The sequence below is a fragment of the Musca vetustissima genome, unplaced genomic scaffold, assembly GCF_032173495.1.
Source record: "Musca vetustissima isolate MV318-11 ecotype Yass unplaced genomic scaffold, APGP_CSIRO_Mvet_v1 utg148617, whole genome shotgun sequence".
Lineage (NCBI taxonomy): Eukaryota > Metazoa > Arthropoda > Insecta > Diptera > Muscidae > Musca > Musca vetustissima.
In genome coordinates this window covers 68,302-135,090 of record NW_026872480.1, presented here as the reverse complement: position 1 = coordinate 135,090, position 66,789 = coordinate 68,302, and the positions used below count along the sequence as shown (strand labels likewise).

The following is a 66,789-nucleotide window of genomic DNA, read 5'->3' as shown; positions in this document are numbered from 1 at the left end:
GTTTCTTTTATTCGTTCGTTCGTCTGTTTCTTTTGTATTTCGGTATTTCTTTTGACTTCTTTTATGGGGTAAACAATGAAATGGAGTGATTAGATTAACAACTTGGCTAAAATGTATTTTTATGGCAATGTCATTAAATTTATTGAACATTAAAAGAGATTGAAAAATATTTTTAATGTTGAGGGTGAAATTTCATTTATTTTTTTTTTAAGGAAAATATGGATTGTATTTTTCAAAATCTCGGCATTCGCCGTATATAGAATTCTTATTAGAATTTTTATAGTTATTTTTTATTAAAAATTTAATATTGAAGACAATATGTATGAAGACAATATGTCCCTCATTCATGCTCCTTCTTTAAATTCTCCTCTGTCCTCCATTTTAAGATCCTCAAATTTGAAATCATTGCCTTCCCTTTAAAATTATTTTTCTTATTCAATTTTTTTCTTGAATCTACTCATAATCTAATTTAATATCCAATTTCCAATAATGTCACCATTGTGACCATTTATATGACATTTAATGTCTTGTTGTTGTGTGTTTATTTACTTTTTTATTTTCAAAAAACGAAAAACATAATACAAATATCATCACCAAAATCTAGTCTAGTCGTATCATCAATCAAATCCGATGATGATGTCTTTTTATGACACTGATTTTCCCCACCCAGTTCCATATTAGCACAATTTCCCGACTTGTGACATAAATCATGTTTTCATTATTTTGCAATATTGTAAACGAGGCGTTAAGATAATAACAAAAAAAGAAAAGGAACGAAACAGAACAGAACAGAACAGAAAAGAATATTAACGATTTTATTATTAAATTTTAAGGAAGCAAAATTATAAAAAGATCCATCTAAAGTGATGAGGTATTTATTTTTATAAAAAAAGTAATATTAACGATTTTTATAAAAAAAAGTGCCGAGGACTGTTTTCTATCAAAAAAAAAAAAAACAATCCCTTTTCTGCGGTAAAATTAGCTCTGATTTACTAAACTCCACGGGTTTTTTTTATTAAAAAAATTCGTGATATTTTTAATATCTGAATATCTGAATATCTGAACCGATTTCAACGAACCTTATCATGCATCATGTTTTTTTCAATAGCATTCGCTATGCAAAATTTTACTCAATCAGACAAATATTGGTAGTTTGGTGTATCATTTACAAAAAATCTGACCAAACTATATATGGGAGCTATATATAAATCTGAACCGATTTAAAAAAAATAAACAGTAAGGAAAGTAGTAAAGTCGGACGGGCCGACTATATGATACCCTTTACCACTTTGGGTATATTCAACAGATGAATCCAAACATACGTCGCATTTTTAAATGACCAGTAAAATGAAACTGGATCCATAAACATGTCATTCTACAATTGATACTAAATTTTTCATTTTGGTCAGATATAGAAGCTATATCTAAATCTGAACCGATTTTCAGGAAACTTAACACACATCATTCTAGACCTAATTCATTACGCTGTGCCAAATTTCGTGCAAATCGAAAAATATATAGGAACTTTGGTGCACCATTTACCAAAAACCGGACGAAACTATATATGGGAGCTATGACTAAATCTGAACCGATTTTCACGGAACTTAACACACATCATTCTAGACCTAATTCAGTACGCTGTGCCAAATTTCGTGCAAATCGAAAGATATATAGGGACTTTGGTGCAACATTTGCATTAAATCGGACGAAAATATATATGGGAGCTATATCTAAATCTGAACCGATTTTCACGAAACTTAACACACACCATTCTAGACCTAATTCATTAAGCTGTGCCAAATTTCGTGCAAACCGAAAAATATTAAGGGGTTTTGGTACACCATTTCATCACGACATACATGGACGGACGGACAGACGGACGGACATGCGTAAATCGACTCAGAAAGTGATTCTATACATATTCTCAAAAGGAACCATTGGTCTATCTCGATTCCTATTGCCTGTTACAAACATATGCACAAAGACATAATACCCTGTACCACAGTGTGGTGAAGGGTATAAAAACTTCGCAGACATCAGTCTGGATCTAATGCAGTACTCTGTGCAAAATTGTGTCCTAATCGGACAAATATTGGGAGTTTGGTGTATCATTCACAAAAAATCGGACGAAACTATATATGGGAGCTATGTCTAAATCTGAACCGATTTCAGCAAAACTTGGCACTTATCAATCTCGTCCTAATTCATTACTCTGTGCAAAGTTTTTTCTTAATCGGAAAAATCCTAAAAATTAGGCCGATATTTATATTGTATTGTAGGAAGATTTCCTAGTCGCTCAGAACCCCAAATATTATATTACTGCCGATTCGGTTGAAAGACTTGCCCAAAATTCTGAATAGAAGATTCCATTATATGGAGGCTATACCAAAACGTGACCCGATATTCTCCTACTTCAATACCATATCAATACGTAGGATAGTAGTTGCAATGTATACTGATTTCTTTGTATTAAAATATGCCTGAATTACTATTACTGAATTAAATTACTCAAATTCCTCAAAAATTGCACAGATATAAGATATGCGTTTTTCTGTTCTTTTTTTAAATATTTCTTAGTATTGAGATTAGTATAAATAGTATAAACTAAATAGCAAAAGAAATTCCCCAATCATGCCTAATTGTAATTTTCTTTAATCTTCACTTATCGGCAACATTATCTCTTTAACACAAATAAGAAGAAGAAACTAAAAACTTCTTGTAATTTTCAGATTTATTTCATGCAATTTTCCTCCCAACTACTTTGTTTTCACTCAATTGCCTTTAAATCCTTCGAAAATAAACACAATTTGTATTGAATTTGTTAGGCAAAGAACCCACAAAAAAGAAGAAAACCAAAAAACGAAAAATTACAAAACTTAGAAAAACAATCCTTCACTGATTGTGTTATCTTTGTCTAAGACAACAAATTTGCCAGACAAAAAAATCCAAATAAGCAAAGATCGTAAAGAAAAAAACAAAAAGTAAACTTTTCCAAAAAAGAAAAGAAGTCGTAAAAAACTATAACAGAATTTGCTTTGTTTACGATTGTCAACAGAAGACGAAAAGAGAGGAGGAATATAATTTGGTTTTTGAATTTTCCATCGATTTTATTTTATTTACAAGTTCGGTTGTCTTTTTGATGTTAAATTCCTACGCCCCCTACCCCGCTGTCAACTATTCGAAAAACAAGAAAACTGTCACACAAATCTTTGTTCAATGTGAAATTGTATGTGTGTGTGTAAATAAATAAATCTCGTAAACGTACATACACAGAAGATGGAATGACTTTATTTAAAGCGTAACAGATATGTTGTAAAACGCACACAGATACACACCCATACACGCACATATAGCCACTGTGGCATATCTACAGCAATAATACTATTGTTGATGATGGTGAGGTTGTTTTTGTTGCTACAACTACTTTATGGTGGTGTTGGAGTTGTTGCTGTGATTGTTTTGTCTCCGCCGTTCGTTTGTTATTTTTTGTTTATTATTCTACGTTGTATGTATTGGCTTTTGTTGGAATTTAAACAAAACTCCCCATTCTGTTGTTGTTGTGTGGTTGCAATAACACCACCAAAAAAATAAAATAAACTATGGCCATCAGTGGAATATTCTTTTTTTTGCAACACTTGAAGAGAAGATTGCACACAGAGCCATGGTAATCCAACTATGCAAAAGCACAGTGTCCTTAAACAATAACACGGAATACACAATACTACCAATACATATATACACGAAAACATTAAAGTTTTTGTTTGAAAAGTTGTACGTACATATAAATTTGAGTTATACTCCAAAACAAGTTGACAAGAATTATAGTGCAATCGAACAGAAGTTTTTCATGGAAAAAAGAACCTGAATTGCTGAGATATTATCTACAGAAAAAGATCGAACTCTGGAATTTTTTTCTATAGAAAAAAGTCGGGCATTGGAATTTTTTCTATAGAAAAATTCGTGTTTCTGAAAAAATCGGGCATCAGTGACAGAGGTATTTTTTCTTTTTGGACTCTGGAATTTTTTTCTATAGAAAGATGCGTGGAATCCATGTTTTAAGACAAAATCAGACAACTGTATCTGAAGTATTTTTTTTCTATACCTCAGTTTCTGAGACATTTTTTATATACCTCTGAGATATTTTTGTTATATACTCCTCAGTTCACTAAAGATATTTTTCTACAGACAAAAATCGATTCTTAGTTCACTGAGGTACATTTTTCTCCATAAAAAAAATCGAATCTCATTTCACTGAGGTATAATTTTTAAGTAAAGAAATTCGCACCTCATATTATTGAAAATGATTTCCTCTAGTACAAAATTAGTGGACTATAGCCCAAGGAGGTTTTTTTTCCTATAGAAAAAAATTCAGATCTCATATCAGTGAGGTGTTTTTTTCATTTCACTGATATATTTTTTTCTATAGAAAACAACTTGGATCCCAGCTTCTGGGATATTTTTTCTATAAAAAAAATCAGACCTCAATTTCTGAGGCATTTTTTTTTCTTCTCTAGAAACAAAGCAGACATCAGTTTCTGAATTATTTTTTTTTATAAAAAACAGACATCAGTTTCTGAATTATTTTTTTTTTAGAAAAAAACAGACCTCAGTTTCTGTGGTATTTTTTCTATAGAAAAATGCCTCAGAAACTTTTTTCTATAGAAAAAATACCACAGAAACTGAGACATCAGTTTCTGAATTATTTTTTTTTATATAAAAAAAGACCTCAGTGTCCGTGGTAATTTTTCTATAGAAAAAAATTAGACCTCAGTTTCTGAAATATTTTTTTCTATAGAAAAAAATCAGAACTTAATTTCTGAGGTATTTTATTTTTTGCTATAAAAAATTGAAATTGACAATTTTTGTGGAGCTTAATTTCTCTGGTATTTTTTATAGAAATAATTCCGACCTCTGAGATATTTTTTTCTATAGAAAAAAATCAGACCTCAGTTTTTTAGATATTTTGTTTTTTTCTACAGAAAAAAATCAGAGCTCAATTTCTGAGGTATTTTATTTTTTGCTAAAAAATGGTACTCAGATTCTGGGTTATTTTTAATGGAAACAAATCCCATCTCAATTTCTGGGGGATTTTTTTCTATAGAAAAAAATTAGAGCTCAATTTCTGAGATGTTTTTTTTATTAAATGAAATCAAAGCTCACTTCCAGAGGTATTTTTTCTATAGAAAAATATTTGGAGCCCAGTTTCTGGGTTAGTTTTTTATTCCGAACTCTGTTTCTGGGATATTTTTTCTAAAAAGAAATCACATCTCATTTTTTTTACATAGTTTTCTATTGAAAAAGTTGGTATTTTTTCTATAGAAAAAACCTTTGAACCTTCTATGAGGTAATTTTTTATATAAAACAAATTGGTAATTGTTTTCCTTATAAAAAAAATCAGACCTCAGTTTTTTGTGCATAAAAAAATAAATAAATAATCTACAAAAAATATTTACATCTTTTAAGATTTTTGAGGAAAATTGATCCTCAGTTCACTGAGGTATTTTTTATAGACAAAAATCGGACTTCAGATATTTATAGGAAAAAATCAATTAAATCAAACAATTTTTCATTTTCAGTGCACAGATTATATTTTTCCCTATAGAAAAAAGTTTTTTGTATAGAAAAATTTTATTTGTTATTTTTCTGTCTTGTTTTTATGCATCGAGGGCATTAACCAGTCGTCAGGATTTACATTTTAATAAATCACCAAAGCAATCAGTTTTGCATACACTCCATGAAATTCCCATGACTTATACGAGTGTGTATGTGTACTCTCCATCCCCATCTCTTCCCTCTACTACATACATATATGCACTTTTGCCGGCAACAAAAATAAAACTGCTTCCTGCAACCCAACCCCCTTAATGACCGAACAATGCAGTAAGAATTCCAGTCACATAAGTTGACAAAATATTTGTTGTTGTTTTTATCAAATCCTCTGTTTTTTTTAAATATTTCTCAAAGTAAAAAATACATATTCACATTGTTTTTTCTGTTTTATTTCATTTCAGGTGGCTTAGCCGATGGTGGACGCATCGGTTTCAGTGATGGTGTTGGCCACAATGGTGCCGGTGCTGCTGGTGGCAGCAGCATTGGCGGCGGTATTTTTGCACCACCAAATGTGCCATGTCCACCCGGTATGTTTCGCTGCAATGATGGCAGATGCATAACATCGTTGTGGGTGTGCAACTACCAAAAGGACTGTGAGGGTGGCGAGGATGAACAGCAATCGTGTCGTAAGTTGAGAGGGATTTCCCTGGATTTTCTTTTTATTTTTTTCCGGTTTCCGTATAATTTCATTTCGTTCGTTTCCCGTTGCAGCACCACCTGAATGTGAGGCCGGTCAAATTAATTGCGGCCAATATGTATTTAATAAGACCTATTGTATACCACCGCATTTCCGTTGTGATATGACTGAGGATTGTGAAGATAAATCGGATGAAGCACAGTGCAGTAAGTGAATTGTTTTTGTTGTTATTTTTTACTATTATACAAAAAATAATTATATTTAATATATTATTTATTAATTAAATTAAATGGCAAATAAGGTATGACTCATTCGCACCTCAGTTCTAGGGTATTTATAGAAAAATTCCGACATCAGTATCTAATTCATTTTTTTTTATAGAAAAAACTCAGACCTCAGTTTCTAATGCATTTTTTTCAATAGAAACAAATCAGAGCACTGTTCCTAAAGTATTTTTTATAAAAAATGGAGCTCAGTTTCTGGTTTATTTTTTTATAGAAATAATTCTGACCTCAGTTTCTGGGTATTTTTTCTTTAGAAAAATTTTAAACTCAGTTTCTGAAGTATTTTTTGAAGCTCAGTTTCTGTGATATTTTTTATAGAAATACTTCCGACCTCAGTTATTTATTTAAACCTGGGTTATTTAAAAAAATCGGATATCAATTTCTGATGTATTTTTTTATACAAGAAAACCAGATATTTTTTATAACAATAGTAATTTTATAAACTGTTTTTATTTTCTATATGGGGAAATATTTAAATGTATTTTTTTCAAATATTTTTTTCTACCCACTTCCTTAAATAACTGAAAAATAAATTGTTTATTTGTCTTTATTTTCTTTACCATTCTTTATGTTATTTTAAACAACCCGAAACCGAATTCTCTCATACCTTCTTCTATCATGTTGACTTCCTAACAATTTAATTCTATTATCTGTATAATTGTTAGGGCTGTTGAATTTGATGGTTCCTTTTTGTGAACGACTAGAATAGACCCGCAATTTTTCAACACCGCTCCTTAAATTGCCACAATAAGTAAACAGCGGGATATAACACCTTTATGAGCACGTTCTCCTTTATCCTTAATATTCGAACCAATTCACAGCCACTAAAGCAGTTGTTCTGGCTTTTGTTGTTATCCTGCACGCAGACCAATCATGGGAGGGACTTTAGGCAGGCAACTAATTGAAGCAATTTTGGGGGTAAATATTTTAATCAGATTGTTGTTGACTGTAAAAGTATTCGTGAAAAAAACACCAATTCTTTACTCCTTTGAAAAACAAATTTCTTAAAAAATTGTGTGGGTCCCTTAAAAAAGCCATGCATTGTGAGGATCCCTCAAAAATATTCTTTAAAGAATTCACGCATTGCAGGGCACCCTTAAAATTTTTCTTTAAAAAATCCCCGCCTTTTAGGGATCCATCAACAAATATTCTTTATAGAATCCACGCATTGCAGGGCACCCTTAAAAATATTCTTTAACAAATCCCCGCCTTTTAGGGGTCCCTGAAAAGTATTCTTTAACAAATTTGTCTTTAAAGATCTGTCTTTAAAAATCTTAAAAAAATCAACGACCTAATAGTACCTTTAAAACAAACTCTTAAAAAAAATCCTCGACCTGAAAACAAAATCTTTAAAAAATCCACAACCTGATAGGACCATGAAAAAAATCTTTGAAAAATTCACGTTTTCTTTAGGACCCTAAAAATATGCTTTTAAAAATTCACGCCATATTTCGTTCTTTAAAAAATATTCTTAAAAAAATCCAAGGGCGAAAGATTAACAATAGTCAGTTGTCGAAAAACATTCTCCCATGAAAATATTCCCTCCTCCGAAATTATGAATTTTGTTCTATAGAAAAATACTTACTTACTCCGAATGGATGATTCTGAGAAAACCATTCAGATTTTACCTCAGGACAGAGAAATAGAAAAAATAATGGTTTCTAAGGACTGTGGATCATTTTCCACTGGATCATTTTCCAGAATTTATTCGGAAAAACGGAAGATTGAGTGAAATACGTACATTTCATGAATACATTTTCACAGAATGTAACATGATAAAGATATGGCTCCTATATATCTTTCATGTAAATGGTGCATTAAACAATTAACCGATTGACACGAAATTTTACATAACATAGCGAATTAAGCCTGGTTCATGTACATAGCTTTAATATATATTTGAGACCGATTCCATTGCAAAGACATTTTGAAGTTAGAATGAGGTGTATGATGCAAATTACACATTAAATATCCAAGTTTTTTGCGATTGATATGAAATGTTTCCAGCGTTCTCAATTAAGTCTATAACGCTCTCTTTTTGTTATCCTTTCAGATTTAGATATATCTCCCATATAGTTTTTAATCGATTTTAAGCACATTGTGCACTAAACTCCTACGTTTTCTTAGATTGACACGAATTTTTGCATGCACACCTTTTGTCATAATTTTTTTTTCTATTTTTCTTTAAATGGGTTTCGATATAGATGTAGCTCCCACATATATTCACTAATGAAAAAGTCATTGATATTTTCTCAGGAATTTTTTTCTAAAGAACATAATCTTTCCACAGGCCTGAGCACTTATTCTTAAAAGTAGTTTTTCTACTCAAAAGCAATTGTTTCTAACAAAAAATGATTTTTTCGGGATTTTTGGGGAGTGGAGATTTTCTCTATATTCTACAAGCATTAATCGTCCTCTGAAACGGTTTTCTTGAGAATATTTCCTCAAAAAGAATTTTTCAACTTTACATTCTTTATTAACTTTCTTCTAAAGGCAACTGACCTTTAAATAAGTTCATATTTCAACCTTCTGCACAATTTGAATACACTTTTACCCTTCAAGAAGTTTTCGTTTATTTCCGTTTCCATGTTGTACACAAGTTAATTTGTGAAGTTTGGAATATTACAAAACAAGGAACATTAAACCAAATAAATATATCATTCCAATGAAACTTAAAAATTTCCTGTTGTGGTAGGTTTCTTTCAGAATATTTGTTAGTTGCAAAGCCCCACCAATGTGGAAAATATTTTCTCCCCTAGAATGACCCGTTTCATTAAATGCCCCCTTTAGGTAGTTGCTCAAGGGTGGAAGGGTCATATTAGGGAGTATAAGGGTAACAACAACTTTCCAGCCACCATGGGCTGCGACTGATGTAAAAACAACAAGGACTTAAGGAGTCACATAGACCAACACTTCGGCTGGGTGAGTAAAACCCAAATCGTTGTAATCCATGCAGCAACTTCTCCACACACCCACCATGCCTGGCAAAAAAGTATTTATGGTGACAATAATTAATGGCATTAGGGTTAAAAATGTCGCAAACAATTAGTGTTTCATTTCTTGTAGAGCGTATAGTGTAAAAATAGAGCTCGAGATAGAGCCGAGCTACATGCCATCACGTCATGCAGAATACCAAAAGAATGGCTAACTGGATAGCAGGCTGCAGGGAACACCCCACTTCGCGCTGTATCATAGAAACAACATGCCGCATAAATTAGTTTGTTAATGAAAATCACATATCAAGAAATACGATTTGTTTTTAAAATGAAATTTTCATACAGTTAACGCTTAATAGAACAATTTTAATCATGAAGGAAATATGCTCTCCTGCGGTAGTTAGGTTTTTTGGTGATTAATCTGAACTACCAAGGGCCAGATAAAAATATTTTAAGGATGCTCAATATTAATTGAAATGGAAAAGGCCTTGAGTAAATTCGAAGGTACTATTCCTCGAGCGAAGAGCGAAAAATATAAAAATTAGAAAAAATATATTATGTACTTTTACAAATAGCCTTAGCTATGAGGATCAGGTACTAATTATTTTTACTTGAAATCTATGGAAATATTTATTTCTGACTTCATTTTATTTTTATGAAAGAAATTCACCTCTTAAATATACAAAAATATGCTCTTGTAAAAACTTACTATCCTGTGAAACAGATATCAATAGTTAACTATTTATGAAACAACACATGTATTTTTTTCTAGAAGAAAAATTGACAAATCTTTGGTAGTTTTCTTAAAACAAAAAACTCAATAAAAATGCTCAAAAAATTACTTTGACCCCATTTAAAAAAATAACATTTTCATTCACATCCCCACACAACCCATAGTGCGTATGAACAATACCACATTAATCATACGCCTTGTGTGCAACCACCAGGGAATGTGTCAATGTGCTCAAGTACACACACACACTCAAACTGACACTTTGCCATTTCGATTTTATATTTTGTTTTTGTTGGTCTGTATGTGAACGGAAGGAAGGAAGAATATTGTAATTTATATATGTGTGTGAGTGTATCGGATTGTTGTCCTTTTTTCATCATCATCTTTCTTTTCCGATGAAAAGGGTATATGTGAAACTACTTCCGGTGACAATAAGTTTTGGCGAAAAATTTATTTATCGCGATTTGGAGATGGTGACTGTCACCGGTAGTTATTAAAAATTTTATGTGGAAAAAAAATACCTCAATAACCGAGGTCTGATTTTATCCTTAGAAAAAATTCGTCGGAAACTGAGGTCTGATTTTTTCCATAGAAAAAAATACCTCAGAAACTGAAGTCTGATTTGTTTCTATAAAAAAAACTAAAACTGATGTTTTTCTATAGAAAAAAAAAAATACCTCAGTAAACAAAAACTCAGTAACTTAGGTCCAATTTTTTCGGTAAAAAAAACTCAGAATCTGATGTCTGATTTGTTTATAAAAAAAATACCTCAAAAACTGAGGTCTGATTATTTTCTACAGATTCCTATTTAGGGGGAATATCTTTAGCAATACACCCTTTTCATCACCTTCAACTAACTAACGATACCCCATTGGATAAGAAGCAAATTAAAATTAATTACTTTCGTATTATGTCAACACAATGGATCGGAGGGCATAGATAGATAGAATAAATACTATAGGTATGACCAGCAAGGAGTTGATGTGTTTGTATGTGTCCCCTTAACCATCGATGTCTAAATAAATACTTAATGAAAGATGTTAGTAACAAAGTGGACATACATACAAGTGCACACATATACATATCTCTCATCTATGTATGTGTGGTCTTCAACTTTGTGTTAAGAATAATAAACATTAAATTCTGCAAGATTCAAACTGTTAATATTATGTAAAATATCCTTTAGATAATCTAGCCCGACAATGCTGCTTCTACTATTGCCAGAAAGTGCGTTTAAATGTGTCAAAGTGTGTGTGAGTGTGTTCGGGTCTCTGTCTCCCTCTGCATAAGCATACATTGTATCTAAGGCTATTTGAATATTAAACTTGGCAAGTGTGAATAAGTAATTGTGGTTTGCCATGTGTGTGCCAGGATCTGCATGTGGCTGTGTGTGTGGTATGCAGATGTTTAGTTATGGACAAATGACCAATATATCTATCCCGGGCGGCAACATGCAACCATATGGCTTAGATGATTGTAAATTGCCTACTCATTAACAATCTATAGTTTTAAGGAGAGTGGGAAGAAGTGAGTTTTAAATTAATCAATAAAAGTAATAAAATGTAAAGAAAAAGTTTCTGTAGGCATAATACCTTCTTAAAGGGACCCCCACATTCTCGGTTTGAAAATATCTATTTTTTTTTAATTTGAACCTGTAACTTCTGAAGATTTCTAATATTAAGGTCAAGCGTTATTCACTAGGAAAAAACTTCCCACTAATATTAAGTTGATTTTTATCATGAAAAATATGACAATTCAATGAATTTTAATTTTTATGTGTAAAGAAGAATTCCAAAATTCTGATAAAGAATATTTTTTTATAAAAAAATCCTCGGTTTTAATTTTTTTTTCTACAAACAAATCTATAGTAAAAATTTTATAAACACGGAGTTATAAGAAGCAATGTCCTTAGTCCTGAGGATTGATTTTTCAAAATTTCCAAAGGACCGCTTTATAAAAAAATTTTAGTATTGAGAAATAAATGTATTTTATAAAACAAGTTTTTATAAACTGAAATGTTATTTCTTATTAAAAAATCCTCTGTTTCATTAAATTAGATTATATTAAATCTATTTAATATTTGTTCTCTTAATTATCCTTAATTTTTACTTTAATCCTCAGCATTATTTACTCCTTACTAAACCGAATGAATATCCCTTTGGGGAAATCGACTAACAAATGTACTTAAATTATCTCCATATTAATAAGAATTAAATACACATATACTCACATATACACACACAAAGATAGATAAATATTTACACACAGTATTCCAGTCAAAATGGATATGTGTAATATTTGTAATTGTCTTTTCATTTACGGCATCTTTTAAATACACAAATTTTCAATAAATTACATAAAATAAATTATAACACACACATACTTAAATAAATACGTGTGTGTACTCCTTGTAAATAGTCTACCCATCAATATGGCTTTCTGTATTGTCGTATCATTTAAATTTAAATAAGGAAATTATTTTCTTTGGAAAATATTAAAATGGTTCACAAAGAATTTTTCTATTTTCTTTTTCAAGACAATTTTGTAATATATATAAAATAGTTAACACACAAATGTACTTGTGTGTGTATAAATTTCCTAAAAAATTATATTATTTTGAGAATAGGAGAGATTATATCGCCACATGTTCCAGTAGATATACATTTAATTCAGAGTAGATCTATTGTTTACTATTCTCCTCTTGGATATTTTCTTTGTATGTGTGTTTAAATATCCACCATTGAAAATGGCAAAAGATGTCCGAGAATTTACATAAAAGTAGCTCGGATTCTTAAAAAAAAATTGGAAAATTTTAAAATTTTATTTTGTCACATTTTAAATTGCCCAATATTTTTATTCCCTTGTCAAGCAAAAATATTTCTCATGGCTGGCAACCCTGTCTCCAGTTCATGGGGAGTAAAAATCACAGCAAAAAGTCTATATGTTCTATCTATAAATAGCACACACACAAAATAAATTTCCTACTCAAATTTAAAGGAGACGATAGAAAGGATAATTATATATATATATATGTGTGTGCGTGGGAGTACCATGTCCTTAATATCAAAACATTAAATACAGAAAACAAGATGGCAACAGCCAATCACATTCCTCTCAAAGAAATAAACAGCAGACATCAGATTCTGACTACATTAGAAGTCAAATGTCCATGTATGTGTGTTTGTATTTGTAATTTGTGTGTCTGTCAGAAAATATATATGCTTTGCTAATATTCGGCAACTAATTTATTTAATTATTATTAAATTTGTTGTTGCTTTGTACTATTGGGTATCATCTGTGGTAAAAAGAGTTTAGTTTTAATCAAAACGATTATTTGCCAAAATGGCAAAAGGAATATTTAAGGGAGGTCAATAAGATTAAAGGGAAATTTATATCATCGACAATTGTTGTTGTTTTAAATGGAAAATAATTTTTAAATAAATGTAGTAATAATGACTCCTATAGTCATAATGACTCCTGTAGTCATAATGACTTCAATAGTCACGATGACTACTACAGTCATAATGACTACTGTAGTCGTAATGACTACTATAGTCATAATGACTCCTATAGTCATAATGACTACTATAGTCATAATGACTCCTATAGTCATAATGACTCCTATAGTCATAATGACTCCTATAGTCATAATGACTCCTATAGTCATAATGACTACTATAGTGATAATGACTACTATAGTCATAATGACTACTATAGTCATAATGACTACTATAGTCATAATTACTACTATAGTCATAATTACTACTATAGTCACAATGACTCCTATAGTCATAATGACTACTATAGTCACAATGATTCCTATAGTCATAATGACTACTATAGTCATAATGACTACTATAGTCATAATGACTACTATAGTCATAATGACTACTATAGTCATAATGACTACTATAGTCATAATGACTACTATAGTCATAATGACTACTATAGTCATAATGACTACTATAGTCATAATGACTACTATAGTCATAAAGACTACTATAGTCATGTTGACAACTATAGTCATAATGACAACTATAGTCATAATGACTACTATAGTCATAAAGACTACTATAGTCATAAAGACTACTATAGTCATAATGACTACTATAGTCATAATGGCTACTATAGTCATAAAGACTACTATAGTCTCATAGTCATAATTATTCCCATAGTCATAATGACTCCTATAGTCATAATGACTCCTATAGTCATAATGACTTCTATTGAAATAATGACTTCTATAATCATAACGACTCCTTAAGTCATAACAACTTGTTTAGTCATCATGACGCCTATAGTCAACTTGACTCCCATACTCACCATGACTCCTAAAGTCACAATAACTCTTAAAGTCATAATGACTTCATTTCATAGCCACAATATATGTTATAGTCACAATTGCACATTTTGTCATAATGACTCAAGTAGTATAATGACTTTTGTAGGCTTATTTAGTCCTAATTAATTTTGTGTTCAAAATATCTCAGGCTTTACTTATGAAGTCATATTGACATTTAGTCATTCTGGCTCACGAAGTCATAAACACTATTGAAGTAATAATGAGTCTTGAAATTATAGTCATTCCGGAGGTCATACTGTCCTGTTTTAAATTTCTACTTTCCATTCCCTAAAATTGAATAAATACACTAAATCTCTTAATATGTTTGTGCCTAAAAGTTACGTCCCCCATGTGTTACGGCTTTCATTCTACATACATACAGAAATTCCTAAGTTTATTTAACAACTTATATTGTATGTCATCAAATTTCAACACCCAAATACACACAAATATACAAACATATTTGCATTTTGCCTGACAGTTTACATAAATGTCGAATTTGACGGAAGTATAAAATGAGAACGATAATATCTCAACCAACACATATACATACTCTTGGAGACACGTACATGAATACCGAACACATGTTAAATATTTCCATTACATTGCACTCCAAAATGTTGTTCGTCTGCCTTCAGGAAGACAGAAAACGTTTAATCTCCCTCCCTCTCTCTCTCTTTCTCGGTCCATGCCAAACATAATAATGTTAAGAGTGGGAAATAGTTAGCATTGTTGTTACATCATTATCATAATGATGTTTCTTTAAAGGAAGTTAAAATTGAGCACACACACACACATGTAAGCAAACATGCATAGATGTAGAAATGGTATTAAAAGTAAAGCATAGTTTTAGGAAAATAACATTTTCACATAAATATCCTACAAGTTGATGACGTTGATGTAAAAAGGAAATGTTCGTAGAAAAAGCATGTCTCTACAATTGTCATACAAACGCAAGAACAACTGCAACACATAGAACAAAGAGGAAATGTAAAACAAAAGAGTCCAAATTATGGTTAACTACTTAGTATTTTGATCTCCTTGTCGTCGATCTTCCTCTCCTCCACCAACACTGAAACTTTTGATGATGTTATACATACATAGGGTTATTGTGTCCTATCATCGTTAGCTTCTATTGTTCCATAAAGAGAGCATAACAATTTTTGTTAAAAGTAATTATAATAGTTCTGTTATCTTTAATCATTGTTCATTTGTTGTTATTGCTGCCATTGCTGTTGTTGTTCGTTATGCCCATTGTTGTCTTAGTATCCGCCTGTTCCAATTTTATGATATTAAGTTGTATATATATTAGATACTTTGTCCTAGATGTGTATGTAAGTGTTGATTTTGTTGGATTAGGGTGAATATAGGGAGAGTGAAGTAATGTGTATAAAAATGTGCCAGATCAATATTTTCACAAATTGTTATTTGCCACATGAAACCGTCGTTTGGAACAATGACAAATATTAAAATTGATCCCAACACAAAAGATCTTTTTACCACAGACCCTGTATATGTAAGATTATGTTATTTCAAGTATTTTCCATTACACCCTAATGTATTCCACTTAATGTAACTATATAATAGTTTATGTACACTTCATATAATATTCTTTGACAATTTCCTAAGAACAATTTAAAAAGTTATTTGTTAACAATAATAGGGATGATGATGGGAAATACCCTCGATGAAAGATAATAAATGAAATAATGTACAATTAAGTGATACTTAATGTATGACTGCTTGTATATATTTGGAATAATATAGCTTGTTCAAATAACATTCACAAGGATCAACTACACATACTATCCCATACAATGTAAATCCTTGCGATAATAGTTTATTCACGAACCATCATTAAAGAAGAGTCATAGATGTCGGTATGGTAGCAAAAATCATTATGACTATAGAAGTGCTCATAGTTATATTTTTATTAATTGACTTTTGACTATAACGTCAAAAATCATTATGACATCATAAGTCATTATGACTCCATGAGTCGTTATAACTTCATAAGTCATTATGACTCCATAAGTCATTATAACATCATATATCATTATGACTCCATGAGTCGTTATAACTTCATAAGTCATTATGACTCCATAAGTCATTATAACATCATATATCATTATGACTTCAAAAGTCATTATGACTTCATAAGTCATTATGACTTCATAAGTCATTATGACTTCATATAAGTCATTATGACTTAATAAGTCCTTATGACTTCATAAGTTTTTATGACTTAATAAGTCATTATGACTTCATAAGTCTTTATGACTTAATAAGTCATTATGAGTTCATAAGTCACATTGACTTCAGGAGTTATTATGACTTCATAAGTCATTATGGCTTCATAATTCAATATGACTTCAGAGGTCGTTATGACTTCTGAATTCATTATGACTGCATAAGTCTTCATAAGTTACAATGACTTCATAAGCCCCTATGACTAAACAACTCACTATGACTTCATAGCTCATTATGAATTCATAAGTCATTATGACTCCACAAGTCATTATGAATACATAAGTCATTATGACTTCATAAGTCATTATGACTTCACAAGTCATTATGACTTCATAAGTCATTATGACTTCATAAGTCTTTATGACTACATAAGTCATTATGACTACATAAGTCATTATGACTACATAAGTCATTATGACTTCATAAGTCATTATTATTACCTCAAATTTATGACTTCATAAGTCATTATGACTACATAAGTCATTATGACTACATAAGTCATTATTATTACTTCAAATTTATGACTTCATAAGTCATTATGACTTCATAAGTCATTATGACTACATAAGTCATTATGACTACATAAGTCATTATGACTACATAAGTCATTATGACTCCACAAGTCATTATGAATACATAAGTCATTATGACTTCATAAGTCATTATGACTACATAAGTCATTATTATTACTTCAAAGTTAAGACTTCATAAGTAATTATGACTTCATAAGTCATTATGACTCCACAAGTCATTATGAATACATAAGTCATTATGACTTCATAAGTCATTATGAATACATAAGTCATTATGACTTCATAAGTCATTATGACTTCATAAGTCATTGTGACTTCAAAAGTCTTTATGACTACATAAGTCATTATGACTACATAAGTCATTATGACTACATAAGTCATTATGACTACATAAGTCATTATGACTTCATAAGTCATTATGACTACATAAGTCATTATGACTACATAAGTCATTATGACTTCACAAGTCATTATGACTTCATAAGTCATTATGACTACATAAGTCATTATGATTACATAAGTCATTATGATTACATAAGTCATTATGACTTCACAAGTCATTATGACTTCATAAGTCATTATGACTTCATAAGTCATTATGACTTCATTAGTCATTATGACTTCACAAGTCATTATGACTTCACAAGTCATTATGACTTCATAAGTCATTATGACTTCATTAGTCATTATGACTTCATTAGTCATTATGACTTCATAAGTCATTATGACTTCATTAGTCATTATGACTTCATAAGCCATTATGACTTCATAAGTCATTATGACTTCATAAGTCATTATGACTTCATAAGTCATTATGACTTCATAAGTAATTATGACTTCATAAGTAATTATGACTTCATAAGTAATTATGACTTCATAAGTCATTATGACTTCATAAGTCATTATGACTTCATAAGTCATTAAGTCATTATGACTTCATAAGTCATTATGACTTCATAAGTCATTATGACTTCATAAGTCATTATGACTTCATAAGTCATTATGACTTCATAAGTCATTATGACTTCATAAGTCATTAGGACTTCATAAGTCATTAAGACTTCATAAGTCATTAGGACTTCATAAGTCATTATGGCTTCATAAGTCATTATGACTGTCATTATGACTTCATAAGTCATTATGACTTCATAAGTCATTTTGACTTTATAAGTCAGTATGACTTCATAAGTCAGTATGACTTCATAAGTCAGTATGACTTAATAAGTCCTTATGACTAAATAAATCATTATGACTTCATATGTCGTTTTTAACTCTTAAGTCAATATGACTTCATAAGTCGACTTCATATGTCATTATAACTTTATAAGTCACTATGACTTCATGAGTCATTAAGGTTTCGAAAGACATGAGTTATTAACCTGATGATATATTTATTTTCTTCTAATTAAATACTTGGAAAATATTTCACACTTATTTTTACATTAAGGAAAGAACCTCCTTCCCAAAAAACTTGCAGTACAAAAACAAAACTTTTCAGTTTTGATTTCCAAAAAATGTCCTTAATTACATCAACGTGATAATCTCCGTTTTACACCTTATGCTGCTAAGTAGTCTTGACAACAGCTTCCTTTAATGAACTTAGCTCTAGAAATTACTCATTCATCAAGACGCGCTACTTCAGCAGCCAACAACATCTTCCATATTTTTTTGTCAACATTCCAAAACGGAACTGCAACACCAAGTGTGACAAAGCACTCACTCACTTCACTGAGTAGTTAACTGTATTCAAAAATGCCACAGTGAAAATAGCAGAACAAAAAAGAAAACTGTTGCCAACTTTTGTGTGTCTGTTTTTTTTTCGCTGCAGCTGCTTCTTCTTTCATTTGAATTTTTTGTCAGGTTTTATTTTATTTAAGGACCCTGTTGTGCTCTCTCGTTGCCACATTAAGTTTTTATAATTCAAATTAAATGAATGTGATGTGCAATGTGATGAACATGGACTCCCCCTCTAACCTCACAATTTTCGAGGGGCATCCTCTCCATTGCCCCTCGAATATTTTATGGTTAGGGTTATTTTTTGTCCTTCGTGAATAATTTAACAACCTTTTGAACAAGTGCCACAAAATGTGGTTGTTTGCTGGAGAATAGTAAACAAACAAATGTCGACGACAGGACCTCCGGGCTCACCAAAGCAGTGGAAACAAACACCCAAAAATGTTGCGGAATGGGATTTTGCTACGAAATGTAAAAAGTCATGTGTGGTGGAACGTTGTGCCACACCATCAAACTATTCATGTTTACATTCCCTCCAAGCTATACAAAAGTTTCGCACGACGTTCCGCGAGCATTTTATTCCAAGTAATGACATTGAAGTAAAAGAATTTCTTGAACAAGAAAAACATTCGCACACCGAAAAAAACGAGTATCCCTCTCCAACAACAATGGCAAAGAAACAACAACGTAAACATAAAGTTAAAATACATCTACAAAAAAACTAACATTGCTACACTGACTACAATAAAGTGTTGCATTCAACACGGCTACTATGAGCTGCCACAATGAGTAGTAACAATGTAACAAAGAAAGAGACCAGACCCTGAACACACACACACACATTCACACTGTATCACAAAGTGAGAACAGACATTTCAACACGTTCTATGGTGGGCAGTTGTGTGTGAAATTGTAGCAAAGGCGAAGATTTCAAATATCAAAAGTCCCACAAAAAAGTCAAGGTGTAACGTAGGCGAGATATTTTATAAAAAAACATATGTTTTTAAGGCGAAGTTTTTAATTTTTTTATGGTCTACCATAAGTAGGAATTTTTTATAAATATTTGTTTTCCAAAAATTTAGCACATATCTGGATTTTATAAAAATAATTTGTAATGGCCTACCTTGAGATTTTGTTAGTGTTCCTGAAAATTTTAAAATTTTTATGTTTTAATTATTTTATATCGCTGCCATACTTTTCTCCGCCACTTTTTGCTGCTATGCAGTGCATCTACCACCTTATAAAAAAGCATGTCAATTCTTGAGGAATTTTCTTTAAACAACAATGTTAAAATCTTAACTGAAAAGTAATTAACACAAAAAAACTACCATTAAATAGACAATAATAAAATGTGATATTGTTATTTTCGTTAAAAACTTTTACTAGTGCGAAAAATAGGAAAGGAAGGGGAAAAACTTTTTTATTCTCCCCCAGAAAAAGTAAATAAAACGTTTCACATTAAAATTAAAGAAAAATCGGATAATAAAGTTTTTATTAGTTCACGATCATTAAAAAGTGAGGTTTGGAATGGAGATAAAATTTAATGAAGAGGAAAGGAAGAAAAAGCAGATGGAAGGTCCTAAGCTTTTGATGTAATAACAACATTAGAAATCAACGTGATAATATTTATATTATGGCGGGGCAAATTTTTTGTCGATTAAATCCAGCCCGTAGGATGATTCTATGAGCAATTTTAAGCAACATTGGTGAAGGAACCATAGGTCTATCCCGTTTTTCGAGTCTCCCACTTTCCAAAAATGATTTTTTTCCTACAACATAATTTTGATTCAAAATTCGATTTTTTATCAATTTTACCGAAAAACTTGTAATTTTTCTCAGAAAATAAACGGAAAATATTTAAACTATGTATGAAACGCCCTCTGGCGGTGGTCATGGGTAAAAAAATTATTAATATCTACTCCTAAAAAAATTTATCAAAAAATTACCATTTTATACCCTACACACCTATGTTGTCAGGGTATTATAGCTTTGTCTGCCCCCCAAGAGTTTGAAATGGACCAAAAACTTTATTTTCATTTTTTTTCTCTGGCCGCTAGAATATGCATGACTGATGAAGATCGGTCTATATTTAGCAGGTCCAGACTTTTGTGTAAAAATGACAAATTTTGTATTCGATTGTGTATATTGGGTTGAGGAAAAGGAAATCCATTATTTTTAGTCGAAAATGTCGATAAATCGGAACTAAAATCGACCATAAAACTGTTTTAAACCATTTGCACAAAGCTGGATTCAAAAAGAAGCTCGATGTTTTTGTGGGTTCCACACCAATTAACAGAAAACATAGGATGGTTCGATCCATCTGCGAAGCCTTGGCCAGACTGAATGAGAAAGACCCATTTCTTAAACTATTGTTGACTGAAGATGAGAAAGGGATTGCTTACGATAACCTTGTGCGAAAACGATCGTGGTCAAAGAGTGGTGAAGCACCTCAAACGGTGGCCAAACCAGGACTAATGGCCAGGAAGTTTCTGCTATGCATTTGGTGGGACTTAAAGGGGATTATTTATTGTGAGTTGCTTCCATATGGCCAAACGCTAAATTCTGATCACTACTGTCAACAATTGGACCGTTTGAAGACAGCAATTGACCATAATCGGCCAGAATTGGCCAACAGCAGAGTTTTCGTGTTCCACCAAGATAACGCTAGGCCACACACATCTACAGTGACTCGCCAGATACTTCGGGAGCTTGGCACCAATCTATTATCATATTTTTCTTGCATTGCAAAATTTCTTTAATGATAAAAAATTGTTATCTAGGGAGGATTGTGAAAATCGACTAGTAGAGTTTTTTGCAAATAGAGAGCAAGACTTCTATGAGAGAGGCATTATGATGTTACCTTTAAAATGGCAACAAATCATACAACAAAACGGTGCATATCCAAATCGGATATTCCGAAGCATGTTTAATAAAGTTCTATAGTTCATATAAAAATAATGAATTTATTTTTTCCCCAACCTAATATATTTACTCCTGAAGGACATAGACCCTATAAGTTGACAGTCTATCCAAGAGGAGTGGTTCACCTTCATAGAGCACTAGTTACCAATTATAGTGATGTATCTACACGGATATAGGAGTTAAATATTTGCAGATGTCTACATATTCTGTTATTACTTAGTAACCCATTACCACACTAGAGGGCTTAGTTGTAAAACAGATTTCTATGGAATTTTACATGAAGTTCTGATTGAGGTCTATTGTTTTCGGTGGTGATCAGATGATATATGGACGGAAAAATGAATTTTTGTTAGGTTTTCTTTCTAGTCTGTCTAGAGGACATAATTATAAGCCGAACATCTCGAATTTTCCTTGGGGAAAGCGATGTCTCCAACCAATTCGAATGGCTGTCATGATATGGCTGTCTTGATATCGGTCAGTTTAGATCAAATTTTGATATCGGTCAATTTAGGACAATTTTTGCCGGCTAAACGATGCCGCAGAGGATCTGTTGACCTCTAATCGGTCAATAGAGTGCAAATATCACGAAATATGTTAGGTTGAAAAGAGGGTTGGGTAATACCACCACATGTCCAACAAAAAGAAGGACATACACTTAAGCCAATTGGGGCCTGTTGTGCGCTCTAGAAATGGAAAAAAACGTTGGAATTAAGGAAAATTAGATTAAGTATCTTGGGTTTGTTGACCCCCTATGATTCTTGGAATTCTATGTTTTTTTGAGAATTACTTCAGTCTTCTCCATTCACACCCCCCAAGAATTGTTTTCGAAGGCCTATAAATGCTGGGAAATGTTCCAGCGTATCACTGTATTCCCCACACGCCCTGCACCTCCTGCTATCCTCTCATCCAATCTTGTGTAATTTAGGAATATATTTCAGCATAAACTACTAAACGACACAGTCCGACTGTACTACTGGTTTTAATGTATAGTTTTCTATGGGTATTTTTATTTGAAACTTTGGATGGGATTCAGCGCATTAATTCTGTGTGTGAGAACTGTCCCTGATTGTGAGAACTGTCCTTGAATTATATCAACACTCATACGCCTCCAACCACCTTTAATATTTTCACAGCCCTAGAAGAATTTCGTAATTTTTTTAGAGGAAAAACTGAAGTGGAACTGGTAGAAGTCGAAAAAGTGGGTTTATTTAACAGAAAATATTTCAATTATTATTAAATATTACACAATATTGTTGATTATTGAAGTTTGAATTTTAATAGCAATTGTCCACGAGTGCGTATAAGTATTTCCACAACGTATTCGCCACATATAAAAGTAACTACCTTATATTTTTCACAAAAGTAGGATAGAATTGCTTGGTTTCATGCCCTATAAAATTGACATTCCAAGTCCGTGCAAAACCTTTTTTATTTAATATTGCCACTTAGGTCTATATTTTGACTCTGCAGAGGAAAATTAACAACCGGTAGTTTATAATAATATTTTCAAATGACTTCTCACAAAAAAATATTTTATTTGTATATTTCACCCAAATATAAAAAAATCATTAATTGAAAAGGATTTATTTCCTTTTGTGTCCTTTATGTGTATATTTCGCCCAAGGATAAATATTTTATCATGATTAAATACTGTACAAATTCACAATAGAAATTATGTAGAAAAAATGTGGATCTGAAATCAAACTACGTGAATTTGATCTATATTTCATAAAATATCGAAGAAAAATCGATATTTTTCCACTCTCTAAATTTTAAAAATTAACAATTTCTTGAATTTTGTTCTCAAAAGACATCAAAATATTTCAATTTCACTTTAATTTATTGATTCGTATTGTGTTGCAATATACAACTATATCAAAACCAGATAACTTTTGCAGAAATCGTTTGCAAAGTAAAAACCAAAAGTTTAGAGGTAGCATTTTCAATTTTCATTAAAAAAAGTTCTACGATGCATTTTTATCATGAAGAAATCAACAACGAAAACAATAGACATTAAGAAATCACAGTAAACTAAGGGGGAGAAAACTTCGACATACAATAACAACAACAAAGCCGGAGAAATAAACAACAATAGTTTTGAGATGAATGTGCTTTTGATTTGTGCCATTTTTCTTTTACTACAGCAAAAAAAAAATAGAAAAAATAAAGTAGAAAAAATAGAAATGAAGAAGTAAATAGAAAACTCATTTGAAACAACAACAAAAAAACGAATGACAGAGCATCATAGCCAAATCGGAATAGTACGGAAGGAAATAACTAAGAAACGAATGAATGAATCTGACAACTGGAATACAAGTAAAACAAAACCTAAAAAACGCAAGGCAGTAGGGAACTGCAACGAACTTCTGGAAGGAAAAAAAACTTTATCAAAACGATGAAGTGGTACAAAACTCAATGACAGAAGAAAAATCGTAGAGAAAACAACATAACTTTTAAGTTGAATGGCAGCATCAGCCGAAGACGAAAGGCAGAAAGAAAGGGTTAAGAACAACAACCAAAAGCATGACAATCATAAGACAAGAAATCTAAGTTCAGTGGAAAACTATTTTTTCTTTTCAAAAAAAAAAAAATAAAGAAAATCGAACTGAGATGTATATGAAATGTTAAGAAACCAAGACATTACTATCATACCTCACGTTCACATTTTATACCTTGCCATGACAGCGAAAATAACTTTTGCCATTTTTCGAAATCTGGAAATCACAGAAAAACGAGAAATATATATATGAGACAAGGAAATAATTGAACAGGATTTATTTCCTTTTACATTGACAGTAAAAAAACACAACAACAATAACCTGAATGTTACTAATGACTTATTGTACTGGTTGTTGGAGGCAGAGAGAAAGAGACGGAAGGAGGACGGAATGCATTTGAAAAATTGAAATGTTAAAATCGAACAAGAAAGTTCTCTATAATGTCTATGCCCAACAACTGCATTTGACATGATAGATGATTTGAGTAGGCCAAAGCCAACTACGTTAGAAATGACTGCTAGAAACGATGATGACAAAACATATTGACGATTAATTAATTGCAAAAGTTAAATGAATTTTCAATAAAAAATCTAAAAAAAAAAAAAAATAAAAAAATAATATGAATCCACACAACTTGGAATAATAATAAAACATCCAGCTCCACTACGAACTTTCAATGACTTTTAGCAACTATGTCTACCAGAAGCTTTGAAAAAATATTTTTTTTAAATACAGATCTACCAAAACTTGTGAAAAAAGTCAATATAAACCTTGAAACATATCTTTAAACTAGTGAGCGGAGCAGTGTAGTCGGACGGAGCCGACCATATGATACCCTACACAACTTCCACGAAAATATAACATTCTGTGGTTCTATACTCTGAGCTTGGGTAATATTTCGCGATATTTGCATCCTCTTGACCGTCTAGAAGTCAACAAATATTACTAATATTCAGTACAGCCCTTCTAATTACTTGTGCAAATTCCCTTCACCGTAGGTTGTTTTGTGACGTTCAGCTTTCAATTGTGGTTATAGATCGACTTGAAAAACACAAAAAATTTAGTTTTCGGTCCACTTCATCCCAAAATTATTATCTGATTATCATCGAAAATTATAGGCGTTGTCCTTGACCATACCTAGATCCTCATGGAAAATTTCAAAGCGATCAGCGCTATATTTACGCCCTCTAGTGTGGTAATGGGATACTAAATAATATCTGAATACGTAAGAACCTGTAAATATTTAAGTGCAACTCCCACATCTGAGTACATACGACAATATAATTGGTATCAATTTAAAGGTCAACCACTCCTCTTGGATATACTATCAACTTCTCGGGTCTATGTCCTTCAGGATTAAATATATACGCCATAGAAAGAAATTTTGTAACTTTTCACACAAAAGTCAGGGTCCATTTGACCCGCAAAATATTCAATTATCTTTATCAAAACAGGCACGCTTATTCTTTGGCCCGATCCCCTTTTCCATGTAAAAAATGTTTGGGCCATAATTGCGGCCTCTGGAGCGACCAGAAAAACCGACAAAAATTAAGTAATTGGTCCATTTCATCCCCTAAATATTATCCGATGTTTACCAAAGAGGGTTTTTCATTGGCGAGAGCTCATCCTACATGCAAATTGCTCATCGTGAAGATTGGTCCATAACTGTGGCCTGTATCGTGTTTACAAATTATAATTGACAGACGGACGGACGGACACACATGTCTAGATCGGCTCAGCTAGTCGAGATATGACGATCGGTACACTTAAAGGTGGATCTAAGATCGAAATTTCGCGGCGTTACAAACTCATGGGGCTGCACAAGGCTATAATACCCTGACAACATAGTTGTGTAGGGTATAAAAATTAAATTGAATTTATTTATCATTTAGGGATGGGTGACGTATACATTGTGGTAGCACATATACACCATAGAATATAGTTGCTAAGTAAAAAACTACAAACCTAATAAAATATTGATAGAAAAACTGTATACCTATCAGAAGCCGTGGATTATATGAAATTATATCAAGAAACTGTAACTTAATAAATAAACGCCTCTCTCAATTGTTGATGTGGGTGGCGTATACATTGTGACGGTACTCATACGCCATGAAGTTTCTAAACTTAATCTTTAACATTTTATTTAGTACAACTTTCTGTTTGCTAAAAAAATCTCTTATAGGATCAATTTATATTCATCTGATTATCCAAGACTTTATTTAAGTTCCAATTTATATGTGTTCCCACTATTAAACCACGAGCATATGGATTTTAAACACAATTTCTATAAACGTTTAATAAAACTAGTTTACCATTTAGCGATGGGTGACGTATACGTTGTGATAGCACTCATACTTCATAGAATTTCTAAGCATTAACCTTTTTCGCTAAGTAACGACCTGCGATGTTTTCAACAATTAATATGTAATCACTTTCTATGGATACAGGCGTTCGTAAATTAATGTTAATAAATATTTAACTAAATAAGATATCGTTCTCTCTCGATTCTCTTTTAATCTTTCAATATTTCTTACATTATTAAATTATTTGATTATGAAAAAATCGATGTCGCAATAGAAAAAATGAAATTTCCATAAACACAATTACAATATTAAATGGTATTGGATTTCGTATAAATTGTGACAGTTGGATTAATTTAAATGAATAGAATGTTGGAGAATATGAGAGAATATTAACCTACGTTATCTTCAATATCTTAATATGTAATCAGTTTCTATACAGGGTTTCAATAAAATTAAAAAAAACCCAACCATTTTAAAATGATCAAACACATCATGATATAAAAATATTTTATGTATATTTAAATTTCATTTTAATATAAATATATTTAACGTTTAGTGATATGTGACGTATACGTTGTGACAGCGCTCATACGCTTTGGTAAATTAATATTAATGAATAGTTAATCAAATAAAATGGCCTTCTCTCTCTCCATACTCTTTTAATTTTTAAAAATTTCTTACATTATTCAATTTTTTGGTTCTGAAAAAAAAATCGAAGTCACAACAGAAAAAATTGGAATTTCCATAAATATACAATATCAAATGGTATTGGAGGGTTAAATTAAATGAAGAGAATGTTGTAGAAGACACAAGTATAGATTCGATGCATTTAAGACATCTTGGTTTATGGCATATTCGACAAAACTTATAATCTATGGAAAATTTTAACATTGAGTAGTATTTAACTAAAAAAAATTGATCCTTCTCTCTATATTAAAAAGTAATTGACTATAACAACAAAGTAGTTGCTTCGGAAAAAAAACAATATCAGTATATAAAACCTCTGAAACAAAGACATAAATAGTTACAAAATAAAAATATCGCCCCTAGTAAGTAGAGTTGTAATATTAAATAGCAATGGGTGGTGTATAAGTGTTGGCAGCAATCATACGCCTTTGTAGGGTAATTTAATTAATTAGAATATGTCGGTAGCACTATTTTAATTTTTTCTCGGAATTGTTATAGTTATTTTTTACAAATGTATTCACAATTATTTTGAACTAAATCTGACGAACTACTTTCAAAAATTACAAACCTGATCTGTTTGAGAAAAATCCCTTAAACATATATTGTATATGGACCGAGATATATATTTTTTTTAATTAGCAGACTGATAATATCTAATTTTAAGACTGACACTAAAAAAATTACTAAATAAATTTAATAAATATTCAACTGGATAAATTATTAAAGACTTAAGTAATTTAAGACCAAATTAGAGATAAACGACTTCGGACAACTTTTTTTGAATTGTTTTTTTGAAAGATTAAAGTTTTATGTAAAATTAAAGAAGATGACTGACATTTTGAAAACTTCTTTGTCATTTATTTTAATTAAATATATATTTGTTATGTTTAATATTCTTATTGATTTTAATGATACAATGTATAATATATATATGTCTCTGATATCCACAAATATTTACCATTCCAATTAATTATAATTATTTATTAATGTAAATTTTAATTATTACCCTTTTCAATAAATATTCTTATTAATTGTTTTCTTCTTTATCTCCCCCTTTTTTATTTTTCTTTTCATGTCTGCTGTCGTCTACTCCATGATGGTTACTTTGATGTCCTCCTCCACGATGTTTTCGATGATGACAACATTGACATCAATGCCGATACTGATATATTTCGACAAACGTTGCTCAACAAAAATCTCAATTTTTTCCCCAATATATAAAATCAACAATCATTTCCGTTTCCTGTTTCCTCAACTTCCTTCCTTATTTTATTGTTTTCCTTTAATATTTTTTACTTATATTATCATCATTGTTTTAACGCTGGCATCTGTCGCATATATTTTTTTTTTTTTTTTTTTTTTTTGCATATCATCGTTATTTTTTTTTCGTTCTTCCCCCTTTTATGTCAACAAAAACAAACTCGCTATCTGTTTGACATTCTTCTGATGTCTGCTCTCAATGGCCTTTTGTAACTCCGAATGATGACAATGACACTCACTGCAATCTTGACTCGTACATATATATATGTACTTCGATTTCGATGTTTGTTCAATGTTGCGCGCAACTTACAAACAAACAAATCCGACCAACCAACCATCCAACTTCATTCATGTCAACAATCATATGTATAAACCCATCTTAATGGCAAACACTCATACATACATTCAAACCCCCTCCACACACACACTCTCTCTCTCTCACTCACTTCCACAATGCAATCTGATGCAATAAATTGTCAATAATCTATATATAAACATATATATGTATATCTTCATATATAATTCTCCTTGTCTGGATGCCAATTCTTCATTTGTTCATTTCACATTTTTTTGCCGTCCTGCCTTTCCTTTCCGAATTCTTTCAACGTCGGCAAACATTTTTTATGGGCTTTACGTAATGTTGAAAACTCTGATTGCTCGCCAATAACAACAACAACAAAAACCTCACACAAAACCCAATATCCAACTGCTGATACTGACAATGCCAACCACTAACATTGCTACCGCTACTACTGCTACTATTCCGTTTCCAACTGCCCATCTGAATCCTACTGTCTCGACCGACTACAGCTTATAGAAAATGTCAAACGACCGATGTTTTCTGCAATCAACCCGGCGGTCTACCACCCTCCGATGGCAGTCGTTTGTCCGGTCCATGTGTGCCCACGGAAAAACGTTGTGATGGCTATTTGGATTGCCGCAATGGTCGTGATGAGGAGGGCTGCAAGGGCACCGCCTGTCGCCTGGATCAGTTTCGTTGTGCCAATGGCTTAAAGTGTATTAGTGCTTCATTGAAGTGCAATCACAAGGATGACTGTGGCGATAATTCTGATGAACAGGGATGCAGTAAGTATATGTCTCTTCACTATCTCTCTCTATATATGTATATACATTATCAATAGCTTCTTATGCCCTGCACTGCATTCGCAGCGTGTGTGCACATCGTTGATTTTCTCGTTTGTCTTGCCAGCTTGATATTTTTCTCTGGTTCTTTGTATCGTCATTTGTTTAGCTGCAACAGCAGTGGCATCAACAACAGCAGCAGCAATTGACCATGCCTTGTGGCATCCATGTGACATGACCATTGTGTTTGTCCTTTGATTTTTGTACACTTCGGCCAGTGCATTGTTTGGACTGCCTACAGACATCTGCTAGCTACTACTGTTTGTTTGTCGGCTAGGGTGTGCGGATTTAATGTTGTGGAAAATTTAGGGAATGCCAATATGAGGAAAATCCTATGCATTTTCCATCCTAGCCCATTCGGCTCCAGGTAACACATATTGTGCAGAGTGATTGGTTTTAAGAAGATTTATTTGTTGTTTAGTGCATTGGATTGATTGATTCCGAAAATTCTAAGAAAGGTATTGGAACAAAAGGGAGACAATATGGTCGTTAGGTGTGACAATGAGTCCTTTGAGGGAGCAGAAAGATAATAGAGATTGTACATTTGGCTAATTGTGATAGAGATTTCCATGGGACGTATAAGTATGAATACATTCATTAGGGAGCGTATGAGTACTTTTATAGTTTTGGAAGGAAAAATAATAATTATACGACCATGGGCTTTGAAGATATTATGGAGGTAGACATAATTTTAATCGGGCCCGAGACTAGTTTTTTATTTTGTGAATAAAATACATTTAAAGAATCTGGAAAATTTGGAAAAATTTGAAAAAAAAAGTCGCTTATATAAGGAGGTAAGATAATAATAGAGATTGTTCATTTGGGTAATTGAGGGAGCAATGTTAAGGGGCGTATAAGTAATATTATTAATGTTATAAGGGAACGTATAAGTAATATGATATTTGTTTGTATGAGAAAAATAATTATACGACCCATGTGCTTTGAAGAAATTATGGAGATAATGTTAATCAGGTCAGAGACTAATGTTTTTATTTTGTGATTTAAAGATTTGTAAAGAACCTGGAAATTTTTAATTTATATAAAGAGGTAGGAAGGAAATAGAGACTATGCATTTGGGTAATTGCGGGTGCATTATTATAGGGCGTATAAGTCATTTTATTAAATTTATAAGTGAGCGTATGAGTAATAAAAGGTAAAGTCAAACCCATGGGCCTTAGAGAATTTATAGAGGTAGGAAACAAATTTAATCAGGTCAGGGACAAATGTTTTTATTTTATTATTTATAGATTCTTCAAGAAATAAATTTAAAAAAATTCGTTTTTGAGCATGCAATATTAAGGGTCGTATAAGTAACATTATTAACTTTATAAGGGACGTATTGTTTATATGAAAAAAAAAAATAATTATACGACCCATGAGCTTAGGAGAAATTATGGATATATTAGGACAAATACAATTATTTTTATTTTATGATTTATAGACTTTAAAAGAATCTGGAAAAATGTAGTTTAAAAAAAGACCTTAAAAAACATATATTTTTGTAACTACACGATAGGTATAACTATGCCTTAAATATTTGTAAATAGTGCGAATAAAAGAAAAAAAATAGGGCTATCGAATTCTCATAGAGTAAACTACAACCTCGCAGAAAACTCCGAATATAGGTTTATGGATTGATATAGCACCAAATAACTCATCCTCCCCATTTTAGATGCCTTAATGGCCCTATCCAAATTTTACAGTCGCTACTTTAATACCTAACTAACCTAACATAATTCGACCCGACCGAACTTATGGCGATTGTTATTTATTATAAAAGTCCACATCGACCATCAAGGAGTTTTTGTCGTCTTTCTGACCCACAAATAAGGAGTTTTAGTCCCGGTCCATTTAGAGTTGAAGACCATGTTCTCGACAGGTTTACCCTATGTGTATTTTTCTTCATTAGAGCTAACTTTACCTTCACACTCTATCAAGATTTATTTAATTTGCCGGGCTCTTGGTTCTTTGCTGAAATAGCCTTTTTTGGAGATCAAATGGGTTACGTCTTAAATTGATTGCCTTCTGCGTACAACGCCGATTTTGAGTCAGGAGGATCATCTCATACTTTTCGCACTCATTTTTTTATTTTGAATGATTTTATTCGACATTTTTCCATACAGACATTTTATTAGATTTTTCGAATCTCATACTGAGGTCAATTATCTTTAAGTACCTTTATTATATTATATTTTCATGAAAATGCGGTAGCGTATACATTGTGACAGCACTCATACGCAATGCGCTACGTTATGTATATTGTATGAATCTCTAAACGATACCCTAAATATCTTTAAAAAATTAAAATTTTTGGAATATAACTTCTTGTTTAGATTTTCCAAAAAAATATCCTTTTAACCTTCAAATTTTATAGCCAATTCTGAGGTCATTCAGTTACTGTGGAAATTTTAATAAGCGTCCCTTTATAATCCTATACTTTTGCCTCACATTTTTTCATTTTGAACGATTTCATACGAAATTTCTCCATACTGACATTGTATTGGATTTTTCGAGATTCCTATTGAGGTAAATTCTCTTGGCGTATACGTTGTGGCAGCACTCATACACAATGTATTTTGCGTTAAATACATTGAATAACTTTCTAAACAATACCCTAAATATCTTTTAGAAATCCAGAAATTTCGGAACATAATTTCTCGTCTATATTTTCCAAAAATAAAAATTTAACGTTCATGAAAATATCCTTTTAACCAAACTTCATCGCCAATTACGAGGTCATCCAGCAACCTGCAGAAATTTTAATGGTTTTGATGATGGGTGGCGTATAACATATACGTAACGTTACTTATACTCTATTTGAAAAATATTAAATATAATCACATATTGGACTTAAATTGACTATAATATGGAACGCCATTCATTCCCCTGAAAACTCTATAACATTATAGGGGAGTAATGATGAATAGAATTCTGAGAATTCCATACAGTAAAAATTCGTCCAAAATTATTCATATTTCTTCCATAATTTTTAGATTGGTTACTGGAATGACTGTCACAAAGTTCAAGTCCCTTTTAGCAAACAAATTCCATTTCTAATCCGCTAAATAGCCTTCTAAAACAAATAATTATTATTAATGGTAGATTGCGTATACGTTGTGACAGCACTCATACGCTATAGAACATATTCAGAATACTCAATAATACATTAGAGAAACTTCTCTCATGTCAAATAGCGTTACATGTACACATACAATTCATTCAAAAATATTATGGTCATCTTTAGCTCCTTAGAATTTTTAAGAATATTTTTCAAAAATGTCAACATAAAATGTTACTGTATTTCTTTCGCTATTCCTTTCATTTACTGTCTCTATTGTTGACAATAGAATACCTGTGAAATAAACTCGTCTATGTATGCAATAAATTGAAAATGTCAAACTTTATTTGCAATCCATTTAATGTACAAATGGGTATGCTACAACTGCACCCTTGTTAATGGGTGGCGTATACATTGTGACAGAACTCATACGCTATGAATAATATACACAATAATCTGAAACCAGTCGTGCAATCCAGCAATGCATGCGAGAAAAAAATGACTGCAACTCATAAGATAGACACGTATACATTTCCATGTCAAGAATTTTAAAATTTCATATGGCATGATCAGTTCGCAAAAATTATAATTGCAAAATTCTGGGAATTGATACAAATATTGCATTGCTAGTAGAAAAGTGTAAGATTTTTCTTTACGATATTTTGCCTCAAAACATCCACTAGTTACTACGAATGTTCCAAAAAATGTTCGTCCACTTCATTCCCAAAAATTTACAGATCTTCTCCTTACAATATTCCGTTTGTCGCCATTCTAAGCTCGTTCTATTATTTCATTTACCTGTTGTTGACAATTGAATTCCTGTGAAATATGTCCACCGACGTGTGCAATCAATTGCAAATGTCAAACTCTATTTGTAATCCATTAAATGTACAAATGCAGTGGCAAACGTATGCTACAAAAGCATTACTTCACCTTGATGGCATGTGGCGTATACATTGTGACAATACTCATACGCTACGAAAGCTTTTAACAATGAACGTGAGTTCAAAGGGAAAATTGCGATAAATTCCTTTAAAAACAGACAAAGAAATATTGATGTTTTTTGTCTGCTGAACAATGGTAGGTCTTAAAATCGACAGACTAAAGATAAAAAATTAAAAAAAAAACTTTAAAAAAATTCAAAAAAAAGTTGATTTGTGATCTTCAAAAAAACAAAAAATCAAAGGTTATTTTACTTAAGGTTATTTTACTTAAGAGAATTAAAAAAATTATTTACGATAATGTTTTTAAAAGTTAAATTTTTAAAATTAAAAAAAAATCGCAAATATGTTGACTTGTGAACTTCAGAATAAGAACAAAAAGTTATTTTTTTACTTAAGGGGACCCCCTATTCTCGGGGTCAAAATTACACTAATTCAAGAATGTCCCTACAAAATTTCAAAAGAAAATCTCAAGAACTCTTGAAGATATAGCCGATTTATTGTGTCAGCATCAAGTGACGGCTAAAGGGCTTCTCAAACTTTAAACGCGTTTTTCTCTTTGTGAATGGCGGGCACTATAACTCAAAAACTAATGACCCAATCGATTCCAAATTTTTACACGTTTCTCTGCGAGTGTATAGCTATCGTATGAACAAGGATAAAGCCAATCGGTGGTTTTTGGTAAAAAATCCTAAAATATTCCTAATTAAATTCCCAAATATTTCTTGTGATATATCGAACCTTTGTCTGAATACCGGAGGTAATTATTTCCATTTTTAGCTTTTGCTCCCTCCCACCATAATCTTGCCTAACCTACCTAAAAATAAATTATTGCATATATTAAATAAACCACAATACCTTTGTGTGCGTGTCATAATTACAAAAAGGAATATAAATCGAACTAATTATCATTAACTAAATGTCTCCAACACATATATTCATAATAGTCATAGTAAATTATTATCATTAATAACAATTTCCCACACATAACCGAAAAGCTTTGATTTATATCACGATTAAAGGATAATAATTTTATTGTTGTTTTGTAAATGGCACATTAGTTTTCACAAATAAATCATATGCCAAAAAACACTATTTTGATATATAAATTATACGCATGGATTATAGAGCCTAAAGGATTTTATTGGTTGTGACAGCACAGCATTTTGAGTTAAATACTTTGTGACTATCTTTACACTTTTCAAAACAAATTGAAATGTCAAAATTTTCGTTTGTAATCCATTAAGTTAAATTATTGATATGTCACTCGTCAGCTTAAATAATGGAAATTCCCTTTGATGATGGATAGGTGGTAGAAGGTGGCGTATACATTGTGACAGCACGTATACGCACCAAAGTGGCACTTAACATAATTGTTAATCGGAATGTAAGGGGGAAATAAGAAATAGAAATGACATATGTGGAAGATTTGGTATTTCCTAGACTCCTAGGACAATCTGAGGTAACTAAAATCACGCTAAATATAAATTCAAAATGTTATCCCGTGGAAAATATGTCTTAAAGGAAGATTGTAGCATGAAAAAGTGTACACCATTAATGTCCATAGAAAACTTTTTTTATTTCGAACACTTGTCCTCTTTTCTCTCCTTCAAATTAAAATAATTTGTATTACCACAAAGTCAAATTAAATAAAATAATTGGTATTCATCCTTCAGCAAGTATCCTCTTGATTGAAGGACACAGGAAAATGCACTTGTTGACATAATTCCCTGTCATTACAACAGTCAAGAGTCTTCCCTGAATGTCAATCAATGTCATAACCCAACATCGTTTCGTTTTCGTATTTTCATTTTCTTAATAATTTCCGATGCAATTACAAAGTGATTATGCAAAGAATGCACACAGCTGTGAAAATTCAAATTAAATATTTAATTTTTATCCACTCCTCGTCTCTTGTCACACCTGCCATTGGAAAAAAATGCAGGTGTGTTTGCGTACGCAGATCTTTATGCGTAATGACAATGCTGTCATTAACATATTTTACAGCAATCATCGCCTCCGCACACCTTCATTTTCTTAAAAATTCACAAAAGGCAACAGCAGCCATGAAAGGATGAAGGAATTGATGAACATTAGGGGTGTCCTCCGAAAATCTACCATAATTTTAGTTATTTTTCAAGGCTTACCAAGAGGCGTGGATTTTTAGAAATATTTTTTTAAGGCTCACCAAGGCTTTCCCACGGCTTGGATTTTTTAAAAATATTTTTTCATGGCCTGCCATAGTTTTTTTTTCGAGACTCCCTAATATATATGAAATCCTTTGTGTGTGTCCTGCATTGCAGCACGTTGCCACGTTTATACCCCTGCAATAAAATAGCAACAATGTCCACCATTTCGACCCTTATTATTATTCTCACAATTTTGCATGTTTTCTCACCCTCCCCCCAACTCTCCTCCCTCTCTTTTTATTTACAGATTTCCCACCGTGTCATCATGGCCAGTTCCGCTGTACCAATGCCCTGTGTATACCCTCGAATTTCTATTGTGATGGTTATCATGATTGTGCCGATGAGAGTGATGAAGCCAATTGTACAGCGATTGCATGCCCCGATAATAAATTCCTTTGTCCGCGAGGCGGTGTTAATGGCACCCCCAAATGTATACTGAAAACACAGCTGTGTGACGGCAAGCGTGACTGTGAGGATGGCAGTGATGAGGAGGAGGCATGTTGTAAGTATTAAATGGCGATACGATTAGCGATGAATGCGGGAATATTTGATCGTTTTGTTTTTTCCGCTAATTTTTGTTTTCCAGCTACCTCTTCATGTCCCGCCCTGAGTTGTGAATATAAATGTGGTCCCTCGTTGACGGGTGGTGTTTGTTATTGCCGTCCTGGACAATCATTGGCTGCCGATAATCGTACATGTGTGGATTTCGATGAGTGTTCCGAATGGGGCCACTGCGACCAGTTGTGTACAAATACCGAAGGATCCTATGCCTGTTCCTGTACCCATGGTTATACCCTGATAAATAATGCCAAATGTATTGCTCCTGATGCCAACAATTTACAATTGATATTTGCCCATGATAGGGCTGTGGTGCGTATGTCCTCACATGGTGGTGATCCACGTATTATTGCCAATGCCAGTGCTGCCTCCGGTGTGGCTTATCATTACCAGCGTAACACCCTCTATTGGTCAGATACCAAGACACGTAAGGTCCAAAGTTTACCTTTAGATGTGTTTAGCAGTGCTATACAACCTTTGGATTTAACACTACCCGGAACATGGGCTCCTGTGGCCTTGGCCGTTGATTGGGTTGGTGATAAAATTTATGTGGCGGATTTGGTGGGACAAAAAATTGATGTCTTCGAATTGACCGGCAATTGGCATGCTGTCGTTTTGGGTTCCAATCTCACTGGACCAGCTGATTTGGCTTTGGATCCCACGGCGGGTTTGATGTTTGTTGCCGATGGTGGCCAGGTATTGAAGGCCCATATGGATGGTACCCATGTGAGATCTATTGTTTCCGAGGCAGCCTATAAGGCCAGTGGTGTCACTGTGGATATCATCTCAAAACGTGTCTTCTGGTGTGATTCCCTATTGGACTACATTGAAACGGTCGACTATGAAGGTAATCATCGTGTTATGGTATTGCGGGGTCAGCAGGTACCCAGTCCATCACGTTTGGCATTGTTTGAAAATCGCATCTTCTGGACAGATGCCACCAAGCAGGGTATTATGTCTGTGGATAAATATGCTGGTCCCACTTCGATCCAGGTGACCTATAAGGCCAAGGATATACGCGAACCTAAGGGTATTGTGGCTGTACACGCTCTGAGTCAACCTAAGGCCACAAATCCCTGCGGCACCAATAATGGAGGTTGTAACCACATGTGCATTGTCACCGCCGTCAAGGGAGCCAATCATTTGGGTTATCGCTGTGCCTGTCACACAGGATATCAACTGCAATCGGATTTGAAAAATTGTAAAATTGTCAAGGAGTTCCTAATGTATTCGCAACAGCGATTTATCAAAGGAAAAGTTTTGGAACCAGTTATCGAAGGATTCAGTGATGCCATCCTGCCGGTTGTCTCACGTCGTGCCCGTTTTGTCGGCTTGGACTTTGATGCTCGTGATGAATTTATCTACTACTCTGATGTCCTGCAAGATGTTATCTATCGTGTCCATCGTAATGGCACGGGACGTGAAATTGTCTTGGCCTCCCAGAATGAAGGTGTGGAAGGTTTGGCCGTAGATTGGGTGTCGAAGAATCTTTACTACATCGATTCCCGCAAAGGTACCCTTAATGTGCTCTCTACTCGCAATGTCACCCATCGTCGTACCTTGCTGAAAAATCTGAAACGTCCTCGCGCCATTGTGGTGCATCCCAATAAGGGTTATATTTTCTTCTCCGAATGGGATCGTCCGGCCAATATTACCCGTGCGAATACTGATGGTTCGAATTTGCTGGTCTTTAAAAATGTTACCCTCGGCTGGCCCAATGGTTTGTCCATTGATTTCAAAGAAGATCGTGTCTATTGGTGTGATGCCCTGCTTGATCATGTTCAACATTCGAAATTGGATGGTACGGATATTAAAACTGTCAATTCCCGACTGGTGCGTCATCCCTTCTCGATTGTGATACACAATGATTGGATGTATATCACAGATTGGCGTTTAGATGCCATTATCAGGTTACACAAATTGACCGGTGAACAGGAGGAGATGATGGTTCGCGAACCTCAAACGAATCGGCTGTATGGTGTGAAAGTTTATAGCCATGATGTCCAAACGGTCTCGGATGCCCAGCCTTGTCATTTGGATAATGGCAAATGTGAGAAAATATGTTTTGCGGTGCCGGCAAATGATACTGGAGTATTGCAGGCTAAATGCTCATGTCCCTATGGTGAACGATTGGCCGACGATCAGGTATCATGTGTGGTAGATGAAAGTGCAGAACCCCCAGTCCAGCCGTGTCCCAATTCCTGGGATTTCACCTGTAACAATCAGAGGTGTATACCCAAGTCCTGGGTATGCGATGGCGATGATGATTGTCTGGACAACAGTGATGAGGAGCAGAATTGTACAAGTAAGTGGGAGGATAATTTTCCGAAGTTCTCAATATTTTTCAGATATTGAATTGAAATTTATAAATCCTTTTTTTCTTCCTCTTTTTCTTCTCCAGAACCCACCTGCGGCTCCAATGAATTCCAATGCAAATCCGGACGCTGTATACCTCTGAATTTCCGCTGTGATCAGGAAAATGACTGTGGCGACAATTCCGATGAATTCGAATGTGGCAACGTGACCTGTGGCACAGCACAATTCGCCTGCGCCAATGGCCGCTGTATACCGAACATGTGGAAATGTGATAGCGAAAATGATTGTGGTGATGGTTCGGATGAGGGTGACTTCTGTGCCGAAAAGACCTGTGCCTATTTCCAATTCACCTGTCCCCGAACTGGCCACTGTATACCACAAAGTTGGGTTTGTGATGGTGATGATGATTGTTTCGATAAACAGGATGAGAAAGATTGTCCTCCCATTACATGTTTGGCAAATCAATTTAAGTGTGCGGATTTGAGGCAATGCGTCGAGGAATCGTATAAATGTGATGGCATTCCCGACTGTAATGATGGCAGTGATGAACTGGGCTGTCCCTCAATGGGCCCCAACCAATGTAATTTGGAGAAACATTTCAGATGTAAAAGTTCCGGTTTTTGTATACCCATCGCTTGGCATTGCGATGGTTCAAATGATTGTTCCGATCATTCAGATGAAGAGGATTGTGGTCAGATAACCTGTGCTCCGAACTTCTTCAAGTGTAATAACAGCAATTGTGTGTTCAAAGCCTATATTTGTGATGGTAAAGATGATTGTGGTGATGGTTCGGATGAGAGCTCAATGCATGCCTGTGTACCACCACCCTTCAAGTGTCCCCACGGTCAATGGCAGTGTCCTGGAGTAACCAATCGTTGTGTAAACACGACCTCAGTGTGTGATGGTACTCCCGACTGTCCCAATGGTGCTGATGAAGGCGAAGGTTGTGATTTGGCAGAATGTGAACATCAATCGGGTCTCTGTTCTAATGGTTGTCAAAAGACACCGTTGGGCGCCACTTGTGTTTGCCCACCTGGCTCGGAGATTGGCGAAGATAAATACACCTGTGTTGATACCAATGAATGTGATCCACCCGGCCTGTGTTCTCAGATGTGTACAAACACCAAAGGTTCCTACTTCTGTTCCTGTGTTGATGGTTATATTTTGGAACCCGATAAGCATCGTTGCAAGGCAGTCAATCACACCGCCGCCTTTTTGATTATTTCCAATCGCCATTCGATTTTGGTGGCAGATTTGAAGGACCAAGGCTTAGAGAGAGTACCCATCTATGTGGAAAATGTTGTGGCTACTGCCTCAAATATGCACACAGGCACCATATTCTGGAGTGATATGAAATTGAAAAAGATCTCACGTTTAGATCGTGGTTCAGATCCTCAGGAGATAATTACAACGGGCTTGGATTTGGTCGAAGGCTTGGCCTATGATTGGATTGCCAAGAATCTCTATTGGTTGGATAGTAAGCTGAATACGATTGAGGTCTCCGCAGAGAATGGTTCAAATCGTTTGGTTTTGGTACGCGAAAATATCACCCAACCTCGTGGAATGTGCATCGATCCCAGCCCTGGTGCTAGATTTATTTTCTGGACTGATTGGGGTGAAAATCCACGCATCGAACGTATCGGTATGGATGGTACAATGCGTGAAACAATTATCAATACGAAAATCTATTGGCCGAATGGTTTGACTTTGGATACCGCTACGAAGAGGGTGTACTTTGCGGATTCGAAATTGGATTTCATCGATTTCTGTTACTACAATGGTACGGGAAGACAGCAGGTGTTGGCCGGTAGCCATTATTTATTACATCCCCATTCGTTGTCGTTGTTCGAGGATACGCTGTATTGGACCGATCGTCAATTGAATCGTGTCTTATCGGCAAATAAATTCCGTGGCCACAATCAAACTGTGGTGTCCCACTTGATCAGTCAACCTTTGTCGATACATGTCCATCATCCTTCGCTGCAACCATTGCATCCAAATCCTTGTGAGAATTCGAAGTGTCAACATTTGTGTCTGCTAAGTCCCTCGGCCAGTGAGGGCTACTCGTGTAAATGTAAACCTGGCTATCGTCTGCTGAGCGAAGGTCGCTGTGTGGAGGAAGAGAATCCATTCCTGATGGTTGTCAAGGGTACACAAATTGTGGATATTCCATTGAATGGTGGTGATGCTCGAGCTGGGTCTTTGGCTCCCGTCATTGGTATTGAAAGTAGTACCGGCTTGGACTTTGATCGCAAGGGTGAGACATTGTATTGGATTCAGGGACGTGAATATGATGATGAAAACTGCACCATTTTCACCACACCCTATGGTGGCGGTAATAAGACGCAATTTTTGGGTTTGGATACCGGTATTGTTGGAGCTCCCTACACCATTGCATTTGACTGGTTGGGTCGTAACCTGTATATGGGTAATCGTATTGCCAGTAATATTGAAGCGGTTCGTGTCGATGGAAAAATTAAATATCGTACCATTATCCTGGCCAATGATGGAAATCGTACCTCCGTGTCAAAACCCAAACAAATTGTCCTCGATCCCAATGAGGGAAAACTGTTTTGGATCGATGAAGGTGGTTTTGGTGTACCGGTAAAAATTGGCCGCGTTAATATGAATGGTCACAGTCCGGTCGTGTTGAAGGAAGATATCGATAGACCTGAGAGTATTACCCTGGATATTGATAAGAAACAGGTGTACTATTCCACACAGTTCCCGGCCACAATTTGTGTTATGGACTACAATGGTGATGATTTCCGTATACTTCTCACGGAGGAAAATGCCATCGCGAAACCCCGCAGTTTGGGTGTCTTGGATTCCAGGTTGTATTTCCTCGATCCCACCTATGAGAATATTGTCAGGGTGGATCTGCCACGTGGTGATAACCCGAAAGTAATTGTTGACAATGAACCGGAACTGAAGAGCATGATGATCTATAAGAAACGTCCGATGATGCAGCACCCCTGCCAAACCAACAATGGAGGTTGCGAACATATTTGTATACCCGATGATGGTGCCTCAAAGACCTGTGCCTGTGGTATTGGATATCGCAAAGAGAATGATATCAATTGTGTGGCCTATAAGACGTTTGCTGTGGTCTCACAGCTCGATGTTACACGTGGCTACAGTTTATCGGATAGTTCGGAAGCCATGGTACCCATTAGTGGTACCGGACATCATATCCTCCATGTGGATGTTCTCTTCCGTGAGCAATGGATTTACTGGGCTGAATATAATCGTGGCTATTGGAGTGGTATCTTCCGTACCCGGCCCAATGGTACCGAATTGGAGCATATTATTAAAGATGGTATCGGCAGTAATGGTATACGAGGTCTGACCATTGATTGGGTGGCTGGAAATTTGTATTTCACCAATGTTTATCCTCATGAGAATTATGTAGAGGTATGCTGGCTGGATGGTAGCCATCGTAAGGTATTGGTTAAGACCACTAATGATGCTCCTCGAGAATTGGCAGTGAATCCGATTAAACGTCTCCTGTACTGGATTGATTATGGACAATATCCTCGCATTGGCAAGGCTTACTTGGATGGCAGCAAATGGATACCTGTGGTGACGTCGGGTATTTCCAATCCTCGTGATTTGACAGTGGATATGTTGACCCATGATGTATATTGGGTGGACTCCAAATTGGATACGATACAAAAGATTTCCTACTCTGGAGGAAATAGGCAAATTATACGAAGGAATTTACCCAACCCCATGGGTATTGCCATCCACTTGGGAGAGGTTTACTGGGTAGATCGTAATCTCATGACAGTGTTTAAGGCCTCGAAATTGCCCGGCAACAATACCATGCCCACCAAGGTGAGGACCAACCTACCCAAGCTACGCGACATTGCCATTTACAGTATCAACAATCAACCACAAGATGAAAGTAACCCCTGCATGCGACTTGGCAATGGTGGCTGTGACCAGTTGTGCTTCAGCTTCCCCACAGATGCCGCCAATCCTTCCCGCCTCAGCTATCGTTGTGACTGTGCCACAGGAAAATTGGCCAATGATGAAAGGAAATGTGAAACCGTCAATGAGTATTTGGTATTTGCCACCAGGACAGAAATTCGTGCCGTTAATTTGGATCCTCGTTCGACACAGATACCCTTCGCCCCCATGACAAATCTCACAAATGTTGTGGGTTTGGACTTCGATTACCACGATAATCATATGTTCTATACACAAATCCGTCCATGGGCTAAAATTGCCTACACCAAGGCTGATAAGCCTAGCATTAATGATGTGGAAGTCGTTCTCAGCAAGGGTATAAATCCGGAGGGTATTTCGTATGATTGGACCCAAAATAAAATCTATTGGACTGATAGTTCTAATAATTCCATATATGCCATGAATTTGGATGGTAGTGATTTGGTTATGATTGCCAGGGTGGAAAGACCTCGAGCCATTGTTTTGGATCCTTGTAATGGTACCTTGTACTTTACCGATTGGGGTAGATTTGGCACTTCGGGTAAAATTTTCAAGACCACAATGGCAGGATCGCTGAAGCGGGCCATAGTTGATAAGGATCTATCACAACCCAGTGGTTTGGCCATCGATTACGATGAAAGGAAGCTGTACTGGACCGATGCTGTGCGTGAGAAAATTGAACGAGCCGATTTGGATGGTAAAAATCGTGAACTGTTAGTTGCAGCCACAATCTATCCCTTCTCCATTACCGTGTTCCGTAATTATATCTACTGGACGGACTTGCAGCTGAGAGGTGTCTACAGGGCGGAGAAACATACCGGTGCCAATATGATTGAAATGGTTAAGCGTTTGGAAGATTCACCACGTGACATAAGGGTCTTCAGTGCCGAGAGGCAAAAATGTAGTGTCAATCCTTGCTTGATAAATAATGGTGGTTGTGCTCAATCATGTCATCCGGCGCCCAATGGCAAGGCTGAATGTAAATGTGATGATAATTCCAAGGTCGTAAATGAGGGTCGCATGTGTGCTCCACGCAACAATACCTGTGAGGCCAGCAAATTCTATTGTCAAAATGGTAAATGTATATCGCGAATGTGGTCCTGTGATGGTGATGATGATTGCGGTGATAATTCCGATGAAGATCCCAACTACTGTGCCTATCATTCCTGTTCCCCCAACGAGTTCCGTTGTAATAATGGCCGCTGTATTTTCAAGAGCTGGAAATGTGATCATGAAAATGATTGTAAGGATGGTTCCGACGAAGTGGACTGTACCTATCCACCCTGTGTTGATGGAGAATTCACCTGTGGCAATGGGCGTTGTATACCCATGTCTCAGGTTTGTAATGGTGTTAATGATTGCAAAGATAATGCCACCTCGGATGAGACCCATGAAAGATGTCCCACCAATACTACCTGCCCCGCCAATCATTTGAAATGTGAAAAGACCAACATTTGTGTGGAACCCTATTGGCTGTGTGACGGCGACAATGATTGCGGTGATAACTCCGATGAAGATCCTCTACACTGTGGTCAGAGAACTTGTCCCGCCAACAGCTTCCGTTGTCCCAACCATCGTTGCATCCCAGCCACCTGGTATTGTGATGGTGATGATGATTGTGGTGATGGTGCCGATGAACCACCAGAATATTGTAAATCCGAGGGCAGGACATGCTTCGGAGATCTCTTCACCTGTGATAATGGCAATTGTATACCGAGAATTTATATCTGTGATGGTGATAATGATTGTCTGGATAACTCCGATGAGGATAATCGACATCAGTGCAGTAAGTTGAAGGAGAAGATGTTCGGGAAGACAGAATTAATTAAAAATTTAATTTCCTTTTAGATGAGCGTAAATGTGATGAGGAAACCGAATTTACTTGTGTGGAAAATAAATCATGGGGTCGAGCTCAATGTATACCCAAGAAATGGATTTGTGATGGTGATCCAGATTGTGTGGATGGTGCTGATGAAAATGTCACGCTGCATAATTGCGCCACCCAGCAGCCATGTGGAGAGGATATGTTTACGTGCGGCAATGGAAGGTGTATTAATAAGGTAAGGAGCTCGAAAATATACCTCAGAACTGAGGTCGGATTTTTTAGAAGAAAAATAATACCTCATAGCTGAGGTCGAATTTTTTTCTATAAAAAATATCTCATCGAAGTGAGGTCGGATTTTTTTTCTATAAAAAATATCTCATCGAAGTGAGGTCGGATTTTTTCCTTTCCCATAATTTCTAATAAAAAATATTTTTCTTTTCAATTTTCCCCAGGGTTGGGTGTGTGATCACGACAACGATTGCGGTGACGGTTCGGATGAGGGTAAATTCTGTAACTCGAAATACAAGACCTGTTCCGATCAAGAATTCACCTGTCAGAACTTTAAATGTATACGCAATCAGTATCGTTGTGATGGTGAAGATGATTGTGGTGATCATTCGGACGAAGTCGGCTGTAAGAAGGATAATTCAACATGTGCAACGGGACAATTCACCTGTGCCAATGGTCAATGTATTGATATGTCATTAGTGTGTAATAAGATTTCGGATTGTTCCGATGATTCGGATGAACCGGCACATTGTAATGTGGATGAATGTGCCAAAGTGGAGATAAATCAATGTGGTCACAAATGTGTGGATACGCCGACGAGCTACTATTGTGATTGTAATCAGGGTTATAAGTAAGTATTCGGAACAAAAACAAAATATTTCTTAGATCTGAAAAGATATTTTTTTCTAAAAAATGTCCTTAGGTCCATATAAATACTTCTGGTCTTTTTTATAAAAATTATTTTTAATTTACCCTTCTTCTTCACTTCTGCCTTTTAGACTCCTGGCCGATGGCAAAGCTTGTGCTGATATCGACGAGTGTATTGAACTGCCCGGTGCCTGTTCGCAACATTGTTCGAATACCCCCGGTAGTTATTATTGTAAATGTGATGAACGTTATTATGAACGTCAGCTTGATGAACACACCTGCAAACGTAAAGATAATACCTCTGCCTGGTTGATCTTCACCAACAAATACTACGTCCGCAATATGTCTATCGATGGTCATCAATATAATCTGATGCATCAGGACCTTATGAATGTTGTTGCATTAGACTTCGATATCAAGGAAGAGTATATGTATTTCTGTGATGTTACTGCCAAGACCATATTCCGTTCCAAATATACCGATCCAAGTGAGAAACCCACTCGTGAAGCTGTGATCCGCCACGATTCACATGGTTTGGAAGGCATTGCCATCGATTGGGTTGGACGTAAACTCTATTGGTTGGATAGACATTCGAAGAATCTGGATGTTGCCGAATTGGATGGTACGAAACGCAAGACCCTGCGAAGTGGTGTTGTAGATCCCCGCGCTATTGTTGTACATCCGGGTATTGGTTTCCTATACTTCACCTCATGGCATTTACAGGCCTACATTGCCAAAATGGGTATGGATGGATCGAACTTTACCCGCATCTTGACATGGGAAAATGACATTGCTTGGCCAAATGCCTTGGCCATTGATTACTTTACCGATCGTATCTACTGGGCTGATGCTCATTTAGATTATATTGCCTATGCCGATTTGGAGGGACGTCATCGCCATATAGTGTTATCAGGTGCTAAGGTTCCCCACGTCTTTGCCATTTCCCTGTTCGATGATCATTTGTATTGGAGTGATTGGAATTTGAAGGCCATTGCCAGGGCAAATAAATTCACCGGTGCTAACTTTACGGTACTGCGTAACACCACACATCGTCCGTATGATATCCACATCAACCACCCGCTAAGGCAAATCCCTTACAACAATCCATGTGGTACCAACAATGGTGGTTGCTCCCATCTCTGCTTGATTTCCCCACCCCCAGAATCGACATATCTCAACATTGAAGGTTATATTGAAGAAGGTGCTCCCGGCTATAAATGTGCCTGTCCCAATCAATTCTATTTGGCCAGGGATAGTAAGACCTGTATTGCTAATTGTACCACCGGACAACATCGTTGTGGTGGTGATGATGAAAAGTGTATACCATGGTTCTGGAAATGTGATGGTGAAAAGGATTGTAAGGATGGTTCCGATGAGCCAACGACCTGTCCGCAGCGTCATTGTCGTGCCGGCACCTTCCAATGTAAGAATACCAATTGCACACCTTCGGCCACCATTTGTGATGGTATCGACGACTGTGGAGATGGTTCCGATGAACAAAATTGTGATTTACCCTGCCCCGATTCGGACTTCAAATGTAAATCTAGTGGCCGTTGTATTTTGGATAGTTGGCGTTGTGATGGTGATGCTGATTGTAAGGATGGTTCCGATGAAGATCCAGCTGTGTGCAGTAAGTATAATTCTAAATATTAAATAAAATAACAGTCCTCAGTTCTGAGGTATCTTCTCTATGTAAAAAATTGTGGACCTCAGTTCAAAGGAAGTATTTTTTCTATAGAAAAAATCCGACCTCAATTCTCTGAGATATTTTTTTTTTTCTATAGAAAAAAATTCGGACCTCAGTTCTCTGAGGTTCTTTTTCTCCTATAGAAAAAATTCGAAACTCAGTCTATAGAAAAAAAATCGGACCTCAGTTCTCTGAGGTTGTTTTTTTTATAGAAAAAAAATCGGACCTCAGATCTCTGAGGTTGTTTTTTTTTTTCTATAGAAAAAAATCGGACCTCAGATCTGAAGTCTTTTTCTGTATAAAAAATTCGGACCTCAATTCTGAGGCTCTTTTTCAGAAGAAAAAATTTTGGACATCAGTCCTGAGATCTTTTTGTTATAGGAAAAAATTCGGACCTCAGTTCTGAGGTCCTTTTTTCTTTACAAAAAATTTTGACCTTAATTATGAGGTAATTTTTTTTTCTAAAAAAAATCTGACCTCAGTTCTGAGGTATTTTTTTTCTATAGAAAAAAATCGGACCTTAGTTCTGAGATAGTTTTTTCTATAGAAAAAATTCGGACCTCAGTTCTGAGTTCCTCTTTTCAATAGAGAAAAAAGTCGGACACCAGTTTTCTGAATTCCACTTCTTCAGAAGACCACTTCTAGATCAACAAGATTTCATTCCAATTTTTTAATCTCACATTTTTATCTTCCAGATAAACGTGTCTGTGATCCCGATACCGAATTCAGCTGTAAAAATGGCCGCTGTATACCCAAATTGTGGATGTGTGATTTCGATAATGATTGTGGTGATGATTCGGATGAACCGGCCTATATGTGTCGCCAACGCAACTGTACCACCGGCTGGCAAAGATGTCCAGGACAATCGAATTATCGTTGCATACCCAAATGGTTGTTCTGTGATGGTAAGGATGATTGTCGGGACAATAGTGATGAACTTCCTGAGAACTGTCCATCGTGTAATACGGAAACTGATTTCAAGTGTGGCAACAATAGATGTATACCTAAGTAAGTATCGCTGGGATGGGACACACTATAATTTTTGTTTTAAATCCTTCCTAACCTCCAAATTTCTTTCTCTTCCAGACAATGGATGTGTGACTTTGCCGATGATTGCGGTGATGGTTCGGATGAAAATGATGCAATTTGCAAGGGCAAATATCGTGAATGTTCCGAATCGGAATTCCGTTGCGGTAATGGCAAATGCATCTCGTCACGCTGGCAGTGTGATCATGAAGATGACTGCGGTGATAACTCGGATGAATTGAACTGTGAAGGCTTCCAATGTAAGAATGGCACCTTCCAATGTGCCTCGGGTCATTGTATTGCCTCGTACTTCCGTTGTGATGGTGACCGTGATTGTCGTGATATGTCCGATGAAATGGGTTGCCCACCGAGATTCCCCGGTGGCCGTTATTGTCCTGAGTCGAGATTCCAATGCTCCAACAATTTGTGTGTTTCCCCATCGGATCTTTGTGATGGCACTGATGATTGTGGTGATGGTTCGGATGAAGATCCCAAGGTGTGCTCCGATTTCAATTGTGATACCCTGCGTCGCTTCCAGTGTGACAATCATCGTTGTGTGGCCCGTTATCAGATTTGTGATGGTGTGGATAATTGCGGAGATGGTTCGGATGAGAATAACATGACCATTTGTGCCTCCAAGGTTAAACCTTGTGATCTGTATACCCAATATCAATGTGCCAATAAGAATTGTATAGATCGTGCCCAGGTTTGTGATTACTCCGATGATTGTGGCGATGCCTCCGATGAACTGGGTTGCCATCATAATCTCAGCTGTTTGGATGACACCCGAGGTGGTTGTCAGCATCATTGCCACAATTTGACAGATGGTGGATACATTTGTGCCTGTTATCCGGGTTATATTATCTCGACGGATAATAAAAAGAAATGTATCGATGTGGATGAGTGTGCCACTAGACAACATACCTGCTCCCATCAATGTCACAATTTGAATGGAACCTACTCCTGTTCCTGCCGTGATGGTTTCCGTTTGGTAGATAGCACTTCGGGTGTCTGCAAAGCCGAGAAGGAAGATGTCGTGGTGATATTCTCAAATGGTCCCGAGATTCGAGCTTTAGATTTACAAAAGAAGGAGGAGTTTGATGTGATCCTCTCGGAGAAACGTATTGAGGCTTTGGATTATCATGCCGAACAGCAGATTGTCTTCTGGGCCGATAGTTATGATAAGACCATTAAACGTTCATACATGGTCAATGCTGTGGATGGTCAGGCAAGAATCGGATTTGCCCAGGATTTGAATATGAAGGGAGGTTCGAAGCCGACTGCTGTTGCGGTGGATTGGCTGGCCAATAATCTCTATTGGGCTGAGGTTGATAGAACCGGATCCAAACCTCGTGGCCGTGTTATGGTTGCCACCACTGATGGCCGTTATAGGAGATCTATTGTTAATGCCGGACTAGAGGTACCCACATCCATTGCTGTCAATCCCCAACTCGGACGCATTTACTGGTCTGATGCTGGTTCGGCACCCAAAATCGAAGTATCCTGGATGGATGGTTCAAAACGCCGTCCTATTATTACCGAGGCCATTAGACATCCAGCCGGTTTGACCATTGATTATGCTCAGGATCATGTCATCTATTGGGTTGATACCAAACTAAACACCATCGAATCCATGAAACCTGATGGTTCGGGACGCAAAACCGTGGTCAAGGGAGATCAATTAAGACACCCAGTTTCTTTGGACATTTTCGAATCAAATATGTATTGGGTAACACGTGACACAGGAGAACTTCTAAAACAAGATAAATTCGGTCGTGGCGTTCAAGTTTCGGTACATCGTAATTTGGTGAACCCATCGGGCTTGAAAATTTATCACGAGAAACGTTATAACACCAGTCTGAAAGATCCCTGCTTTGGTTCGAGCTGTTCACATTTGTGTCTCTTGGTACCGGGTGGACATCGTTGTGCTTGCCCTGATAGTTCAGGAGCTTTACCATCACATCGCAGCACTGTTGAGGTTATTTGTGATGCTGCTGCTGAACGTCCCCGTCCCGCTCCACGCATTTGCCCCTGCCAGAATGGTGGCTTCTGTGTCGAGGATAACAACGGAGAATTGATGTGTGAATGCTTGGCCGATTTCAAGGGTGATCACTGCGAACAAAATGCTGCCGGTATGTTTGGTCATGGTGGTGCTAATGTCACCGCGGTTGTGGTGCCCATTATGGTGATTTTATTGGTGCTGCTGGCAGCCGGTGGTGTGTGGTTTGTCATACGCAAGAAGCCATTGTAAGTAGAAATTCGAAGTGGAATCCAAATTTTTGGAAAAGGTGTTAATTTTTTTGATTTATTTTTAGTGGAAAATTGGCCCGCCTACCCACCTTAACCTCATCGCAAAGTGTTACCTTCCGCCAGGGTACAAATGTGGAATTTAATGCCCCCGGCTTCCCAGGACCCACAGCGCCGGTTGGTACCTCAACGGATGTTGCCCCCTTGGAAGGCTACAATCTACAAACGGTGAATGCGGGTAAGACCCGTGATTTCTCCAATCCCATGTACGATGCCGTACAATCGGGTACAACGGATCCAAGCATAAGCAATGGATCAGGTAAGTTGAGAAATTATATATATATATATATATATATATGGCTTTAATTTGGAATTTTGGGTTCTCATAGGATAATACATCATCCTACCTAAAACCATCAATATTGTTATCTTTTTTAGGATAGCCCCCAATATAACGGTACCCCCATTATTCGGTATTTCGGGATGTTTAGGCACGTTTCTCATCCGAATTGGTTGATATCTTACTACCAAAAATTAAAGATATCGGATCATTTTAGTGGATAGTTCCCATATAACAGTACCTCCTAAAGTCGGTATTTTAGAGGTTTTTCGTACAGTTTTCAACCGAATTGGCTGTAGTTTGATATTTTTGGTTCTCATAGGGTAATACATCTTCTTCCAAAAAACCATCAATATCGGTCGATTTTAAAGGATAGATCTCTTTTAACGGTATCTCCCAAATTTCGATATTTTGAGGAGATTCCACACTTTTTTCATCCGAATTGGCTGTAATTTTGTATTTTGAATTTCCATTGGATAGTAAATCTCCCTACCAGAAATTATTGATGTCGATCCACTTTTGAGGATAGTCCCCATATGGTGGTACCTCCAATTATTCGCTATTTTGAGGAGCTTGGACTCAATTTTAAACCGAATTGGATGTAATTTGGTATTTTGAATATTTATTGGGTGTCAAATCTTACTACCAAAAATTATTGAAATTGGCCAATGTTTTGGTATAGCCCCCATATAACGATACCCCCAAATATTCAGTATTTTTTAAATTTTTCGCACAGTTTTCAACCGAATTTTTTGTAGTTTGGTATTTTTGGTTCTCATAGGGTAATACATCTTCCTACCAAAAACCATCAATATTAGTCCATTTATAAGGATAGCCCCCATATAACCGTATCTCCCAAATTTCGATATTTTGGGGAGATTCGACACTTTTTTCATCCGAATTTGCTGTAATTTGGTACTTTGAGTTTCCATTGGGTAGCAAATCTTTCTACTAAAATTTGTCGATATCAGTCCACTTTTTAAAATAGCCCCCATATAACGATATTTTGGGGATTTTGGGCTCGTTTTCCAACCGAATTGGCCGAAATTTGTTTCTCATTGTGTGTCAAACCTTCCTATAGATATTTTATCACATCATAACCCGCCATATATAAAAGTCCCGAAGTCCACCTCATGTTGAAAAGTTATAAAAAGTTCGGCCAGGACGATTTTGGCGGCATTTTTACTTCTTTAAATTTATTTTTTTTTAATATTTATTTTCTTGTTTTTCCCCTTAGGAATTTACGAAGTGCCACACGATCCCTCCAAAACAAAACCCATCGGTCCATTTACGGAACCAGTATCGGCCATTTTAGCACCTAGCAGTATAACGCACAAATCCTCACCGCAACTACAATTAAGAACACGCGAATTAGATCCATCCGCCGATAATGGCAAAGATACCCAATATTTGGTGGAAGAAGATAAGTCTGAATGCTGATATAGACCCTAACATCAGATATTAGCTACGGCAACAACAATAACACTAACAACCTGTGGAACAACTACGATAAAAAGAACAAATCTAAATTTAATTTAACACAGCGTGAACAACAACAATAATAATAATAACAACATCAACAACAACTACTATTGCAGCCACTATAAGAAACCAACAGGAACAACTAGAACAACAACAACAACAAAAAATCACAGCAAACGGTGATGTCAAACAAACACTTAGATAACGTCAAAAAGAAAACAAAACAGAAACTATATAAATTATTTATATATACATACTTTTTTATATAAATATATAGCTATGTAAGGTAACAAAACAAAAAACAACAACAAATTATATAAGAAAGGAAAAGGGAAGGAAGTAAGGAAACCCCGACAAACAAACAAACAACAAAAATCCAAAAACATATCTTTGATGTATAACAAACAAAAAACAACAACAAAAATTTAATTGAACTTAAAGTTTGAGTTTACAACACACACATATACATACATACACTAACACAAAATAAACACAGAGAGATGCTGATTAGACACTCCCATGTGGTAACTCTCTTATCCTGTATTATACTTTATTAGAGAAAGAGAGAGAATTTTTTCGGGAGTTAATCGTTTTTTATTTTTTTTTCGTAAAGAGATATCACATTATACATACATAAATAAATATATATTTATTAATTATTAAATTAAATGAAAAAAGACAATATTTAAAAAACAAAACAAAAAAACGGAATCCCTATATAGTGAAGACATTTTTGTGTATTTTGTAAAAAATGAAAAAAAAAACGAAATGCAGAGTAAAACAAAACAAAAACTAGAAAATGCAAATGCTATTAAAATTGTATGTAAAAAAGAATGGAAAAGAAATAGTTTTCTAAATATTTTATATATTTTTTATAAAAAAATGGAGAAATCAAAATGCAAAAAAAAAAACAGAAAATTTACCTACAAGAAAAAAACTAGCAGCTATGTAAAGATGATTTTGTAGTTAAAATTATTGCAATTTTTTTTAATTTGTTAAACGATGATGACAGTTAAATAATTGATGAACAAAAAAACAAAAGCTTTTTCTGGAAAATCCAAACAATTTTGTTATGACATATTAGAATTTAGATTTTTTATAAATTATTATTATTGAACAACAACAAAAACACATACAACAACAGCAAACTTGTACAATGATAGAGGAAAGGGTTTTTTTTAAATATTATTTTAAAATTTCCTATTCAGTGGCCTTCAATTAGAGTCCACATATAATGAATCCGGGTCAAGAGAAAATATCAAACATGTTTCTAGTTTTGTTGAATTTTTGATTTATTGAAATTCCAACAAAATTTGTCCTTACAAGAAAATGTTGAATTTTCAACAAACATTTTTTTCGGCTAGAAATGGAGAGGGTTGTTTTTGAAAAATTATTTTTAAATTTTATATTCAGTTTGAGAGTCAGAGTCCGCAAAAAACAACAAAAAAATTTGTCCTTACAAGAAAATGTTGAATTTTCAACAAATATTTTTTTCGACTAGAAATGGAGAGGGTTGTTTTTGAAAAATTATTTTTAAATTTTATATTCAGTTTGAGAGTCAGAGTCCGCAAAAAGTGAAGCCGGGATAAGAGAAAAAATTAAACATGGTTATATTTTTGTTGAATTTTGGAAAATGTAGATCTTCATTTAAAGAAAAATTTTGAATTTTTTTTTCAGAAAAACTAATTACACTTATTTAAAATAATGCAAATTTTCCAACAAAAATCTTCACTTACAAGAAAATGTTGAATTTTCAACAAATATTTTTTCGGCAAGAAATGATGAAATTTTTTTATTCAAACTATAACAAAATAATTTGATGAACAAAAATTTTATTTTCATCTCGAAAAACGAAAAATGTGTAAGAATTTTGTTTTTCTCATTTAAACGAAAAAATTGGCAATTTTCAACAAAATGTTTCTTTCGTCCTGGAATTTTTATCCACTGCCAATAACACCGATTTACACAAAAAAAGTGAACTGTTCATCAAAAATCTACATTTTCTTTAATTTAAAAATTCAACAAAATTAAAATTGTTGTGTAATCTTCAACAAAACCCCTTTTTTAAGCTCGAAATTATTTCAATAAATATTCATTACAGAAAATTGTAGACTATTTAACCAAAATCCAATTTAAATTAACAACTTTCAACAAAAAAAAATTGAGAAAAATATTTGGTTAAGTGAAAAAAGAAAAATGTGTAATTTTCAACAAAATCTTTCAAATTTTAAAATTTTGATTCAAACCAGACCAATTTAACCATAAAATAATACATCACATATTAAGCCATCACACAATAAATGTTCAATATTTTTGAAATAAGAACGAACCCCTTTCCACATTGCACAAACTCTCGATATTATTAAAAACAACCAATTTTTAATTTGTTTTCAATACTTGTTTCTAATATTAAATCAGAAAAAAACTATTTTCCCCTTAAAAAAACTCTGTTTCAATTTGTTGTTTTTAATTTTTTTCTTCTTTTTTTATAAAAAACAAACAAAGCAATAACTATTATTTAAAGTTGTGAATTTTTTATATAAATATAAAATAAAACAAACAAAAATTTATATATTCTTTTTTTAAATATATATAGCTATTACTTTATAAAAAACAAAAACAATTAAATTCATTACATTTTTATATAAATATATATTATTATTAAATATATGTGTCTTATTAAGTTTTAACAACAACTTTTTATTAAGTTTGTATTTGTAATCTCTAAAGAAGAAAACAAGAAAATTAAACATTCCTTTAAAAAAACACTTTTATATTATTTAAACAAAATATTTTTATAGTATTTCTATTTTTTGTTTTTTTCTAATTAATAATTATTATTTTTTTATTCTTACTATTATTATTGTATTATGATTAAATATTATAATTTTATATTATCCAAAAAACATCACTTTAATTTTTTTCTGTGTAAAGAGAGAAAGTGAAAGAGAACCCAAACTAGGAGCCAACATTTTGTTAAGGAGAACAACTAACAGCATTTAATAATTATTTTATTTTCTTCCATTTGATTGAACAGCTTTCGTAAAAGTAAAAGCCTAGCTTTTCTTTAAACCACTTTAAATTGTTTTTGTTCTCTCTCTCCAAGGGGTAATTTTTTCTATCTCTCTCCCTTAAGCAAATCTCTTTATTTCTATCTTTAATTTCAATTGCAATATTTATGTCATCACAAATAAATGTTTTTTTAAAAACAAATTATATAAAATTTTAAAAAAATGAAACATATTTTTTAAAGCGAATCTGTGCTTCCTTTCGTTTTTTTAGAATTACTACAAAAAGAAATGAGAAAAAAACAATATATATTAAATAGCATTAAATTTTAAAAATTTAGTAAAGTATATGAGACAAATGAAAATGAGAAAATAAATTTAAAAAAGAAAAGGAAATTTGTTAATAAATAAAAAAATGTAAAAACTAAAAAAAATGTGTGTTTTTTTATTTGTGGGAAATGTTTGAAAAAAATTATTTGTGAAATTCCAATTACCGTTGAAAATGATACGAAGGGGAAATATATAAATTTCCTATAAGGGAATTTTTATTTCCCTCACACATGAGCACTTTATATATTGACAAACAGATGGCGCCCATAACAAGTATGTACAGTTTAGGTTTATGCATGAAATTTGTACTGTACACACACATTGGAAAGGAATAAATAAAATGACAAACATAAAGCGTTGCCATATATTGATATTAAATGCAGTAGTACTATTAGGTCAAGAGTTGCATTTTTTAGTCCAAAACAGTGTTGTATTTGAAATTATCTCAGTTACGCACAAAATTTCGAGCAAATCAAAGAGTGGATTTAATTTTGCAGGTATTAATATAATACCAATCCGGTTCTGGATTAAATAATTTAAATATATGCCCAAGGTAGGGCATTGCTACCAACTGATTACAATTTTTTTCTCAAAATATATATTTTGTAAAATAAATTCAAATTAAGTTGGAATATATTCGAATCCGAGGACCTCATTCTTTTTTTTCAAAGTGGCTTGTTCTATCAACTCAAAATACATAAATTCAAATTAAATTGGAAAATATTCGAATCCGAGGACATAATTGTCTTCTGTGTCAGAGTTTTGGCTTCCGGAGATGCAACGCCGCAGTTCTTTACCCAGCTGTCGCAAGCACCGGCTCTCAGTCGAGCTGACTTCGACAGTACTCTACCCTCGGTTGCTTTGGATGATGATGTCGAGGGTTTCTCAGCACTCAGGTTTCCCTTGGTAAGGCTTAGAAGTCCTGGCCACCGTCGTCTTAGTTATGGTCGGGCACGGGTTTCTCCTCCTTTGAAGGGGCTACTAAGAAATCTCTCGCAACATCGTTTGGATAGTTCCTGGAGAACTTCCGTATGTATTTAAGGTTCCTCTTAATTAATCTCTGTCCCGTCCGTTTACGTCATCGAGAGTAATGGGGTTTGGGACAAAAGAATGGTCCGGTAGAAAAGCATGGGTTGTTATCATGTGTGGTGGTTGAGTGATTTCTGACATTGTAGAGGTTGAGATTGAGAATGCCTGGGCAGCCACACTAGAATCAGTTGAAAAATCGCATATATTCACATTATTTTTATTGTGACTAAAAAATGGTAGTATTAAAATTTGGCTCTATATAATATGGCTTTGGTGAGGATTTGAGGACGGCCATGGTAAGGAATCGACGACTAAGACTAAAAAACTTGTTCAGGCGCCCAGGTATCAACATGGCTCCGATCTTTTGAGGTTCTGAGAAGATGACGGAAAATGTTTAAATGTTGAATTCAGGACTTCAAACGCTTTAAGGTAGAATTAGTTATGGCCATAAACCATAAAGCCCTATCAATCAGCTGATCGAACCAAACCTATGGAAATTAATGTATTCGATTAATAGTGAGCATAATTTCCATATTTTTGGTACGATCACCTGGTTGATATGGATTTAGGGTTATGTCATAACTAATTTTACCTTTAAATTGGTCCCATATCATCTTAGTAAATTTTAAAAATCATGAGAAAATACAAGGCTCCAAGATGAATTTTGGATTTGATAATTGTCCAAAGTATACCATAATAAAAATTATGTTTGCTTATCATCCCATAAACACAGTCCTATGAACAGAGTGAAACGCTTTCGTCGAACGCCATAATTATGCGCGTACACTAACCAACGGCGTTGAGTGTGGCAACACTTAAAATAAAATAAAAACTCCCCGTCAAATCAGTTGGTGGAGAAAAACTTTCTCTCGCGCATTTCAATTCTTCTTTCTTCATTAAAAAATAAAAAAATATTAAAAACAACAAAAAAGTGTTTGTGTGTGTGTGTGTGTGTTGTTTTCGTTTCTTTTCGTCTTTCTGTTTGCTTTCATGTGCTTTTAATTGGGGTTCAGTTTGCCAATTCTCGTCGTGAAGTTCAGTCGCCTGTTCCCCGTCGTCGATAGATTGTGTAAATCAACGTCGTTTGTTTGGTGGTGTATTCGCGTTCTTTTTGGTTAACCAATTCCAAGATTCTTGTGTACGTAAGCGCCATTAATTATTATTTTTATTTCTGTGATTTAATTTTTTTTCTATAAAATAAAAAGGAAACACGTGCCATTGTTTAAAAAAATATACAATTTTTACTAAAATAAAAAGATTTAGTTAAATAACTCTAAAAGTGGTGAGAGAGTGAAGAGTTTGTGTGTATGCATGTTGCAAAAAGAGCACTCAAAGAAAAGGAGATAGAAGATTATGAGTTTTTTTAATGTTTTTATTTATCAAAATATAAACAATGCAAGGTCATTCATCTGTGCAAAATGATTAGATAATCAAAATTTAATTTAAACTATTTTATAAAAATTTTTCATTATTTTACAAAAAATACACAGCAAATCCCATTATGTCATTTATAGCAGACATTGCAAGCTAATTAAATTTATGCTGAGCATAAAATATGGGTCGAAAAGGAAAAGTAAAAACTAAGGTGATTTTTATTTATTTTTTTGAAAATTGGACCACCTATTTTTCTTCATTTTCTAGTACCCCCTCATAAATCGATAGAGCTTATTTCGTTTTATCATACCCTCTTATCCGCCTGCAGTATTCATCATTTAGTCTAGGTCAACCGGCATTCTACTTTGTGTATTGCTACACTTTGCAGCACCCCATTTCTTGCCACACAACAAAATTTGTATACAACAAATACTATTTTGTGAATTTCTTTTGTTGTTTTCGTTTATTTGTGATGTTTGTTATTGTTTACATTTGCAACAGTTTGTTTGTTGTTGTTCAGGGTTTTTGTTATTTTTCTATCGCCTGCCCCAATGTCGCGAGCAATCATGTAATAATGAATAGTTTTGGCTTTATTGTCGCTATCCCTCTGTTCTTTTCATTGGTGTTAATTTTATATCAACAATTGCCAAAAACTACGACAATTAATCAGCTATTGTTAAGTTTGTTGAATATATTGCAGAACTGTTTTATATATAATGTAGGTCATGTTAAATGATCTGTTGTGATTTTGAGACAATAACCCCCACCTCAATATGGTAAAATCAACCATTTGGTATCTCAGCGGCCCCCCACTTGAAGGAATTTGGTCCATTGTGTTCGTCCTGAGTACCTGAAGGGAGAGAGAGAAGTGTTAATTTAAGTGTTATTTGTGGCTTAGTCTTATTATTATTATTAGAAATTTCGGCTTAAGTCTTTATTAAGGCACGTTCGCGGATTGTCTTGAAATTACACACATACTATTCTAATGGAAAGGAGAATTAGTCGCATAGCCGGATTTGCCATCTGTCCATAGAATAAAGTCATAAAAACCCAGCCGAAGCCCTGTCACCCTACCTACTTCTGATGAATTTGCATTTCTTCCGCCTTTTATTAATCCGATATTGCGTTTAGGAACTTTGAAAGGGTCCCCGCAGATTTTTAGGCTACCATATCTCGGATGTATGGACTTCTTCGATAAGACAATAACATTATTGTAATCAGAACTTCAAACGCATTAACATGATACCACAGCAATTGGACTAATAAGCATGTATGGCTTCATAATGAGAGGTAAATATATAGCGGGTCAAATCGGTCAATACTTTTTCGTGACAAATTTTAAAATTTCCCTTTAAGGCTTCCATATTTACTCGAAGAAATAGAATCTAGAGATGTTGCAAACATATGAAAGAGGATCTACAGTGGTGGTCACAGAATTAAAACATTTACTGTGGTAAACATTTTTTGATCAGCCCTCGATTCGTTTGAAGTATTTTTGAAATTTTTTTAATTCAGAACTCTTCGATATACTGCACTTAATAGATTTAGTGTGAAAATGGAAAATTATTGCATGCAATTTTTCCATAAATAACGGTTTTTATGAAAATACATCGACTTTTAAGTGGCCATATAATTAAAACATTGTGTAATTTTTTACTTTACTGAATTTTTTGAAAATATTTTTAAAAAAAGCTCTTTAATTTAGTTGATTTATGTAAACTAAGCAACAATAAAATCATTTACTGATAAAATTTTGTGAAAAAATCTGTAAAATCTATCAAAATTGCCAAAAATTGTACAGTACACCTTACATTCAGAAAATAACCCTTATTATAGAAAATAAAGGTCAGAAAGCACCAGAAATTGCTAGAATTAGTAGAAAACAATAAATAATTCTCAAAATAAATAATTAATTGAAATAAAAACTCAAAAAATGGGAATTAACCTAACAGAACGATTCAATTTCGATATCCTTTTTTGAAGAAGGCCGGAATATTTTTGCAGTATGTGAGGAAATATCGATTGATATTGGCATTTATTATATCAAATCGATTGCTCGCGTAGTATAGAGTATATTTTATCAAAAAATATATCAGTCACAACAGAACGAACAGAGATCAACACCTATGTTGACGAGAAAACGTTTCTGGTACACAGCAGAATGTTTGATGGTTAACTCTTGACCCTTAAAATCTATTGAACATGACAATATTTTTCCAAAATAATATTTTTTGAATAGAATAATGTCCATTTACTATATTTTAGCCTAAAAAAAGAAAAATTTTACAATTTGACAAATATTTAAGTCTTGTGTTGAGCATCAAAAATGCTGCTGTGTGGCAGAAACTTTTACTCGTCAACATAGGCGTTAATCTCTGTTCTTTCTGTTGTGACTGGTATATTTTTTGATAAAATATATTCTGTACTACTCGAACAATAGATTTGGTATAATAAATGCCAATATCAATCGATATTTCCTAACATACTGCAAAAATATTCCGGCCTTCTTCAAAAAAGGATATCGAAGTTGAATCGTTCTGTTAGGTTAATTCCCATTTTTTGAGTTTTTATTTCAATTAATTATTTATTTTGAGAATTATTTATTGTTTTCTACTAATTCTAGCAATTTCTGGTGCTTTCTGACCTTTATTTTCTATAATAAGGGTTATTTTCTGTATGTAAAGTGTACTGTACAATTTTTAGCAATTTTGATAGATTTTACAGATTTTTTCAAAAAAATTTATCAGTAAATGATTTTATTGGTGCTTAGTTTACATAATTCAACTAAACTAAAGAGCTTTTTTTAGAAATATTTTCAAAAATTCAGTAAAGTAAAAAATTACACAATGTTTTAATTATATGACCATTTAAAAGTCCATGTATTTTCATAAAAACCGTTATTTATGGAAAATTTGCATGCAATAATTTTCCATTTTCACACTAAATCTCTTAAGTGCAGTATATCGAAGAGTTCTGAATTAAAAAATTTTCAAAAATACATCAAACGAATCGAGGGCTGATCAAAAAATGTTTACCACAGTAAATGTTTTAATTCTGTGGCCACCACTGTATATCCGTTAAAATTGATAAGAATTATGTTAATAAATGTGGTCGGATAAAGGGTTCTATATATTCAGTAGTGTTGGCGGTTTATTTGGGATACCAGTTTGTTGCAAAATAGTCAAGCTGAATCCCAGTTTGTTGTTTTTATAAAAAACAACTATTTCTATATATTTTGGTTTTGTGTAGTATCGCAAGAGACGCCGAGGCTTAACTCTAGTTTAGTAAAAACGATCAGATTTTTTTTCCAGAGGTATGTATTTTTACCCTAATTATGGGGATATCTTTTGTCTTGGGGGACGTACCCGGTTATTTGATATAAACTCTAATATAAACTAAATATAATATTTTTTGTTTAGCCGCCCTTCGGCCTGGGATTTAAGTTTTTCTCCTATGAACAGATACCAACACCGGCTACGCGACAGAATTTCCTTGATTTTGTAGGGTTCTAAGGCCCATATCTTTTGATCCACAACAGATACAGCCACATATCGCACCATTTTGGACAGGGCAAATTGTAGTCTATCATTTGGGTCCAGGTGGGAGATGGACTATAATGGACCCATGTTCGACTTTTAGGGAGTTTTTCAAAAAAATCAGGGACCAAAATTCGGTTCAGATTTAGATATAGCTCCCATATATAGTTTCGTCCAATTTTAGTAAATGGTGCACCAAAGCCCCAAAAAATGGCCGATTGATACAAAATTTTGCACAACGTTCTGAAGTAAGTATAGGTAGGCTAGCGTATGTCAAGTTTTGTTGAAATCGATTTAGGTTTAGATATAGCTCCCAAATATGGTTTCGTCCGATTTTAAGTAAGTGGTACACCAAAGACCGAAAGTAAGGACGATTAACACAAAATTTTGGCTATCGTACTGAAGTTAATATAGCCTATGGTGTGGAGTATTTCGTTCAAATCGGTTCTGATTTAGATATATTTTCGTCCGATTTTAAATAAATGTGGTGCACCAAACTCCTCATGTTTGTTAGAGTGACTCGAAATTTTGCACAGCGTACAAAATAGAAATATAAAGATTTAATTGCGTTTTGTAGAAATGCAGACATAGCTCATATATGTTTTCGATCGACTTCATTTTAATTGGTCTCCAAATAATAAAGGGATGTCCGATTTGCTTTAAGGGTACCCCACCCATTCTCGATTTTAATTTTTCAAGATTTTCAATGGGCTGGTAAATCAATACCACTGCTTGCTAAGGTTTGTAACTTTGCAGAAGAAAAATAATTTACAAAAAAAATTTTGTTATTGTTTTGTTGTTGTTTTTTGTAATTAAAGAAAAGTCCTTATTTTTGATGACGGGCATGATAACTTCTCACTGGAACATCGGAATCCGAAAATTCCAACGGTGTTAGAAAGAGTACATGTCTGGCTCTCGTATGAACTAATATTTATTGACTTCGCACTAAAATTAACAAAATGGCGGACCTTTGAAAAAATATTTTTGGAAAATCGCCGATTTTTTACCAAAAACCAAGTTAAAAAATAAGGAAGATCTTCACCGATTGGCTTTATCCTAGTTCATACGATAGCTATACACTCACAGAGGAACGTGTACAAATTTGGAATCGATTGGGTTATTAGTTTTTGAGTTATCGTGCCCGCCATTCGCAAAAGAGAAAAACGCGTTTAAAGTTTGAGAAGCTCTTTAGCCGTCACTTGATGTCCGTCCGAATTTACTACTTTCTTTACTGGTTTTTACATAGATTTGTGTCAGCCTTCAAAAACCAGGTCCTGACATACATGCGGCAATATGACTAACGCTTTTTTTCCCAAATAAAAGCTAATAATGGGGACATATTTGCTTGCACAAAATCGAAATTTAGCTATCTGTTTTTGTTCTGTGCGTCACATTTCCTAATTGGTGCCCCCTGAGGTGATCCATTAGATTAAGTCAAAGTTCGCAAAATATTTCGTTTGTCGCCGCAGGTTACGTTATAATACCAATTCGTGTATACTCTGACGATTATTCAAATTATCGGTGCAATATTTCAATACATTCAATTAGGATGAAGAGAGTCCTGTGCCGCTGAGTTCAAAATATAATATATTATTTTGGAAAAAACGTATTGGTCCTAGACCCACCTTTAAGTATACCGATCGTCATATCCCGACTAGCTGAGTCGATCTAGACATGTGTGTCCGTCCGTCCGTCTGTCCATTATAATTTGTAAACACGATACAGGCCACAGTTATGGACCAATCTTCATGAAATTTTGCATGTAGGATGGGAGAGCCAATGCCCCTATTGTTTTTGGGAAAGATTTAAGGTATATTATTTTGTATTAGTTAGTAACCCATTATCACTCTGGAGAGCGGAACTATAGCGCTGATCGCTATGAAATGTTCCATGAGGTTCCAGTTATGGTCAAGGACAACGCCTATAATTTTCGGTGATGATCAGATAATAATTTTGGAATGAAGTGGACCAAAAACCTAATTTTTTGTGTTATTTTCGAGTCGATCTATAGACGCATATGAAAGGAACATCACAACACAACCCACGGTGAAGGGAATCTGGATAATAGCTGTACTGTAATACTCGTAATATTAAAATGCTAACTTTAATTTTACATGAATAAGTTTTATTTTCAGAAGAATATATTTCGTCTGTATATGTTTTTTTCTGCTATTTTTCTAGTTTGTTTTTAACCTCTTTATGCATACTTATCGCACAGAATCGCTAATACTTCTGTATACACAAGTTTTCCCAAAATAGCCAAGCTGATAAAAATTTTAAGCTAGACACAAAATAGCAGACATTGGACTCTTCACTCAATGTTTGATAACCTTTCATAAAGCAACTAAAATTAGTAAACAAAATATTCAAGCTTCAATATTTCCAGTTTAATGTTTATTTAGGTATGCCAAATCATTTTGGAGGGGGTTTTGAGGAAAATATTTGTATATTTATAGACATTTAGTTAATAATTCGTTTTACTTGTATGCCAACAAGGCCCAATTATGTACCTAATAGGTCCATGTTTTGACATAGTTTTCCTAAAACGGCTTTCTTCCATTTTATGTATTTTAAAGGTACTAGAATCGAAGTGACAATAAGTTGGTGGTTCTTGTCGCCTTACCAAACTTGACATTTCTTATTCTCAGACCAACAGGATAATGATCCTAAACATATCATATTTTTGTTGGTTCTTTTATGAAAGGAATATCAAATCCGTTACGACCGAATAAAATGTCGTGTTTACTTGTTTACAAAAATATACTTTTTGGAAAATTTTCGATTTTATGCCAAGTCACTGTGTTATTTTCTTACATGTGCCCGTCTTTCTTTCTTTTATTTCAAAGTCAACATATGTTCAAACAAATTATAGAATTGTTTGTTATTGCTTTTTGCTAGCAATTACGAAAATAATGACAAAAATGTTACTTTTTTTGTTTTGAGCGATTGCCAAAAATTCGAAATGCCAATACATATACTGTTTATATATACACAACAAACATTAGGTAAAAAGCTTCTCCGCTTTTTAACATAATACAATAATATATTCAAAACAAAATCTTTTCAGTTTGAACTAATGTATCGCCAGTTTTTTGCTACTACCACTTTACACCTTTCGTTTATCTATTTGTTTCTTTTTTGATAAACAACGCTAAAAATGTTCTTGTTATTCTTTATTTATTATCATACCCCGCCCCTCTCAATCAACTTAGAGTTAAGTAGATAAGTTTTGCCATTTGTCATTGATGATCTACCCAAAAACCTAAAAAAAACACACGCCTCTCTTTTTTGAATAGATATTGGTGAAAATTTTCATTTTGGGGGCAAATCCAACTCATGGAAAAGAATTGTTTGCGGCTAACACGTCAAACAACAAATCTCACTTTTATATACATTTAAAAATGTTCTTGTTGTTCTTTATTTATTATCATACCCCGCCCCTCTCAATCAACTTAGAGTTAAGTAGATAAGTTTTGCCATTTGTCATTGATGATCTACCCAAAAACCTAAAAAAATCACACACGCCTCTCTTTTTTGAATAGATATTGGTGAAAATTTTCATTTTGGGGGCAAATCCAACTCATGCAAAAGAATTGTTTGCGGCTAACACGTCAAACAACAAATCTCACTTTTATATACATTTAGTATTTGCAAAAAAAAAAAAAAATATATATATATATATATTTTCCTATTAACTTATTGTCATAAAACAATAACAACAACGATGATGGCTGGCTGGCATACTGTGCTAACCAAAATAATAACAAATACGAAATCCCATTACCGTTGTCAGGTGCTTTATTATACAAAAAATATATGGAAATGTGCGATTATTATTATGAATGTCTAATATCTAATTAAATCGTTTATTTCTTCACCTATAGTCAAAGGGGTGGACGATTTTGTGTGTGACTGATTTAATAAATGATAAGGATTATAATCAGTAGCAGTATCAGAAGAGGACAAGTGTTGATATGTTGCAGTATTTTATTATACTATATATATATATATATATATATGTGGGAGGAAAGAATAAGAAGGAGGAAGGTGAGAATAGTTTCGAAGGCTAAGGAAATTGGAAAGAAAAATATATATACTTGCTAAGGTTGCTCTTTCCTTACTGTTTTAGGTTTCTAATGATGTAGTAGATTAACCCTAACCAAAAACCCAAAAAAGCATACAACTTCATACCACAGATTGAGCTTCCTCTCAAACGATTGTTGCACCCCCGAGAACCTCATACTGTTTTTAATATAACACGGGTTTTCACACGTTTTGCAATTAAATTGATTGTATTTTTATATGTTGGGTTTTCATTGGATATAAAACGAGGAACAAGTAGTATTGATCCAATCCTCCCATTTATATTTTGTAACAATTTGCTTCAACTTGGTATTTATTTCAGTGTGTTAAAAAAATCTACTTAGAAAGCATGGTCGATATAGCTGCACTTTCTTGCAAAAGTTGTTCGTTTTAAACTTTATACCTTTTGTACTTGTTCTAGTATCAAAACATCATTTATTTTCATCTATATAGCATTCTACGTCATACACTGTTTAGATTTTTTTAATAGAATTGATTTTGTTTGGAATGTATTGAGTTACATACGTACGAGTGTAAATAATCAAATTGTGAACAACACATCTTCCTGATTAAATGTCGTCCATCAGAATATTGCAATTTATTTATTTTGGTTTTCTGTTATCAATTTGCTAGGACGCATTAGATGCAAGCAACTAAAATTAGTAAACAAAATATTCAAGCTTCAATATTTCCAGTTTAAAGTTTATTTATGTATGCCAAATCATTTTGGCGTGGGTTATGAGGAAAATATTTGTATATTTATAGACATTTAGTTAATAATTCGTTTTACTTGTATGCCAACAAGGCCTAATTATGTACCTAATCGGTCCATGTTTTTACATAGTTTTCATAAAACGGCTTTCTTCCATGTTATGCATTTTAAAGGTACTAGAATCGAAGTGACAATAAGTTGGTGGTTCTTGTCGCCTTACTAAACTTAACATTTCTAATTCTCAGACCTAAGTACAGAATATAAACAGATGTGTTTAAAAATAATAGTGCAGTTGATCAATGTACAAATGCCATTAATGGACATTTCAACAGGATAATGATCCTAA

The 66,789-nt window shown here is 34.1% G+C and overlaps 1 protein-coding gene across 1 annotated transcript; it reads left to right on the top strand.

The window, feature by feature from the left end:
* The first annotated feature begins 6,086 nt into the window (after positions 1-6,086).
* Positions 6,087-52,435, top strand: LOC133322628 (low-density lipoprotein receptor-related protein 2). Its single transcript, XM_061531625.1, has 13 exons — positions 6,087-6,236; positions 6,322-6,453; positions 29,543-29,818; positions 36,311-36,565; positions 36,650-38,926; positions 39,023-44,674; positions 44,737-44,948; positions 45,166-45,572; positions 45,721-47,219; positions 47,972-48,284; positions 48,363-50,549; positions 50,618-50,868; positions 52,127-52,435. Exons 1-13 carry the CDS (start codon positions 6,140-6,142, stop codon positions 52,327-52,329), a joined length of 13,761 nt encoding a protein of 4,586 aa, XP_061387609.1. The 5' UTR covers positions 6,087-6,139; the 3' UTR covers positions 52,330-52,435.
* Positions 52,436-66,789: the final 14,354 nt, after the last annotated feature.

Excerpts from the sequence above, each read along its gene's own strand:
- LOC133322628 (XM_061531625.1), top strand. The coding sequence starts at position 6,140 with ATGTTTCGCTGCAATGATGGCAGATGCATAACATCGTTGTGGGTGTGC. Across the intron at positions 44,675-44,736 it reads GGATAATCGACATCAGTGCA|ATGAGCGTAAATGTGATGAG; the intron begins GTAAGTTGAAGG and ends ATTTCCTTTTAG. Across the intron at positions 45,573-45,720 it reads GATTGTAATCAGGGTTATAA|ACTCCTGGCCGATGGCAAAG; the intron begins GTAAGTATTCGG and ends TCTGCCTTTTAG.